A 63,249-nucleotide genomic window follows, 5' to 3' on the forward strand; every position below is an offset into this window, starting at 1 on the left:
GCTCCCATGCTTGTGCAATAGCGATGGAGTGTCGGCTAAAGTGCAAAGCCGGAACTTCAGCTCTTTTGCATATGTGTGGGCAGACATCACAGGAAGAGGAGAAAGTTCCCCACAGGAGGAAGTTTGGAAGGAAGAGAGGTAAGTATGATGGGGTGGAGTGGAGAAATAGTAGTGACATTCCGTTTGGGGAAACAGATCATCACCGAAAAATCTGAAAATGTCCCTGGGATATGTTACATGAACCCCCCTGGGATATGGATAACTATACAATTTTGATAAATTATGTAATTACAAAGTGGGAATGGTATGTATATTAGTGTAGGGATTTCTATTGATCACAGTTAACCCCTTTAAGCCCTAGGTTGTGCTGGATGTGGGTCCCCTCACCCTCCATCTCATTAGTATGAAACTGTTATGCAACATATGTGGAGAAGTTGCACTGATCCCCACACCCAATGGGCATATCATATGACTCCCCTCCATCGCCCCATAGTAATAAGAGTGGTGGAGAGATGTATAAGATACAAGCTGTTTTTGCCCCTGGAGGTTGCTGTTTTCCTTCCATACTTCAGTCATATTTAGAGATGGGCTTATCTCTCAAGATTTGTTTAGTTTCAGGTTTGGGTGAGTCAGGTCCCAGATTTGTCTTCAGGCAAACAAGATGTGTGCTGCAGCGCAGATAGAGGGAGCTGAAAGATGGGAGTAGTAGTGGCAATAGCTGTGTCACCAGATAGGCTGAATACACTCAACCAATCTTCCCCAGAACATCTCATAGGCCGGACACCGACGAGGGAGGCCTGCATGCTACCGGATGGTGGTGATAGTAGCAGTTCTCTCGGGGTACTTCTAGTTGGAGAGGGGGTTCTCTCTTACCCTGGGCCAGTGTAAAGGTGTTCAAAAGGGCCCTGATGGTAAACCAGGAACGACTCAGGAGACAGTGATGCAGTGCAATTTTACTGCTGTAACTTTAAACTCTAAATCTTGAAGCTTCCCAATGGGGTTCATAGTCTCCCAGCTGTTTAGTATGCCCTGACTTGGTGATGAGGGATGCCCAGACCTGATAGTACTAAGTGCCTTGTACTCTACTCCAGGAACTCTCTCAGAATCTTAGCCACAGCCAGTAGAAAGTTATGGGGCTGATAATAAGGAAGGGAGCGTTCACACTACTGTTCAAAATCTGTCACGGACATTAGGAGCGGACACTAGCTGTGTCCGTGACACCTGTCATTTACTTCAATGGGCATCAGGTGCGTTCTTTTGCACTCCGTGCCCGTCCTTCCCTGTCCGCAAGTGAAGATGTCCGACTTCTCAAGCAGACAGGGTATTTCTGGGGGGGGGGGGGGGGGGTTACACCGTTGGAACGGGGATTTGGGGTGTATATATAGGGTATACGGGAATACACTGTCAGTGTATTCCATTCAGGATCCTGGGAAAGCTGGGTTGCGGCGATTGAGCCCGTCAGTGCCACGTTACACTGACAAGCTTCTCCCTGGAATTGAAGTTATATGTAACCCCAATATTCTTTGAATTCCCAGTCAGACAATGGCACTATATGGCAGTAGCAAAAATAGTGGGTGTATATAGCCCCAATTCTATTGCTAGGGGACTTACAGGGTATTTCTGGGGTGAAGGGGGGGGGCACACCGTTGGAACGGGGATTTGGGGTGTATATATAGGGTATACAGGAATACACTGTCAGTGTATTCCATTCAGGATCCTGGGAAAGCTGGGTTGCGGCGATTGAGCCCATCAGTGCCACGTTACACTGACAAGCTTCTCCCTGGAATTGAAGTTATATGTAACCCCAATATATTCTTTGAATTCCCAGTCAGACAATGGCACTATATGGCAGTAGCAAAAATAGTGGGTGTATATAGCCCCAATCCTATTGCTAGGGGACTTGCAGGGTATTTCTGGGGTGAAGGTGGGGGGGGGCACACCGTTGGAACGGGGATTTGGGGTGTATATATAGGGTATACGGAAATACACTGTCAGTGTATTCCATTCAGGATCCTGGGAAAGGTGGGTTGCGGCGATTGAGCCCGTCAGTGCCACGTTACACTGACAAGCTTCTCCCTGGAATTTAGCTCTTATAAGAGCTGTTGGTTGTCTTCTCCTTCCTATCCTAGCCTGTCCCTGCCTACCCAGAATCTAAGCCCTAGCTAAATGGACGGAAACCTCCGTCCCCGGTGAATTGCAAGCTCAGAATGACGCGAACCTGGGCGGCGCTGTTCTTTTAAATTAGAGGTCACATGTTTTCGGCAGCCAATGGGTTTTTCCTAATTTTTTCAACGTCACCGGTGTCGTAGTTCCTGTCCCACCTACCCTGCGCTGTTATTGGAGCAAAAAAGGCGCCAGGGAAGGTGGGAGGGGAATCGAGTAATGGCGCACTTTACCACGCGGTGTTCGATTCGATTCGAACATGCCGAACAGCCTAATATCCGATCGAACATGAGTTCGATAGAACACTGTTCGCTCATCTCTAGTCAGAATCCAGGGTTCAAAGTCCAGGGGAGGTGAGTAACATTGTTTGTTGTGTTTCCTCTCATATAGTATAAAAATAGCAGTTTTGTTTTGAGTTTGCCCAAGTCCCTCCCCCTCATGGACTTGGTAATCTGCCGCCTTATACTCATCTCGCTTAATGGCAGATGTACCCTGTTGACAGGTAAATTTCATTTTTATTGAAAAAAAATGATCTGTAAGTAGTTTTGTATATTCATAAAATTATGTTTAAGTGATGTGCTGAAAAAGTTATTTGCAAATATCTTATGTCATTCACATATTTTTCATCCTTACATTTGGTGAAAATAAACCTTACTAAGCCAGGATCAAAGGAGACTAATATTCAGATGCAAAAACACAGACGTGTCCCCTACTAAACTACAATAAAATATAACTTTTATTAAATAAATTTAAAATGTTGTGAAAAAGAACTCATGTACTCCTTATGGAAGTGAGCACCTGTAATTACAATCCACTAGGAGACTCGAACTGTCATGGAATGATGTCTCATACTCCTGAATAAAGATTTACCTACACAATGTATCTGTGTCTCTATTTTATTTAAGACAGAGTACAACTATATATAAACAAAGGAGATGTTGCATCCAATTGACAGCCAGAGCCAAAGTGGCTAACGGTGAGCTGCTATATTTGCAAGGCAGCAACACCAAACAAGTTGGAGTAGGCTAACATGCATGCAGGGTTCCTCTGTCCGCTTGAGAAGTCGGACATCTTCTCTTGCGGACAGGGAAGGACGGGCACGGAGTGCAAAAGAACGCACCCGATGCCCATTCAAGTGAATGACAGGTGTCACGGACACATCTAGTGTCCGCTCCTAGTGTCCGTGACAGATTTTGAGCGGACACTACATGTCAGACACCGACGGTAGTGTGAACGCTCCCTTACATGGTCTGTCACAGTAGTTACATGCAGGAGTAAATCTTTGTCAAGGGTTATATGGTAGCCATGTTGTCATCTTCTGGATTTTTGCACTCTTGAAGGTTCAACAAGTTAAGCTTGGAGCTGACTTCTTCTTCAGACTGATGCTGATCACTTGGTAGGTAGACATGGATTTGTATTTTCTCTACTGCATTTTGCGAGGGTTGCACCTGCCCAAGTGGGACACCATATACAGCCAGGCCTGGTCTTGAGTTTAATTTAATCTGCTTAAAGGTATCGCCAGTTCTAGACTTGTAAATATAGGGCTGGCGTGACCTGAGTCCTGATGAATTTGTTCTTACTCTAGGAATAATTGGCCTGCAGAGGTGAAAATAAGTTACTAGGCTTCGGGGTGCACTCAAAATACGACTATTTGTCGATGAAGGTGCAACTCCACACACTTCTGTCTGTGAAGAATATTGTGTATAAGTCCTTCTGGCAACGTCTAAAACTCTTGAATTGCACCTAAAATGTGGTCATAGAAATACAAGATAAAAATTCTAAGTACACAAGAATATAATACATAACATTGCTTTAAGTATATAACGCCCCCCACATCCTTTGTGCTATTGTAAATTTTGTCAGGGAGATACTTAAAATAGGTTTTCTACAATACAGATTTCTTTATGAATTATATCATGGGAACAGTACTGGTCTGCACTGTGGAACAGTTTCATAGCTTTCTGTACCTTGATGTAACTATGTCCAGAAGACAAGGTGGTTAAAACACCTTAACATAAAGTAGTATCACTGTGATCGAATGGGCTCATAAGATGTGCAATCACCACAGGAGTCTGGCGGTATAATCCTGCTATAATAGTTGAGAACAGGGATAATCTGTTAAACTGATAAACTGCTCTCTAGATCCCTTCTACTGAAGCTACTGAATGGCCTTAGCGGTCACATGTGATGGGGTCTTCTGCCAGAAGATAAATTTTTTTGTTCATTTCCCTGGACTTTTTAAAATATAAAAAAATTTCCTGGACACCCCATTTAAGTCCCATGCACTCCAAAATGGTGCCTAGGAAAACTTCATCTTGTCCTGCAAATAACAAGCCCCACAGAAAAACATTGACTGAAAAATGTGAAAAAAAATATCTCTTAGGCCTGGCTCACATCTGCGTTTGGTAAGGGCTCGTTCACATCTGCGTCCCAGTCTCCGTTTTGCAGGTTTCCGTTTCCTGCCCAAAACTGGACAGGAGACAGAAACCTGCAGTCATTTTTCTAACCCATTCATTTGAATGGGTTTGGAAAGTGTCCGGCCAAGAGCGCTGGTGAGCGTTTTGTGCTCTCCGTGGCAAAACCGTTTTTTTTAACCGGACACAAAGTTGGACAGGCAGGACTTTGTGTCCGGTTAAAGAAAACCGGTTTTGCCGCAGAGAGCACAAAACGTTCACCAGCGCTCATGGCCAGACACGGGCTGCCCGGTTTCAGTCTTCTGTCGGCAAGAGACGGAAACCTGGAAATGGAGATCGGGCGCTGGTGTGAACCCAGTGTAAATCTGTTTGAAATTAGTATTTAACATCTTCAAAAACTGATTTTAAACTGTCAGGATGAAAACTGTGTCAGTATCGCTGGGTTCACACCAGCGCCCGATCTCTGTTTTCAGGTTTCCGTTTTCTGCCAACAGAAGATGGAATCCTGGCAGACCGTGGTTTGAAAAGTGTCCGCCCGTGAGCGCCTGTGAGCGTTTTGTGCTTTCTGTGTGAAACCGTCCGACTTTGTGTCCAGGTAAAAAAAAATCGTTTTCGCTGCAGAGAGCACAAAACGCTCACCGGCGCTCACGGCCGGACACTTTTCAAACCAATTCACATGAATGGGTTTGAAAACTGCCTGCAGGTTTCCGTCTCCTGTCCAGTTTCGGGCAGGAAACAGAAACCTGCATAACGGAGTATGTAAGGGCTCGTTCACATCTGCGTTCTGCTCTCCGTACTGCAGGTTTCCGTTTCCTACATAAAACAGAGCAGGATACGGAAACCTGCAGGAGTCTTTCTGACCCGTTCATTTGAATGGGTGAGAAAGCTGTCCGGCCGTGAGCGGCGGTGAGCGTTTTGCGCTCTCCGCCGCGAAACCGGGTTTTTTAATCCAGACACAGAGTCGGACATGCAGTACTCTGTGTCCGGATTTAAAAATCCGGTTTCACGGCGGAGAGCATAAAACGCTCACCGCCGCTCACGGCCGGACCCGGTCTGTGCTTTCCGTCTTCTGGCATGCAGAAGACGGAAAGCACAGAACGGAGAGTAGAACGCAGGTGTGAACCTAGTGTCATCAGTATGTAATCAGTTTTTGACTAATCAGTTTTTCTTTTTTTCTTCCCCATTCTTCATTCTGAGCATGTGCAAAACAGACACAAACAGATTGCTATCAGTATTTCAGGGTGGGTTCACACCTGCACCTGTCTCTGCTTTCAGGTTTCCGTCTTCTGCCGAGAGAAACTGGACTGGAGATGGAAACCTGGCGGTCAGTTTTGCTAGGTGACCGCCTGTGAGCATCTTCTGCCTCTCCACGGCGAAGCCATTTTTTTTTTAACCGGACACAAAGTCTTGCATGTCCAACTTTGTGTCCAGTTAAAAAAAAACAGTTTTCCCACGGACAGGCACAAGACGCTCACGGGCGGTCGCCTTGCAAACCCATTCAAGTGAATGGGTTTGAAAACTGACCGCCGGGTTTCGGAAGATGGAAACCCGAAAGCAAAGACTGGGCGCAGGTGTGAACCCGCCCTTATCAGTATGTAATCAGTTTTCCATAGACCTCAATGTTAAAACAAAACTGATTGGTTGCTGTTCGTCTGGAATCCTTATTTTCAGTACGGAGACGAAGATCTGCAAGTTATACTTTACTCTCCACACAAAAAAACTGAAAGCAGACGGAATGGCAAAAACTGATTACATATTGATTACTTTTAAAACCCATTGAAATTAATGGGTTTTCATCCGGACCGTTTGAAATCAGTTTTGAAGATGTCAAATACTGATTATGAACGTAATGTCCAAACGCAGATGTGAACCAGGCGTTAGATTCTGCAGCAAGAGAGAATTTAATTATTTGTTTAAACAGGGGAAGCTGGAATACTCCTTTAAGGGGGCATTGACATGGAGTAACGCAGAGCTAATTCTGGCAAGATAACTCGCGTAAGAATCAGCCCTGCAAAACAGAATCCCATTAACTTCAAAGGGTTCCGTTTAATGCATGTAACACATTAAAATCAATGGGAGGCTTTTTAACTCATTGATTTCAATGTGTGACACGCATTAAACGGAACCCATTGAAATCAATGGGATTCTGTTTTGCAGCACTGATTCTTACGCGCGTTATCATGCCAGAATCAGCACCACGTTACCTCATGTGAATGCCCCCTAAGGCTGAGGCCCCACGTTGCGGAAACACAGCTTTTTTTTGTTGCAGATTTTGTTGCATTTTTTTCATCCAAAGCCAGAAGTGGATTGAGCAGAGGGTAGAAGTATAAGTACTTCATATATATCTCCCATTCCTCTTGCAACCATTCTTGACTTTGGCTCAAAAAAAACTCTACAAAATCTGCAACAAAAAAAGCAGTGTTTCCGCAACGTGGGGCCTTAGCCTTAATCAGGTAACCTTGCATTATGGGTGATTTTTTTTTCTGATTTGGGGATTTAGAAACATGGTGCTTTACAGCAATGTACCAAACACTCCAACTTTCTCTGTTAAAATTCATAACGTTATAGTATATAGGTACAAATCATTATTGTCATTGCCCTCCTCATTATATCGCTGCTTTACTGCCATTATTATCTATGAAGATTTCAGTAAAGTAGTTATACTGTACTAGCAATAGTTTATTTAATCTGGTGTTAGTATGTTACAATATAATGCTAGTAGTAAAGCAGTAAACAATAATAAAGGAGAAGATATAGGGCTAGTTCACACGTGAACTGCCCGCGCGGGTTTTGACACAGAGGGAGACGCGGCGAGCCGCGTCTCTCTCTTGTCAAAACCCGCCCGCCGCGACCGTCGCTGTCGCGGCTTAACCCTCTGCTGTCGGCTCAAATGAATGAGCCGACATAGGAGGGAGCTGCGGGGGGCGGAAGCCGCGCGACTGAGACAGCGCGGCTTCCGCCTGAAGAAAGGACATGTCCTTTCTTTTCTCCGCTAGCAGCAGCTCGCCGCTAGCGGAGAACAGAAGCCCGGCGGTCTCCATAGACCACCATTATAAGGGGAGGTTTTGGACGCGAAATCCGCTGTCAAAAACCTCCCCTATTACTCACGTGTGAACTAGCCCATAGGAAGACAAACTATAAAGCACTGAAACACACAAGGTCTAACCTGTAAATGTCATTATTATGACCTGGAGGCTTTCTCTGGTGGTTTGGTAAGCGTTGTTCTGCGGTGGCTAAACAAGGCATAATAGTTGCATGCTTACAAGGAAGCACAATAAGACGTGAGCTCTGGCTCTTGTACCCGTCTTTTGCTAAAAGATATTGTGCTGGCCTTGATGTGTGTCCCCTCTTCTCTGTAGCCATTGTTAGATGGTTCTACCTTCTGCTCACCTTCTATTTAAGATAAATACATCTATGAATAATTTAACCACTAAAATATTAACACAGCCTGCCTAGACACCTGCTAGTTTATATAGTGCCAACAGACATTCTTGCATAAGCTTAGCAAACATATTCAATAAATATGAAAATTTCTGCAACGCTATAATTTCTTCCAAGAGAAAAGACTTTCACCTTTAATCGTTTTCACCTTTACTCTCTGATGCAAGAGATTATGTGTACCTGTTTTAGATATTGAATTAATCGGTGACTTTTGGATATACTTTAGATCATGAAAGTCCCCACATAATGATTGTATTCTTTGATACAAGGGAAAAAAAAGCTTTGTATTGTTTGAAAAAAGGTAAAAAAAAAAAGAAAAGAAAAAAGCATTAATATTCCATTAGGTCTCTATAGAAAAAAAAAAAGCAAGGCAAATAGTGCAATGTATACCAAATTTTAGTATAGGATTTCTAAGGGGTTTTTTTAGTATTTGAGATTCTAAGGTTGTTTGAGTCTGTTTGCATATGTTTTCTCAGCTTAGCAAGTTATGCTCTACCTATAGAGCAGCGATCTACAACCTTGTTTGTACCAAGAACCCAGGTTTTCTGCTGCAAGGCAGGGTTGGGGGCGATTGCATGGCTCATAAGAATACAAAATAACATATATTTAATTATTGAATTTATACATTCCCCTGTACTTTAAGGCAGATCTCTCTCCATATCATGTACAAGATACTGATGGTATAGACAGCTACCTTAATAAAGCACGGGTAGGGGTTGGAAGGGGGTGTAGTATATTTATAGTATAGGGTTGTAGTATATTATGTAGTATATTTCACACAAAAATTTTTTTGATTGTACCGTATTTTCCAGACTATAAGGCGCACATAAAAACCTACGATTTCCTCAGAAATCGTAAGTGCGGCTTATAGTCCGGTGCGCCTTATATATGGATGGAAGCGGCAGCAAAGTCTGCGTGCCGCTTCCATACATACATAAAAGGCACCGTAAGGGTGCATTCACAGTACAGAACGCCGGCGTGTATCACAGCAGTACACGCCGGCGTTACAGCAGGGCTGCCGGACACTTCCTATTCATTTCTATGGGAGCCGGCATGCGAGCGCTCCCCATAGAAATGAATGGACAGACACTTCCCATTCATTTCTATGGGAGCCGGCATGCGAGCGCTCTATGAATGGAAAAAAGCAGTCCATTCATTTCTATGGGGAGCGCTCGCATGCCGGCTCCCATAGAAATGAATGGGAAGTGTCCGGCAGCCCTGCTGTCACGCTGAAACAGAACGTGAAACTTACCGAGCGGTGCAGGGCGGGCGGGCGGGCATTCAGGCCTCCTCTTCCTCCGATGTTCCGTCCTTCTCCGGCGCTCGCTGATAATGGCCGGGGCGCATGCGCAATATCATAATGCTTCTACTACTGCGCATGCGCCCAGGCCATTATCAGCAAGCGGCGGAGGAGGAGGACGGAACATCGGAGGAAGAGGAGGCCTGAATGCCCGCCCACCCTGCACCGCTCGGTAAGTTTCAAAACATTACGGTTGGGCTCTATCAGCATGATTTTGCTGATAGAGCCCCTCCTCGCCTGCCGAGCGCTTCCAATAGAAGCGGCTGGCACGCGGGGGGTTAAGCGGCCGCTGGCAAAGTCTGCCTGCTGCCGCTTTCAAGAACATATAATGCGCACCGGACTGCGGCTTATAGTCCGGTGCGCCTTATATATGAACCGAGACGGACTATAAGGCGCTCATGGGCAATGCGGCTTATAGTCCAGTGCGCCTTATAGTCCATAAAATACGGTACATGTTATTAAATTTGACCCGGTGCAACTGAGGGATGATTGCTCTGATTTACAATATCTATCTTATGCTAGTATAGCACGATTACATGTGGATCGTGTCTCTGACATTGTACCATTTTTGTTGGCCATATACTATCTAGTGATTGTTGCAGCACTATTATTTATTATCATTCATACTTTGATATGTTTTAACAATTGCTGCTTTTTCACTGATTTCTCACATATATTGTTTTTGATATTGATGGTACATCGCTCTGAGCACCTTTTTCTGACTTTGTGTCTCTGTCATATGGCTATTTCATCTGCCCAGCTGCTAGTTTTCTTATCTTATCCCATACAGTATGTGATTTTTGTACAAAAAAGATTTATATATTTCATCTATATTATTGTGGTGAATTCTCTTTTTGGGGTCTTTTGTGAGGTGGTTGCTTGATGTTACTAATTGTGGCTGACCCCATATTGTGACATCTTCCATGAAGTTTTTTTCTGACTAACTACAATATACTTACCTGATTGCTAATGCAGCTCCCTGGATCTGTTCTTGTGCACAGTATACGTGCATCTTCTATTCTGCTCTCCAGCCACAGCAGCACCATAGTGAAGGTTCTGGGAGCAGAACAGAACATGCACAAAACCTGTGTGTCAGAAGAAAACATCCCAGTAGCTACATTAGTAATCAGGTAAGTGGAAAGGGATCTGCTGTTGTAGGCTACATTAGCAGATCACTCTCAAAAATGGTCCTGTGGACACTTACCAAGTGCTAGCTGATGCTCCTATGACATAGGACGTCACCCACATCTAGTAGCCCACAGAGGTCCCAATTCACTGGGCTGGCCCAGTACCAAGTGATCCACAGCCTGGTACTGCTCTGAAACCTGGACCTTTGGGGACCTCTGCTATAGTGGATAGAAGATAACAAGCATGTTGATGGAGGCAGTGGCGTAACTACCGCCATAGCAGCAGAGGCAGCTGCCACAGGGCCCAGGACATTAGGGGCCCGGTGGCAGCTGCTACCGCTGCTATCATTATACTCGGGGGTCTTTTTGGACCCCCGAGTATAATGATTGGCGGACCGGGAGAGGTAAGAAACATAAAAAACACTGTTACTTACCTCTCCACGATCCTGCCAGGCCTCCTTGCTGACGACCTTTCTGATGTCTCTGACGTCACATGAACCCGGCCTGCGTCCGGGTCATGTGACGTCCGACGTCATAGAAGAAGGACGGCAGCAGAGAAGACAGTGTAGGAGCCGGGAGACAGGTAAGAAATAGTGGTTTTTTATGTTTTTATTCCCCCGGGTCTCCGATTATTATAGACAAAAAACAAAAAGAAAAAAATGCAGCCCACTTACTTATGAACTTTTATGCACAATCCTTGCTGGGAGTTCTATGAAGTTCCATGTATCCAAGGACGGAAGAAGCTCGGAGTTCAATCCCACCGGCTATGGGTCATGTAGCAAGGAAATTCAGAAATAAAAAATTCCAGCTTGCATCCACGGTCCTTATAAAACTTAGCGTTTATTCCAAGGTTAAAAAACACACATGTTCACAAGCAGTATCGTCTCGTAGGAATTTCCATCCCTTACATAGACTCGCGAGTCTATGTAAGGGATGGAAATTCCTACGAGACGATACTGCTTGTGAACATGTGTGTTTTTTAACCTTGGAATAAACGCTAAGTTTTATAAGGACCGTGGATGCAAGCTGGAATTTTTTATTTCTGAATTTCCTCCGATTATTATACTCTGGGGTCTGAAAAGACCCCAGAGTATAATAATTGTTTATGGGTGTCCACAGTGGAGGATAATACTATGTTCAGGAGCTACTATGGGGGATAATACTGTGTGCAGGGGCCACTATTGGGGATAATACTGTGTGCAGGGGCCACTATGGGGGATATACTAATAATAATGGAGGTAGCCAAAATAGATTGCGTTTCTATGGAAATGAATGGAGGAGTGTGTGCGCTGCATGACCACCATTTCATTCAGAATAGGGGATAAAAGTGTCCTGCACGGCTCCCTGCTTCATCATTCTATGCAAGTTGGGCAGCCCGGCAGGACAGCATATGCAGGCTGGCCCACACTATGGTTAAAGCAGCCCTGTGGGGCCAACCTGGACCATGATACTGAGGGGTGCTGTGGGGAACCTTTTATACTGTGTGGGGCATATTATATTGTATGAGGCTGCTGGGGAGCATATTATACTTTGTGGGGCCACTAAGGGGTATTATACTGTGGGGGTGCTCTGGGGAGCATATTATACTGTGTTGGGCCACTGTGGAGTATTATATACTATTTGGAGCATAATACTGTGAGGGTGAAGGGGGTCAGATTTCCTGCTTGCAGCCCTGTGTGCTATGTCTGCATCAAAACTCTTTCACTATAATCTTGCACATGCGTGTAGTGCTGCATGGCCATGTCATTCCCATACAGTCCTGTGCATGAACTGGCCATGGATCTATTAGGACATGCATAGTACTATAGGAGATGAATATACTTGGAATATACTAATGCCGGATAGTTAGCACATATGCAAGCTGTCAGTGAAGAAGCTGTGGTGTAGGCTATTAGCAGGAAACTTTTGAGTGGGCCCCTAGAACAAGTTCCTCTGGCAGACCCTAGGCTCTTCAGTCCATCACTGTTTTAATATTTTACAAGACCTAATACTTATCCCGACCCATAGCACTACTATACTATATAAGGCTCACATTATTTTTCCTTATGGCCGTTTTAGCTCTCTGTCCTTAATGCTGATACAGTCAGGATTTCCTAATTAGTGTGAGTTTATTACTCATCTACCCAAATGCAATGACTAATTTTCTTATATTGATGTAAAAAGACAAGTTTGGATACTGATCTGTAGTTTTTATAATATGCTTTGCTTTTGTACATTTTCTATGCAGATTGCTGATGGTAAATGTTTAATAAACTTTTTTTTTGCCACTGTATGAGAAAACATTGAGTACATTCTGGCAGAAAAATTCATATACTAAATGAATGAATAACCAGGTTGTGCTTTCTCAGTTATTGACTCTCTTTTTAGTATTTTGGAAAACAGTGATGCAAATGTAGATTACAAAATTGCTACAGAGCAGAAGGACAGTCTGCAGGAAGCCAAAACACATATTGCCGAACAGTTTGATATCTGCTAGCCAGGACTGATATAGTATCATGTCATAGTTAAAGTTAGTTAGACCATATATATATATTTTTTACTTAGGGAAATATCTGTTAGTATATGGTCGTTAAAATCATACAGGTATTACGTCATTCTCAAGAATTAAATGGATAAAATGAACTGATTCCCAACCTTATTATGATGAGAAATCCTAAATAATCCCCTTCTTTCATTTCTATCTTACAAAAGCTATATTCTGCCTAATATTTGTTAAATGATTTTCCAAGTACCTTTGAGCAGTTTATTACAATTGGTCATGCACTGAGGAACCCCTAACCAAGTCGCAAGGAACCCTTGTTGGGAAAAACTGGTATCTTGAAACTGGGCAGTGTATTGGAAACAGTATGTACTGTACATTGTGTGGAAATTTTGTGTATTCTTTGTTTAAGAGACTTCGATCTAGAACAGCTGATGGTTTTAGGCATGTCAATTTCACTCCAAAATATTGCTAATGTTTGCAATTTTTTGCATTTCCTGTTCAACATATAATTTAATACGCCTGCTATCTAGTTCTGAATGTTGTTGCTGAGTTATTTTCACAGTTGAATGTGGATCACAAGGTAATAATAATAATAATAATAATAATAATAATACATTTTATTTATATAGTGCCAACATATTCTGCAGCGCTGTACAATTTGTAGGGTTCAAATACAGACCGAAAGATGCATTACAAAGAAAGTCATTTCACACCATGGGACTGAGGGCCCTGCTCGCAAGAGCTTACAATCTATGAGGTAGAGGGAGGGACACAAGAGGTCGCAGGGGCGGCATTGCTTATACAGGGGTCAGACACTTTTGTAATAGAGGTTACTGTCATTACACAAACATAAAACTTTATGAGCCGTCACTAGTGGTGTCCTGTAACATGTGGATGGAGCTTGGACATATAAAGTTAGCCTAAGATGGCATCATATCATGTGGGGAAATGTGGGAGCGGGGACAGAGCAGGGTTACATTTGGGGGATTCTAATTATAGTACGGAAGGGTTTACATTAGAAATTGTGATAGGCCTGTCTGAAAAGATGTGTCTTTAGTTTGCGTTTGAAACTGTAGAAATTGGGAGAAAACAATAATCACTTTTGCTCTGGAATATGAAATTAAAACATATGATTTAAAAACTAGAAGAATAATTCAGTATCAATCCAAGAGTTAACAGTCAAAGCCAAAATCAGTAAGCAGGTGAATATCCATTATACTATACAAGCCAAGGTTGGGAATACAGCAAACCAACAGATATGTTCAGAACACAAGAGCTTAACTAGTCACAATAAACCAATAGCAGGCACAAAATTTAAAGGAGTATCCGCATCTCAAGGATCATATTTAGACTGGTAGCTGAACATAGCTGAAGTTTTTTTACAGAATACATCGCTTTGCCAGATTTGCCAACTTATATTGTTCAGAGCAGGTTCCTAAGGTTACAGTCCTGCTCAAAGGTCTGGATGATGGCTTCTAGCCATTTATATTTTCTTCTCTCTCACTCTTACTGCTTCTTTTTTTTTAAACAAACAATGATAAGGACTAGATAAGCTTCTTTAGCAGTGTCTCTGTTAGCTGTGAAAGTAAATCTAGTGGTAATTCTGCTCTTTAGAGCAAGCATAAGCTCTGTACAAGAATAAATTGAAGGCCAGAAAGTGAAGGGGAGATGAGAAAGGAGGGCAGCTGCAAGCCTTGGATTAGAAAACTTCTTTAATTAATCCTCCTCAGCTGCTGATTGGTTCAGCATCTCAGAACAGTAATTTGCTGGAGAAGGAGTCACATATCAGCATGGCTACCTTAAGCCCTCGTTCACATCAGCATTTGGATTCCGTCCAGTTAGAGTCCGCGTGGGGACCTCCCCGAATGGAATACCAAACGCAAGTGCAAGCGCTGGTGCAATAAAAGCACACGGACCCCATAGACTATAATGGGGTCCGTGTGCTTATCGCCAGATCTCCGCAGGGATCGTGCAGACAGGAAAGTAGTTCACCATCTACTTTTCTGTCTGCATGATTCGTGCAGGCAGTGTGCAGCAAGCACACGGACCCCATTATAGTCTATGGCGTCCGTGTACTTTAACAGCACAGTGCTTGCAATTGTGTTTGTATTCCATTCGGGGGGTCTCCATGCAGACTCTCTCCGGACAGAATACAAAAGCAGATGTGAACAAGCCCTAAGGCAGCAGTAGAGAGGAGAATACAGTCATGGCCAAAAGTTTTGAGAATGACACAAATCTTTTATTTTCACATGATCTGCTGCCCTCTGTTTTTTTTGTGTGTTTGTCAGATGTTTTTATCACATACAGAAATATAATTGCAATCATATTAACAAGTAACAAAAGCTTATATTGACAGTTAGAATGAGTTAATGCAGCAAGTCAATATTTGCAGTGTTGACCCTTCTTCTTCAGGACCTCTGCAATTCTCCCTGCCATGCTCTCAATCAACTTCTGGACCAAATCCTGACTGATAGCAGTCCATTCTTGCACAATCAATGCTTGCATTTTGTCAGAATTTGTTTGTCCACCTGTCTCTTGATGATTGAGCACAAGTTCTCAATGGGATTAAGATCTGGGGAGTTTCCAGGCCATGGACCTAAAATCTCTATGTTTTGTTCCCTGATCCATTTAGTTATCACCTTTGCTTTATGGCAAGGTGCTCCATCATGCTGGAAAAGGCATTGTTGATCGCCAATCTGCTCTTGGACGGTTGGGAGAAGTTGATCTTGGAGGTCATTCTTGTACCATTCTTTATTCATGGCTGTGTTTTTAGGCAAGACTGTGAGAGAGCCAATTCCCTTGGCTGAGAAGCAACTGCACACATGAATGGTTTCAGGATGCTTTACAGTTGGCATGAGACAAGACTGGTGGTAGCGCTCACCTCGTCTTCTCTGAATAAGCTGTTTTCCAGATGTCCCAAACAATCGAAAAGGGGATTCATCAGAGAAAATGACTTTACCCCAGTCCTCAGCAGTCCACTCCCTGTACCTTTTGCAGAATATCAGTCTGTCCCTGATGTTTTTTTCTGGAGAGAAGTGGCTTCTTTGCTGCCCTCCTTGAGACCAGGCCTTGCTCCAAGAGTCTCCGCCTCACAGTGCGTGCAGATGCACTCACACCTGCCTGCTGCCATTCCTGAGCAAGCTCTGCACTGCTGGTAGCCCGATCCCGCAGCTGAAACACTTTTAAGAGACGGTCCTGGAGCTTGCTGGTCTTTCTTGGGCGCCCTGGAGCCTTTTTGTCAACAATGGAACCTCTCTCCTTGAAGTTCTTGATGATGCGATAGATTGTTGACTGAGGTGCAATCTTTCTAGCTGCGATACTCTTCCCTGTTAGGGCATTTTTGTGCAGTGCAATGATGACTGCACGTGTTTCTTTAGAGATAACCATGGTTAACAGAAGAAAAACAATGATGCCAAGCACCAGCCTCCTTTTAAAGTGTCCAGTGGTGTCATTCTTACTTAGTCATGACAGATTGATCTCCAGCCCTGTCCTCATCAACACCCACACCTGTGTTAATGGAGCAATCACTGAAACGATGTTAGCTGGTCCTTTTAAGGCAGGGCTGCAATGATGGTGAAATGTATTTTGGGGGATAAAGTTCATTTTCTCAGCAAATATTGACTTTGCAAGTAATTGCTGTTAAGCTGATCACTCTTTATAACATTCTGGAGTATATGCAAATTGCCATTAGGAAAACTGAAGCAGTAGACTTTGTAAAAATTAATATTTGTATCATTCTCAAATCTTTTGGCCATGGCTGTATATACTGAGAATCAAGAGTGCAGAGTGAATGTAGAGAAATCTAAATTAAATCAAAATTTGGAGTGACTACCCAATTTGTTTCAATACAGCATCAATTCTTTTAGGAAATCTTACCCAAAGTAAGGGATTTTGTAGGAATATAGTCAGGTGTATGATTATCCAATTATAGATAAATGCCAGACCATAAAAAAGTTTCTGCATTCATGAATCGGCACTTTGAACATTTTGGTGTTTTGTTGGTCCAAATCTTCCAAGCCATTCCAAAGCCCCATTTTATGCAAATTACACTCTATTAGCTTTGTGGGTGGTAACACTGTGGGGGGTTTTTCTTTGTATGTCATGCAATGTTACCAGCCTCTTGGTAATATTGGAGTAACTCCTTAATATTTTAAACCATATACTTGACAAGAAACAGACACTTCTTTCATTAGTACTTGATGCCATTTACTTGTCATGCTCATAAATTAGTCAGATGTTTTTGACATTGATGTAATCATTAAAATTACAACACCTGACACCTGTTCGTTTGGGAAAGGACAAGCTACAACATATATAAGGTATAGGGTTGCAAAGTTCTTGAAGGACTAGAGCACACATCTCAGCCATACATTTTTTAGGGCAACAATACACATATGATAAACTCATTAGTTAATTTTATCTAAAATTACATTGGGTTTCATTATTAGGCTATGGTAACACAGTGAATTTGAGTGTTAAGAAAATTAAGTTATAACTCACTATTAGGGTGTCCAGAAGTCCACGTCGGCACAAGCACATGAGCCTGATGATGTTGAGATCAGTCCAACTCACTTCACTGTACATGTCCTGCACATTGTGCATCAAAGGACTGATCTCAGAGTCATCATATAAAGGTCCACCACAAATAAGCTTATGAAAGTTTTGTCCAGCAATCAACTGTAATCTGTAGAGCAATCCAATAGCAAGACTTCATTCCCCCTTCAGTGCCACTACAGGAACTAGGAAGGATTACTTGCAGGCTATTGTACCATCTGTGTTATGAATGTGCCATTTGGGTCTTCAAGTAGTAGTCTTAGTAGCCATTCTCTAACCCAGAATGCCCTAGAAAGGTATTTTATGTTTGTTTGTTTTTAGCCAGATAACTAGCGATTACTGAACAGGTTTAGAATTAAACAAGGTTCAACTCAAAATTATTATTATTATTTATTTATATAGCACCATTAATTCCATGGTGCTTTACATTTGGGGGTTACATACAATACACAAAATATACAGGTACATATCATACTAACAGTGATCGGCTGGCACAGTGGGGTAGAGGGCCCTGCCCGCGAGGGCTTACAATCTCTGAGGGGAGGGGGATAGAGACAGAAGGAGAGGGGGGAAGCTGTACAGATGGCAGTGAGGTGATAGTGTTGTTGGAGGTTGTAGGCCTTCCAGAATAGGTGAGTCTTCAGGGCCTTTTTGAAGCCTGTGATTGTGGGGGTCAGTCTTATGTGTCGTGGTAAGGAGTTCCAGAGTATGGGGGATGCACGGGAGAAGTCTTGGAGATGGTTGTGTGAGTAGCGGATGAGGGCAGAGCGGAGTAGGAGGTCGTTGGAGGATCTGAGGTTACGTGTGGGCAGGTAGCGGGAGATGAGGTCAGAGATATATGGAGGGGACAGGTTGTGGATGGCTTTGTATGTTAGCGTTAGTAGCTTGAACTCAATTCGCTGGGCTATGGGTAGCCAGTGGAGGGACTGGCAGAGGGGAGCAGCCGATGAGGATCGGGGGGTGAGGTGGATTAAACGAGCAGCGCAGTTTAGGGTGGACTGGAGGGGGGCGAGGGTGTTAGCTGGGTGTCCATGCAGAAGGGTGTTGCAGTAGTCTAAGCGGGAGATTATGAGAGCCTGGACGAGCATCTTGGTAGTTTCTGGGGTGAGGAAGGAGCGGATTCGGTGGATGTTCTTGAGCTGAAGGCGACAAGAGGTGTTGAGGGTTTGAATATGTGGTTTGAAGGATAAGTCGGAGTCCAGGGTTACCCCAAGGCATCGGGCCTGTGGGACAGGGGTAAGTGGGGTTCCATTAACTTTGATAGATGGGTCGGGTGGAGGGGCCATACAGGATGGGCTGAAGATGATAAACTCTGTTTTATAATTTTGAAAGCTTCGGATTTTGACAAAACAAAACCTTTGCAATTTGTATTGGATTAACTAAAATGGTCACCCTATGTAACACGAAGTAGAAAAGCAAAGGAGTATTACATGGTCTATGACCTAGGCAAGCTTCTTGCATCATCTAACAACCTCTCAGCCAACATGAGTGGTTGGTGGCGAGGTTACAGTGCCCCAGGATTGCTCCACAGGAAGAAGTAATGCCATTTTCTTTTTTTTTCTTTTTTTTTAAATCAAATTTTATTGAAATTTTTAGTAATGCCATTTTCTGACACAGCAAGCTATGGGAAAGAAGTCTCAGTGCATCTAAAGCAGTTCTAATATATTAATAGTCGGAAAAACCAGCAACTTTGCAATAGTACTAGGAAATTATGGGAGAGGACACTGGAGCATTGTTTTTTAGACTTAATAAATTTAAATAGGCTCTTTCAGCAAAATTTTGCTGTATGAGCCCCACATATGCGTGAGTAACCTATAAAAAGGCTATTCAGGCACCGCTAATCTTATTTTAAACTCCCCACCTGTTTTCAAATAAAACTATAAAAACATATATGTAAATCATACCTTTGCATGCACGCTTGGCGGTCGTGCACGATCCGACGTCATCTTCGGTCTTACTTTCCCCTTCTTTTTTCTTCCAGCGACGTCCTCCTGTCCTGGCTCTTCTCCGCCTCCATCTTCTGTTCTTCCGGCGGGTTGTGTTCAAATCCCGCGCGTGCGCAGTGGTGCTCCCTCCGGAGCACCACTGCGCACGTGCCAACGCCATTTTTGTTGTAGTTCTAAGTATCCCTTAGAACTACACGAGCATGCGCAGTACGCTCGTGAACTTCTTCACTCCGTAAAGGTATGTAAATCATACCTTTGCATGCATGCAAAGGTATGATTTACATATATGTTTTTATAGTTTTATTTTAAAACGGGGTTTAAAATAAGACTAGCAGTGCCTGAATAGCTTTTTAAAGGCTATTCACGCATATGTGGGTCTCATACAGCATAATTTTGCTGATAGAGCCTCTTTAATAGAAATAGAGAGGCAGAAAAATCATAAGAGTGGGGGAGAAGAAGCTCTGAACTTTCCTGTTACTGAAGTCTCTACTGTTTTACACATAAACTGGCAAGGCCACCCTTTCAGTGCCAAAAACCTAATTTTGTAAAGGATTTTTTTTTAATAAATAAATAAATAAATAAATAATAATAATGTTTCTGATCTGCCATTAGTGTTGCACTCTGATCTGTGACTGTCCACAAAGTGTCATACATTATTTTGACTGGCTTAAGTCACAGTGTTAAGGGTTTTTTTGCAATTATTTTGTAAAAATAAATACAGAAAACTGCTTATATTACTGAAAAAAAAAATCCAATGTGACTGTCACACAGTGTGTTCTAGTTTAAGGTTCTATGCACAAAAGCATGAAAAAATTTTTTTTTAACATACTTAACATCTATTACATTTTTTTTTTTACTACATTGGAGTCTTTAAACAAATTATTTTAATGCACTGTTTAAACACAGAACATGTTCTATTTTTCATAGTTTTCACAAACAGACTAATACCTTCAATGGGTCAGTTTTTAATGTCCGTCAAGACAGACTTGTATCCGTGTGATGGGTCAAAAAACGCCCCCCAAAAACAGACCAATGAAGGTCATCCATTTTTTTTAACTGACAGTTAAAAAGGGAAAGACAAACTTTTCCAAGTGGACATTAAAAACATCCCAGTGAATAGAAAACTGATGAAAAATAACTGACACACTGGTATGAAATGAACAGTAAATGGATGTTTCATCCATTGATAATGTAGGGCATAATATGCCCCAACATTATAAGGTCCCTCCCCTGTTGTCTCCACATTATAATATCCTCCTGAATAATATGAATATGCCCTTTTTGTATAATATTCCCCTGAATATGTCCCCACATTATAGTGTCCCCCTCCTAGTGCCCCCCACAGTATAATGCATCAAACAAACTAATACTCACCTCCCCATTCTATCTTTGCTTCCAGCAGCTTCAAGGAGCAGCAGGTACAATGTAGTAATGTTACTACATCAGACTTACTGCTCCTAATTTGACAGAGAGCAGAGGCCAAATTGTGAGGCAGGGAATGGACAACAGGGAGCTGGGACATACCACCATCAACCATAACAGCGAGACAGCACCTGGAATCCAGGACTATCCAGCTACATACAGGACAGTTGGGTGGTATACAATAGTGTTTTTTGGTTAAAAAAAAAAAAAATACAGAAAAACTGGCAATCACTCCAAAACAGGCTGACTGTCATGCAGTGTGTTCTATTCTAATTTTCACTGGCCTAGTCACCCTTTCAGTGCTACATGTAAATCTCACCTTGTTAAATATATCTGCAATAGTATTTTTGTTAGTGCAGAAAAATGTCAATCCAAAAAGCTGATCTGACCGTCACACATAGTCAACTATCCACTATCATGAAGAAAAAGATGTCCGGCAGCTCTCCGATAAAATATAACTTTTAATGAAAAAATGTCATAAAATAACAAAAAATTTACATAGCACAGAAAAAAAGAAAAATGAAAACCCCCTAAAAACGCAGACGCGTTTCGGAACGAGATGTTCCTTCCTCAGAGCCTCAGGCTCTGAGGAAGGAACATCTCGTTCCGAAACGCGTCTGCGTTTTTAGGGGGTTTTCATTTTTCTTTTTTTCTGTGCTATGTCAATTTTTTGTTATTTTATGACATTTTTTCATTAAAAGTTATATTTTATCGGAGAGCTGCCGGACATCTTTTTCTTCATGTTTGTTGAATTACTAGACACTTTCGGAATAGAGTGTCTGTGCCGTGCACCCCGGACATATTATACAGCCTATGGAACCAAGATATATATGGGTGAGCTGAGCTTTCTTTTTTGATTTTTTTGAACTATCCACTATGTCGTTCATTCAGTATTATGTCTTATTTCTATCCTAATTAACGGAAATGAACTGAAATAGTTTTATTAACACCTTCCTGCTGTGGGCAATTTTCAGTTTTCATTTTCTATTTTTGACTCCCCCCTCCCCCTTCCAATATTTTTCTGCTCTCAGAGCCATATGAGGTCTTAATGTTTGTGGGACAAATTGTTCTTCATAATGCTGCCAATAATTATTCTGTACATTATACTGGGAAGTTGGAAAAAAATTCTGAATGGGGTGGAATTGAAGAAAAAGTGCATTTGTGCGACTTTCCTACGGGCTTCATTTTTACGGCATTCACTGTGTAGCCAAAACGACATGTCACCTGTATTTTATGTTTCTGTATGAATCTGGAGATACCAAATTTATATGGTTTTATTTACATTTTACCCTTAACAAAAATGCAACATTTTACAGTCAATTCCAAAACAGTGGCGGCTTTGGAAATTGCAGTATGTCAATTATACCTACGAAAACAATGGCGGTTTCCCTATAAGTATAGTTGAAGTAGAAAGTCCACAGAGAAACACCTATGCAGACTTTCTGTGAAAACCCTACATTGTGGAAAAGCTCTTTTTTTCTGTTGTTGTTGTGATTTTGCTGTGTTTTGGGGTTTTTTTTTAGACAAATCCAAGAGTGGATTGAGGGAAATATATACATGTGCTTAGTAATATTTTACATTCCTTTTGTAGCCACTCCTGGGTTTCGCACAAAAAAACACAACAAAATCTGCAAAAAAGCATCTTTTTTGCAATGTGGGGCTTCAGCCTAAAAGTGTGACTTTTGCTGCCCTATTAAAAGGTTCTGAAAGGCTAGATTTTGGGTAATGAGTCTCTTGGTGAGAAATTGACTGCTAGATGTTCCTCTATGATGCACTTGAAGATATTTTGCCAAGTTCAGCTTGAGAGGGAGTGCATCATTGGACTGAGAGAAGTAGGATGGTTGTTTTGACAAATTGCCAATCATGTAGGCCATTGTAATCTAGGTGTTAGCAGCAGCGATTATGTGATGGCATTCACACATGGCAAACAGTCTCCAGATGGCTTTGTCAAACCACCAATAGAGAGGTACAGAGCAGCTCCCACAGTTTCCTTATCCACTATCCAGATGCAGGTGCACCTTTGCTACACAAACCTGTCTTTGAGTGCACAATTCCCAGGTGCTCCCAGGTGGCCAGTATCTGCTCTACCATTGACAGGAGACACCAATGCCTGTGTTTGCCTAAAATGCTGTAGTAAATGAGAAACCTGTACTGCCGTCGGAGTGGAACAGTATTATTCTTAGTGACAAATGGCCTCTTCTGTGAAATCATGCGTCTGGGATCACTGTTGAGACCTGTGATTGGGCCTCAGGGGTGACATGTGCACGCTAAACATCATGGCATCACAAAAGAGTTCCAAACAATATCTTTGGTGCTCTTCTGTGGCGTCTTGCAACCAGAGGAGGAAGACGCAGATTGCAAGACGCTGCCACGAGGCCTGAAAGAGGTTAGGGCAGGCGAGTATAAGGCTAAGGCTCCATGTTGCGGAAATGTAGCTTTTTTGTTGCAGATTTTGCTGGGGTTTTTTGAGCCAAAGCCAGGAGTGGATTGAGCAGAAGGGAGAAGTAGAAGAACTTTTTATATATTTCCTGTTCCTTTTGTAGCCATTCTTGGGTTTGGCAGCAAAATCTGCAACAAAAAAAGTAGCATTTCCGCAAAGTGGGGCCTCAGCCTAAATGTTTTTTGTATTTTGGCCAACCCTAAAAGTGATACAAAAGACACTAACAGGTCAGCGATATGATTAGGACATCTTGCAGATACATGTGTTGCCTATCAATGTAGTTCCTCCAACTGGCATTTTTCAGCAGGATAATTGCTCACCCACACACTGTAAGGGTTTTCCAACAATCTCTAAATCAGATTGCAACATTTGGCCTGCCATATGCCAGACTTATTGCCAATAAAGCATTTATGGAGCTTCGTGTCTAGGATCGTCAGGCCTAGCTACAATATCTGGGGGCAAATGTGCAGCAGGATACCATATGGAACCTATATGACTCCATGCAAGACCATATCTCATCACTGTATCCAGATTCATCTATACACAAATTTCTAAGACTGCGCTTTTTGTCAATTTTTACCTCTGGCATTTTCTGCTTTAGGGTTCTGTCAGTAGCCTACTCATTGGTTCTAGTCTTCAGTTGGAGCCTTCGAAGTTTTGTGAGTGAGGAACACATGTCTACACAGCACATGTGCACAAAAGCAGACCTCAAGATGTTCAAAATGATTGGTCACTCACTAAGGCCACCACAGGGACATTTAAATAGCAGGTCCTGGGGTGGGAGGATACTATTAGCCCACCTCTGCTCCTAGATGCCAACTCAGCTACCAGATACATCTATATAATAAAACTCACATATTGTGACCTACCATACTTATTATACGGATACATAGGCTGGTTAAGACAATGTACATTGCTCTTTGTATGTCGTACAGTAAGTGCAGCAGATGGGGACCGACCCTGGCTCTGGTGCCAACTGGGAGATTCACCTGTTCCTCTGTGGGCCAGTTCATGCCTGTTAGCACACTTTTTTGTTCTGTTTTAGGCTGCTTTCACACGGAGTAATGCTCCGCTCATTCTGACATGTAAACACTTGTCAGAGTGAGTGTTGTAAAACAGAATCCCATTGATTTCAATGGGTGCCGTCTTACGCGCGCTACACATTGAAATCAATGGGAGGCTTTTTAACCCATTGATTTTAATGTGTAGCGCATGTAAGACGGCACCCTTTGAAGTCAATGGGATTCTGTCTTACAGAGCTCACTCTGACACATGTTTACATGTTAGAATGAGCGGAGCGTTACTCCGTGTGAAAGCAGCCTTACACTAAAGTCAAACTGTCTTCTGTACCAAGCACAAAGAAATGGGCAACACTGCGGACCGTAAAACCAGTGACCAGTTAAGAAATAGTGTATCATGGTTACTTCCCTTCAAAATCAGATGTTCAGCAGTGCTCTCAGCTTAGAACAGTGAGACCTAGGTACGCCTATCTATATAGAAGTTTAGCCAGAAATGGTCTTCATGGAATAATTGCGGCCATTCCCTTGATGTGGCAACAGGGCCAAGTGACTCAGCCATGCACAAAAACAAAGGAAGTGGTTTGCAGAAAAACGGTAGAGGGTGCTCTGGACTGATAAGTCAAAATTTTAAATATTTGGCCATCCACAAAAAAGATGTACATGTCATTAAATAGAACAGAATCCATCAAAGGAAAGTCTGAAAACCTTTCCAAAAGATTTACTGCATCCCTGTAATGTGATTCAGTTTTGTATTTGCAAAAATGATACAGCTCTCCATCCGACTATGAACAGACCCCCTATATGCCTACAGTCCTATGAAAAAGTTTGGGCACCCCTATTAATCTTAATCATTTTTTGTTCTAAATATTTTGGTGTTTGCAACAGCCATTTCAGTTTGATATATCTAATAACTGATGGACACAGTAATATTTCAGGATTGAAATGAGGTTTATTGTACTAACAGAAAATGTGCAATATGCATTAAACCAAAATTTGACCGGTGCAAAAGTATGGGCACCCTTATCATTTTATTGATTTGAATTCCCCTAACTACTTTTTACTGACTTACTGAAGCACAAAATTGGTTTTGTAACCTCAGTGAGCTTTGAACTTCATAGCCAGATGTATCCAATCATAAGAAAAGGTATTTAAGGTGGCCAATTGCAAGTTGATCTCCTATTTGAATCTCCTCTGAAGAGTGGCATCATGGGCTACTCAAAACAACTCTCAAATGATCTGAAAACAAAGATTGTTCAACATAGTTGTTCAGGGGAAGGATACAAAAAGTTGTCTCAGAGATTTAACCTGTCAGTTTCCACTGTGAGGAACATAGTAAGGAAATGGAAGACCACAGGGACAGTTCTTGTTAAGCCCAGAAGTGGCAGGCCAAGAAAAATATCAGAAAGGCAGAGAAGAAGAATGGTGAGAACAGTCAAGGACAATCCACAGACCACCTCCAAAGAGCTGCAGCTTCATCTTGCTGCAGATGGTGTCACTGTGCATCGGTCAACTATACAGCGCACTTTGCACAAATAGAAGCTGTATGGGAGAGTGATGAGAAAGAAGCCGTTTCTGCACGTACGCCACAAATAGAGTTGCCTGAGGTATGAAAAAGCACATTTGGACAAGGCAGCTTCATTTTGGAAACAAAAATTGAGTTGTTTGGTTATAAAAAAAAGGCGTTATGCATGGCGTCCAAAAAGAAACAGCATTCCAAGAAAAACACATGCTACCCACTGTAAAATTTGGTGTAGGTTCCATCATGCTTTGGGGCTGTGTGGCCAATGCCGGCATCGGGAATCTTGTTAAAGTTGAGGGTCGCATGGATTCCACTCAGTATCAGCAGATTCTTGAGAATAATGTTCAAGAATCAGTGACGAAGTTGAAGTTACGCCGGGGATGGATATTTCAGCAAGACAATGATCCAAAACACCGCTCCAAATCCTCAGGCATTCATGCAGAGGAACAATTACAATGTTCTGGAATGGCCATCCCAGTCCCCAGACCTGAATATCATTGAACATCTGTGGGATGATTTGAAGCGGGCTGTCCATGCTCGGCGACCATCTAACTTAACTGAACTTGAATTGTTTGTCCAAAATACCTTTATCCAGGATCCAGGAACTGATTAAAAGCTACAGGAAGCGACTAGAGGCTGTTATCTTTGCAAAAGGAGGATGTACTAAATATTAATGTCACTTTTCTGTTGAGGTGCCCATACTTTTGCACCGGTCAAATTTTGGTTTAATGCATATTGCGCATTTTCTGTTAGTACAATAAACCTCATTTCAATCCTGAAATATTACTGTGTCCATCAGTTATTAGACTGATTAAACTGAAATGGCTGTTGCAAATACCAAAATATTTAGAACTAAAAATGATTAAGATTAATAGGGGTGCCCAAACTTTTTCATAGGACTGTATGTCATGCTAGGTTCACACTAACATTCAGCCCTCCGTCATTCAGGTCTGCATGGGGACCCAAATGACGGAAAGCCTGTCTGATTAACAAGTGGTTATCCGAGGACATCCCTCCTTGCAGACCTCCCCTTGCAGGACTTTTTTCTGTAACAATTTTAGGCAGAATCTGCAGTGTCTCCTATGGAAACCCCAGTGCAGATGTGAACCTAGCTTTAGTATTAAATCTGACAAAACTATATCCTGAGCCTTTTCTAAACATATCCACTAGAGGTCACCAATCTACAAACTGAAAAATGTTTCTCTACATCAGGGGTGCTCACACTGCGAGCTACTTATAAAAATGACCAAGCCAAAAGATCTACTACCCACTTCTTGTGGGCATGGCCTGTGGGTAGGGCCTGGGCCGCAGCATTGTCAGATTGACATTGGATCCCGGAGAGGTAAGTAACATTGTTTATTATGTTCTCTTACCTTCCCTGGGGCTCCGATTGTTATACTCAGGGGTCTGAAAACCCCCCAGAATATAATAATAGCAGTAGTGGGATCGCGACCTGGCCCGGGCCTATTCACTACCGCCCGCCGCGGCCTATAGTACAAGGGGAAGCGGGGGCGGCAGTGAACAGGTTCGGGGAGTGATGACGCCGCCTACGTGGAAACATAGACATCTGAACCAGCGCAAGGAGAGCGGCAGCTCTCCTGCGCTGGTTCAAACAAAAAAAAGCAAAAAAATAAAAATAAAAAATGTCACTCGATCGACCCATACTTCATTTGTGATCGATGTATTGGGCACCACTGCTCTACAACCTTCATGTTTCTGCAAAACGAATAATATGATGCATATGCACCTATGTTAGTACTTTATGAACATGGAAGACAATGGTAATATCTGTCTCTAGCCAATATACAATCAATACTAGGGCAGGCAGTGTAAAAAGTATGAGGTTAAAATTATCACGAGTTCTAGCAAAAATTAGACCTCTATCGTACTCTGTTGCTCATAGACTGCTCATTGATAAGACTAAAACTGCCGGGATATAAATGTGACATTTAGCTTGTTAAATTTAAAATGAAATTGAAGTTTCCCAGATATATAGTGGGGCCCCAGAAAATTTCAGATATTTCCCAGTATTCCAGGTCAGAGCTCCCAAATATGGTACATTATGGGCCATATTTAACCACTGGCCGACTGCCCTTTCAGTAATTACATTTGGGCAGCAGTTGTTCATGTCTGCATGGATGCAGATGCATGGAAGATTTGATTATTTTTATTTTTTCCATGATAAAGGATTCAGATTGAAGTCTCCAGTGTGGCAGGGAGCGGCAGGAAGGCAAAGCGAAAAACCTTAAGAGTTCTTGAGAATGCTTGTGTTGGTGGGTGGCTCTGCACAACGCACTTACTTGACATATATACCAATGAGCAAAAGCGTACTTTTCACTTTTGACTAATGCTCCATATCTCACCATCCACTACAGCTTGGAACAAGAGACTACCATTATTTTTATAGACAATCATCTTGGCTATTTCATACATAAATTTGGCTTGCAACAATTTAGCATATGATTAGTTATGCAGATTCTTGTCATCTAACTGCATTGTTACACTTTTGACCCTAGTGTTGGAAAAATCTTTTTCTTCTTGTATTCTACAAATTACAACCTGTTCTCACATTCACTAATAATAGATCAGTGTGTTATTAGGGTGATTCCCAAGTGAAAGGTCACTGGTTTAAATCGAGAATCAGTCACGAAGATGATTTCCAAGAAAAAAAGAAACACCATCCATCATCAAGCTCATGGATAGATGTCTCTCAGACAATACAATTTCCAAACTGCATCAAAGCGTCAATAGAGTCATCTACTCTCTGATGGCGAGTACCATGCCAGCTCTAAGACTACAAATGAAGTCCATCCATCCATCCATAAGCCAAGAGGTGGATGTCCAGGCAAAATATCAGTCAAGAAGTCAGCTCATCACAAAGTCTATCAGTTCTAGCACAACAAACATGGCAGTGGAGGTGGCTGATACAGTTAGGGCCAGAAATATTTGGACAGTGACACAATTTTTGCGAGTTGGGCTCTGCATGCCACCACATTGGTTTTGAAATGAAACCTCTACAACAGAATTCAAGTGCAGATTGTAATGTTTAATTTGAAGGGTTGAACAAAAATATCTGATAGAAAATGTTGGAATTGTACACATTTCTTTACAAACACTCCACATTTTAGGAGCTCAAAAGTAATTGGACAAATAAACATAACCCAAACAAAATATTTTTATTTTCAATATTTTGTTGCGAATCCTTTGGAGGCAATCACTGCCTTAAGTCTGGAACCCATGGACATCACCAAACGCTGGGTTTCCTCCTTCTTAATGCTTTGCCAGGCCTTTACAGCCGCAGCCTTCAGGTCTTGCTTGTTTGTGGGTCTTTCCGCCTTAAGTCTGGATTTGAGCAAGTGAAATGCATGCTCAATTGGATTAAGATCTGGTGATTGACTTGGCCATTGCAGAATGTTCCACTTTTTTGCACTCATGAACTCCTGGGTAGCTTTGGCTGTATGCTTGGGGTCATTGTCCATCTGTACTATGAAGCGCCGTCCGATCAACTTGGCAGCATTTGGCTGAATCTGGGCTGAAAGTATATCCCGGTACACTTCAGAATTCATCCGGCTACTCTTGTCTGCTGTTATGTCATCAATAAACACAAGTGACCCAGTGCCATTGAAAGCCATGCATGCCCATGCCATCACGTTGCCTCCACCATGTTTTACAGAGGATGTGGTGTGCTTGGATCATGTGCCGTTCCCTTTCTTCTCCAAACTGTTTTCTTCCCATCATTCTGGTACAGGTTGATCTTTGTCTCACCTGTCCATAGAATACTTTTCCAGAACTGAGCTGGCTTCTTGAGGTGTTTTTCAGCAAATTTAACTCTGGCCTGTCTATTTTTGGAATTGATGAATGGTTTGCATCTAGATGTGAACCCTTTGTATTTACTTTCATGGAGTCTTCTCTTTACTGTTGACTTAGAGACAGATACACCTACTTCACTGAGAGTGTTCTGGACTTCAGTTGATGTTGTGAACGGGTTCTTCTTGACCAAAGAAAGTTTGCGGCGATCATCCACCACTGTTGTTATCCGTGGACGCCCAGGCCTTTTTGAGTTCCCAAGCTCACCAGTCAATTCCTTTTTTCTTAGAATGTACCCGACTGTTGATTTTGCTACTCCAAGCATGTCTGCTATCTCTCTGATGGATTTTTTCTTTTTTTTCAGCCTAAGGATGTTCTGCTTCACCTCAATTGAGAGTTCCTTTGACCGCATGTTGTCTGGTCACAGCAACAGCTTCCAAATGCAAAACCACGCACCTGGAATCAACCCCAGACCTTTTAACTACTTCATTGATTACAGGTTTATGAGGGAGACGCCTTCAGAGTTACTTGCAGCCCTTAGAGTCCATTGTCCAATTACTTTTGGTCCCTTGAAAAAGAGGAGGCTATGCATTACAGAGCTATGACTCCTAAACCCTTTCTCCGATTTGGATGTGGAAACTCTCATATTGCAGTTGGGAGTGTGCACTTTCAGCCCATATTATATATATAATTGTATTTCTGAACATGTTTTAGTAAACAGCTAAAATAACAAAACTTGTGTCACTGTCCAAATATTTCTGGCCCTAACTGTATACTTTGTAATAGTGAGATCACAGATGTCCATACAAACATCAAACAACTGCAATATCATCATAAGGAGCGTCAGCTCGAAATTGCAAAAAAGCACAAAAAATAGAAGATTCGAAATGGGTGATTTGGAGCGATGACATGAAAATCAATAGATTGGGCTCTGATGGGTGCATATGGGTCTGGAAGAAAAAAGGGAAAAGGGGGCTAACGGATCAGAAATTGAAGGAAGTAGTCATGTTTGGTGGTGGAAGCCTTATGATTTGAGGTTGTTTCACAGCCAAAGGCGTTGGATACTTGACCAGGATGGATGGTGGTCTCAAAGCTGAGCTATATGTGAGTATCCTACAAAGCGAGCTAACTCGTACAGTCAAGTACTATGGTTATAAAAGAATGACAGTGTTCCAGCAGGACAATGACCTGAAGTCGAGATTGGCAAAGAAATAGTTCAATGACAATGAAGTAGAGGTGCTGGATTGGTCCCTACAGTCCCTAGACCTCAACTCAATTAAATACTTGTGAGTACAGTGAGCGAGTCGACCAGTAGGCACCAACATTGGGAATGTGTAGAAGAGATCTAGGATCAGATTTCGGCCGAGACATGTTTCAATCTGATTGAGAGCATGCCCAGAAGGATTCGGGCAATGTTGAAGGCCAAAAGTGAATTTACTAAAAAATAAAAGTTAAAATTTATGTTTTAACTTTTTATGTTTATAAATGCAGTTACATAACATAATCTGCAAACCTAAACATATGCTAAATAGCTGCAAGTCAAATTTATGTATGAGATAACCAAGATGATTGTCTATATATATGCTAATAAGCAACGGTCAGGTCTATGGATGCCATAAAAGAGTTTTGACTTGGGGGCGTGGCCAATGGAGTAGGACGCATCTTCTGTGAGCTCCTACCCTGCCAGCATTGCTAACGGGACCCTCCACTATACTTACCCTCTCCATGGGCAGAAAGACCGTCCGGACTCCCTCTTCCACTGATCCTGCCCCCGCTGACCAGCATAGGCAGCCTACACTGACTGCCTTCTTGCAAGTTGGTCCCTCCACGCGCCGGTCCTCCACGATGCAGCGGTCATCTTGCCACCGCTCATCACACTCCAGCAGCTCTATCTCCTGCAGCTCCCTCGTTTTCCCTGACGAGACGAGGAACCACCCTGCGCCCATCTTCCGTGGAGCCTCCTCTGATGGACTCTTCCCCTCCACAGCGGCCTCCAGACATGGCATCTGCCTCACTGCAGGTACTGGGTAAGGGGAGAGCGGGCTCTTCAACATTACAGGCTCCTCCCCCAACGTGCCTCTGCCAACTCGGGGCTCCTATTACCTCCATCACCCCTCCTCAGGGTTCTGCAATGCCTCCTACAGCCACAGGGGCTTACTCCTCCCAGCTGCTCCATGCTGTTGAACATTCCCAGGCCTCAGCCACATGCTACCTGGACAGGGATGCTGATATTGGGACTGTTAAATCTGAAGTCACAATTGCTGATGCATTGCTACTGGATTTATGTTGAAATACTAATTTTCCTTTAAAACTAAAGACTATCAGCTTTGGAATAAAGAATGTATTATAAGATGGCAATGATTCTTATGTTTTGCTAAATTCTTTAGATTGTAACCAGGACTACAACTTGCTGTGCGTCACTCACCAGAACCAATCATATGAAGAATTTCACGTTATATTATGCATTAACCCTTTCTTTTCCTTTCCTGTATAACTATGTGTGAAGTGAAATAAACTTAGTTCAGTGCTGCTAGCCGAGGATAAGAGAGCATAAGCTGAGAAGTTTTGAAGCAGCTTGAGTCTGATTCATTTCTTAAAGCGACGGTGCACACACATGCTCTTACTAATTTGGATCTGACTGATTGACCCGTGCTGTCGAATTCGACCCTGACAGGACAACCCCGTCTCTATCCCCTTTTTCTGTTGTCACACAGCCCTCTCCTCCTCCGCTGTCTCAGCCTTCTGATGTAACCTCTGCACCGTCACCATGGATGGAATATCTTGCTCAGTTGCCTTCTAAAGAGGACTTTGCTTCTCTGGTTGCTAATGTTACGGCGGCTTGCCACACAGAAATACATACGGAAATTGCTTCTCTGAGACAAGCCTTTCAACACATTGCACATCGGGTCGAAACTCTGGAGGATGACCATGACCAGACCTGCACCTATGTCTCCCAGCTTCAGGACACAGTTATTTCCCACTCCCAGGCCTTTAGCGATATGCAGCACCATTTAGAGGATCTGGATAACCAGGGTAGACTGAACAACATTAGAGTCAAAGGGCTGCCGGAGGCTACACAGGCGGAGGATCATGTTACCATGGAGGCGATTTTCAACTGTTCTGCAGGAGCCTCCGTCTCACAAGATTAAATTGGACAGGGCCCACAGAGCTCTCTGCCCGAAAGGATCTGGCTCTGCTCTGCATGATGTGGTTTTTTGCATCCATGACTTTGCTTTAAAGGACGGTATACTTAAGGACTTAAGGACATTGACTTTGATGGGGCTAAGATCCAGCTCTACCAGGACCTCTCGCTGATCACACTGCAAAAAAAGAAGGCATCTTCGCCCCCCGACTCCAGCTTCTTCGTGATCGCCAGATTCCATATCGCTGGGGTTTCCCCTTTGCCTTGACCACTAGGCTTGAGGGCCATTCCACTACCCTTCGAGTCTACTTGGACCTGGAGCCCTTCTGTGCCTCCCTGAATATCCCCCTTCTGGACTTAGCTAATTGAGAACTACTGACTCCACCTCTACCCCTTCCCCAGGTCTGGACTGTCCAAAAACCCAGGAGGCGTCAGTTGCCTTCTCCTACTGCTCCTCCCAGGAGACCAAGAATGGACCCTTCTTCCTAACTGCTATGGGTTTCCTGGTTTTACAGAGGGTTGATGCAATTGTTTTTTCTCTCTTGCCTTTTTAAGGGTCACCCTAACCTGGTTCTTGTCGCACTGTCACTAGAGCTCTTTTCTGCCCTTCTCTCTTTATTTTTCTCTCGTCAGGGAGGATGCTTTGTTACCTTAGAAGGCCTCCTCCACAGCTCCCCCATTGTTCTGTGTAATCTCTATGTCCCCAATTCTGCTCAGGTTCCATTTCTGCATCAGGTCCATACCTGCTTACGTTCTCTCCCTTCGGCGACATGGCTGATTGACGGGGTCTTTAATATAATTTTCTCCAAATGGGTGGACCGTCTTTCTGTGCCTCTGACTGTTGCGGTCCTGTAGGCTGATCTTCGCGTTCTACAGAAAGCTATCTTTAGATTCATTTGGGAAGCTAAACGTCATCGTATCCGTCATTTGGTTATGTTAGCAGGGAGGGATTGCAGGGTTTAGCCCTCCCAGATCTTTTACATTATTACTCGGTGAATCACTTGCATTGTATTCCATTTTGGGTCTCTATCCCAGCGTACACCAGGTGGGTAGAGATACCAAAGCTTTGGCTCCCATGCATCCCCCCCCCCCCCCCCCTCATATATCTCCTGAACCTCCCAAGACAAGACTTCCATGCTATTTCTTCATCTTTGTACAGCTACTAAGAATCTTATTGCTAAGCATTGGAGGAGTGTGAACCCTCCCACAGGTACTCAGCTTCTGGCTCATATCAAGGACATGAGGCGCCTCTAATTCTTGACGCCTCAATAATACCCTGTATGCCTTCCATTCTATTTGGTCTCATTGGGGCACTCACTGTGTATTGTGTTCTCTATGATCCTAGATCTTCCTCTCTCAAACCCTTCCCTACCTCTCCTATCTGTATGTTTGTTTCTTTCCCCCCCTCTTTTGTATTGTGTTGACTGCATATCTTGGTTGTATCTTAATTAGCATCTGGCATTTCCCTTGTTTCTTGCTTTTGTTTGACTTTTTCTTTTGTTATGTTAAAAACTTAAAATTTTCGATAAAAAATTAGTTGAAAAAAAAAAGTTTTGACTCAAGACTTACCATAGAATATAGTCTTTATTTTGAAAATCTTGTACTTTAAGAAGCAATTCAAGGCCTTCCTTCTCCTGAGTCGCAGTAAGGGAGCGTTCACACTACCGTCGGTGTCCGACATGTAGTGTCCGCTCCAAATCTGTCACAGACACTAGGAGCGGACACTAGATGTGTCCGTGACACCTGTCATTCACTTGAATGGGCATCGGGTGCGTTCTTTTGCACTCCGTGCCCGTCCTTCCCTGTCCGCAAGAGAAGATGTCCGACTTCTCAAGCGGACAGAGGAACCCTGCATGCAGGGTTTTTCTGTCCGCTTGAGAAGTTGGACATTTTCTTTTGCGGACAGGGAAGGACGGGCACGGAGTGCAAAAGAACGCACCCGATGCCCATTCAAGTGAATGACAGGTGTCACGGACACATCTAGTGTCCGCTCCTAGTGTCCGTGACAGATTTGGAGCGGACACTACATGTCGGACACCGATGGTAGTGTGAATGCCCCCTAACTGGTACAATAACTTTTTTTTCTTTAGGAGGTGACAAATTTCTATTTCCAAGGCTTGGTAATCTGAAGAGGGCAGGTTCATTATGGATATAAATCTCTTTGGAGGAATATTCTGAAATTCTAGTCTGTAACCTGCAGAAACTTCCCTGTGACACCATTGGAAAGTGGGCATCTCCCTCCCTCCTTGCTGTTAACTTTTTACCATTTCTCTTTCCCCTACTTACCTTGGGAGGAGGGTTGTCTGGAGATTTGTCAGGTTTATTATTCAGTGCAGCACCACCTGGCATCAGCCTTCTCCTCCTAACTACATCATTGAGTGTTTGGCACCTTTTTTTTTTTTTTTTAAATACAGCCATTTTATTACCTTTAGAACACAGATCTTTAGCTTCTATTCCCTGATAAATATCTGACAATAAAAGATAAGAACTCAAACATACCATGTAAAACCCAATTACCAGATTACTCACTAGGGCTGGGGGTATGCCAGGCTCATACAACCCTCTAGAGGACTCATCTCCAGGCATCATAAACAGATGGTCCTACATGAGACAGCCTTTAGGTCTGGGAAGCTTTCAACTAGCCACTGATGACCAACGTACACCATTCTATGAATAATAATGCTGTTGGTCCACCTGCACTACCTAGGACAACATATTTTCAAGTATCCATTCATTAGCTTCCTTCTAGAAGTGACTATACTGGCGTTTGTTCTGCCATGGAACACAGGATGCTGAGCTGGCTCCAGAGCAGGCAGGTGGACGCTATGGGCCAGGGAGCCTGCACTGAGGCCCACATACTCGTCTACACTGTTCCCATGCCGGGTCAGGAACAGAAACAGCCGAGAGAAATGGTGCAGCTATGCAGGGATAGCCGTGCTGGACCCCATGCTACTTGTTAAGTATGAAAGAGCCTCTTGTCTGCCCACTAATTGGGACAAAAAAAAAAAACCAAAAAACCACACCACACTGAAGAGGGAGGAAGAGTGTGCCCTTACTGTCCCTAATAGTGGGTGGTGATACAATTCCTGCGGTACTGTCATGGAGGGCATTTGAGAAAAAGCTGCCATTTTTTTTTTTTTTTTTAAACCCAGATCTATCTTCTGAGGAGAAGCTTCACTCCCTTGACATCAAGGTGTCTGAAGAATTTTGAAAAGCTAAAATTTTCATGGTCTTCTCTGGCAGACGGAAGGATTTTAAGGGTCCATTCACAGAGAGGAAAATAGTGGAGTTTCAGCGCTTAAAAAAAATAATAATAATCTCCCATTAACTTCAATAGGAGGCTTTTTTTCTGCACTGGAATTCCACCACAAATTCCTCATCATTTTCCTCTGTGTGAATGGACCCTAAAGCATCAAAACGCATATTAGCCAGGTGGATAAGGCTGTACTTAAATTCCAGTAGATCCAACTGCTGAGAAGTCAATGCTCATTCCACTAGTTTGGTGTATACCTCCTAGGCTGAGAGATTTCTCTAGAGCAGATATGTGGGGCAGCATCTTGGAGCTCCCACCTTAAGTTTGTAAAATTGTTAACTTATATTAGATATGAAATACAATTCTGTTTCTGATTGCGTGTCAAGAGGACCCTACCTCACAAGGGAAGCAATGTTTTTTTTTTTAAATCTGTTTTCCCTTAGTCCTAACAGCAGCACAAGCCTCCCTCACTTTTTTCCTTATATAGGGTGGGAATAAAATTAGTTACATTAAACATTCCATCTGTCCTACCACAACACAGGGGTACTACAGTTTGGTTTTTCTCTTTTCTAGCAGAATTGCATGTAAATAAACCAGTTATATATAGACATATTTAGATATAGCTATACTGGTAGCTTATGTAAAGTGAAGTCTTTTCGTAAATATATTGCTTTACAAATGCTACTTTGTCTGAACTTCTTTCTCCCACCGTTTACAAAGCATTGCTATAACCACATACCTATAGGACAAGTGACATCCTCACTGCTGGCAGGACAATTCCTTTAGCTAGTTGCCGTTTTGCTGATAAAAGCCAAGTCTGTTATCTCTCTATGTAAACACTGAGTTCTTCTCTAGAAGCATACGCATATTACCTGATCTGCTTTAGGCTGGTCTTACATGGCCATAATGACTTTATGGACTGGAAGTTGCTGATCAGCAACACTAGTTGCTGTTCAGCAACATAAACAGCGCAGATGCCCGTAAACTGCTGCACTCGCCCATTCTATGAAAGGCCGTGCAGTGCTGCAATTCACGGCCATTACGGACACGTTCTATAAATTGCGGGCCACGGCTGCAGCCCGGTCACACCACGGATAAAATATCCAAAGGTGTAAGAGGCCGCATTGAATATAATGTGTCCACAATTGAAAACCCTCAATTGTGGACCATTTGTGGACTTACATTACAGCTGTGAGCGGAGGGAGTGAAATACAGGAAGTGAGATGAGACTGCAGGCAAAGCTGCTGAAAGACAGATGGGAATACCGCTTTAAGTCTGATATAAATAACTTAATACCCTCAGAACAAGTCAATGCATTCAGCACAATGAACTCGATTGGCTGAGTGACATTGATGATGTACTCCTGTGTGTGCTTCTGATTTGGTCAGACTGCAGGATAGGACCTGTTCCATAGGAATCGAAAGGACCTTTGAATGTTGCCTTAGAGCCCAGGCCCACACACTGTGCATACATAAGGCATAAGCCATTTGATAACAGATGTTTGTTTACATGTTGAATTTATATATTTTGCTCCCAAGTTAAATGTGAGCTAAGTGTAAACATTTAGGTGAATTATAGCTGCCAGGCAGTACCTACATAACCAGAGCAAGTTAAAATAATTGATCAGAGGAAATTTAGTCAAAAATAAAACACGTCACTGCAGAAATTCAAGATTCAGTATTTTTATTTAAAACCTCTGTCAGATCCTGAAAAAGAAAAAGCAAAACATTACCATACATCATGGCACATCGTATACTGTGTAAAACTGCCCATCATGCAGAAAAGATATTCACAAACGTATACCTTTTTCTCTACTCAGTCAGTTTCATGGCTGCGATGCAGACTGGATGACACTTCCATATAGCCTATAAAGTGTAGAGACAAATGACAGTTACATTTATGAAAAACATTTCAGATTATCCAAGTGCAGGATTAAAAGCACCAGTGAGAACCAACCTGAACAATCATTTAGTCTCTTGAAATCAAAGTCTATTAAATTTTTAAGTTTGACAAAGCATGAGAAGCCCACTTTAAAAAAAAAAAAAAACTTTGGAAAGTGCTATCTTTCTGTATAGCTCATATCAATGCCACATTTTAAAACTGGAGTTCTGAGAAGATGTCATACTCAATGTGACTTACATTTTGATCAGTGTCCCAATATATTGTTGAGCAGATCTTTATCAGTGTAGTTCAGTGGTAATGCCTATAACTATTCATATAGGATTAGATTAACTAGTCAGAACCAACAAGCTAGTTTGACTACTGGTTGCTAAAATATCCCTTTGAAACATATGGGCCTTTTACTATATAAGCAGACCCCTAAACACCTTTCCCGACTTAGACAAACCAGATCACCACATGAAATGCTCCTGGAAACTGAATACACAATTACAATTGGATCATTCCACATTTCAGTGATGCATGCTTATTAAATGACATCAGCTCTGACAGGACAGTCAGACTGAAAGTACATAGTAATCACTGACTGTAGAACCCAATTGTCAAATTTACATATTCAAACATTCTAAAAGTATTCCAGCATCGCCTTAGTGAATCATTTTCCATAAAGATTAAATTGGTCTCTCTGCCCAAGATTACCCATCAACATACCTTAAAGAAAGTTCAGTAACTCATGTCAACCAGTGTCTAGCTTCCATACCTAGAGAAAAGTAAACAGTATGCATTGAGTTTTTACACAAAAATCCAGGAAGAAAAAAAAAGTCAATCAAGTATCAATTGTGGGGCAATGGAAGGCAAATCTACCAGGCAACTTTGGATTTACACAAGCTACTGATCCAAACATTGAATTGGTGAATGAGTGGGACTGAGGTACAATTTACTCAGCACAGCCAAACTAATGCATGTTATTGGAGCCCATTAAAAAGCTGTACATGTTTATTCAGATAAGTATATTTATCCATTCATTGTATATATACACACGTCAGTAGTAGAGTGAGCTGGTGCTGCAGTTTGGTCCATCAAGTTGTGAACTTTCAGCATACACTAGTTATAAGGGAAACAAGTACTAAACAATGCAGCTTCTATTTACATCTGAATGGAATGTAAGCATATGGGCTACCAAAACTGAGTGAACTACAATGATATCCTTTACAATTTCCTGCCTCAACCAGGTACTTGAGACACAAGAGCCTTATAACCCATTACGCCCCCAGTTAATATGCTACTTAATGGTACAGTTGTGAGGTTAAATTCTTATAAATCTGCACCTTTAAGCAGCATTTCTGATATAACACTTCTGATATTTTCAAAGGCAACATTTTTAATGCATAAAACACAGTGCAGCACTTTATCAAGGAGACTTACAAGTTAGTGTTCCCATTTCACTAGTCACTATGCGTGAAGAAAGCTTTACGTCAAAGTCGCATACAGTAGCAACCCGGTACCATTGAAGTGTTAACTGCATTTGTGACGAAAGAAGTCTGCATATACCAGTAGCTCATCACAATGAAAGTAGGTCCACATACACAAGTAGTGTTATGTCACAGCACCTGAGAGAATTCAAAACTGAAGTGCAAGAAGTCTGGTAACCCGCGAGGCAAGTTAATGCTGGAAAGTCATTTTAATCTTTATCAAAAGTATAGTGAACACTGCACCCCAACTATCCCCAAACCCTGATCTTCAGGCCTGGCTATAGCCACAGGTGTTTATGCATTGGTTGTGCAAATGTGCTGCACTGCTTACAATTTTTGTCTATAGACATGGTCTATAACAAGGCTGTTTGCTGTTGTCCTAATTTAGTTAGGACTGTCTACAAACAGGCAAATATAAAATATAGTACATCAGAGATCCATAGATCCTAGCAGGACTTAAGATACTTCAGGCTTCAGACAATGTCCCACATCAAAATATACTGCAAGTTCTTCAAGTAAATTTCACATCATGGGATGAAACTGAAGATCTGGATTCCAGTTTACTATAAACAAGGAATTTTAAATTTCCATTAAACCAAAACCTTTTATATAAAACTAAATAAAACTCAATTGTGGATGAATACTCAGTAACTAAATTGCTAATCCTGTATCTAAATACAGCTTTAACCCCTTCCCCGCCGATGGCATTTTTTGATTTTCGTTTTTGACTCCCCTCCTTTTAAACCCCATAACTTTTATTTCTCCGCTCCCAGTGCCATATATGAGGTCTTAATCTTTGCGGGACTAATTTTTCTTCATGATACCACCATTAATTATTCTGTATAATGTACTGAGAAGCTGGGGGAAAAAAAATTCAGAATGGGGTGGATTTGAAGAAAAAAAAAATGCATTTCTGCGACTTTCTTACGGGCTTTGGTTTTACGGCGTTCACTGTGTAAAGCAGAAGACACCCGGCTCCCGCCATAGTTACACACCCGGCATGCGCCGTACTATTACGGCAGATGTTGGGAAAGGGTTAAAATACATAACCTTAAAAGGAAATCCATCACCAGGTTTGAGGTCCCCTAGACAGGCAGTATATGTTGATGTGGCTGGAGCTTAGGGCCATAAACCTGACAAGCAATATTCCACTCATTAAAGTGTACTGCCACTTCAATTTCATAAGTGAATCGTAAAGGTCACTGGGAGAGAAAAAAAAACAAAAAAACAAAAAAAAAAAAAAAAACACCTCTAATCTAAGGAGATCATTGATGTTGAGCAGGTGCTGAGAAACTGGAACTATAGGGACATGAGTGCAGAATACATGAAAAGCATACAGTGACAATTGAAAGGTTTTGCCTTGAGTGCTTTAAGAATGGTATAATTCACATGCACAGGAGATTAAATCTGAGCTTAAACTCAGCAGATCCCCTAACCTGGTGACCAGTTCCCTTTAAGGTTTTACTTGGAATTTAAGCTTGAGAGGAAGTCACATCTTAAATGTTAATATATAATATCAGAAGCTTAATCACCTCAGTAAAGCAGTCAGTGTTCTAGGTGTCTGAATTATCAGCTATAAAAAGGCAGACTAACAGTTGACTAAAGCCACATTTAGTTAGCCTGCCTAATTTTACCTGCTTGGATAAAGAGTGATAAGAGGTAGTCTAGAAAATCTACTAATTCAAAACAACCTGCCATTGTTCTAATCACTAAAAACAGTACAGGATAAGTGAACTGACGGATAGAAGTTGGTCACAACAGGGATAGTTGCAGAAGCTACAGCCAGTAGGCATTTTCTAGGTTTAAGACATCTGCTTTCCCCCAGAAAATTGATTATTCCTGTCTAGTTCTGCACATGAGCTCCATTCAACGTAGTGGAGAAGTGCTGCATTGCCGGACAAACCACAGGTGACTAGCCTTTGACAACCTCTGTAACAAGTGTTAAAGAAAGCCCCAATAATTTGCAAGCTACTGCAGCCAACCAATAGCTATAGAAAAGTGGTCTTGAAAACCAAACACATGGCTGGTTTGGAGACTGCTTATATTTAGGCATAATGTACACAAGCTCTGATGTCAGTTTAGCAGCTCTCTGCCATTCATTAAAAAAAAAATAATTAGTTTAGAAATTAAAGACTGTCAATTGCAAGTTTTTATGAAAAAAAAAACAAAAAAAAAAAACTAAAGAACTTTCACTTAAAGGGAGATTCCCAAAAACCCCAAAGTCTTCCATCTTCCTACTATCAGTCAGTTGACTATTACTAGATACTCTTAGACAGTATTTCAGTTTCTAATAAAGATGCCAGCTTTACAAAACTGAGGACCTCAAAGTATGTGGTCTCCCAAAGACCTTACCAGAGCACAATACAAGTAACTTCCATTAAAAAACCTTAGTCTGTTACAAATTAATACATATACCCACCACCCAACATCAATTCCCATCATGTACTGCATCAGTGAAATCCTGTAGGCAAGTAAGTGCCAAACATCGCCGTTCTTTTAGATATTCATACAAAATCCTTAAGTGCTGCACTGTATTTCTTTACAACAGAAGTGTTATTTCAGAATGGTTATATACACAGTATTTCACCAATGTAGAGGATTTCTTATGTACCTACCTGGACAAGGTCACTGAGCATCTTGAATCGGCACTACTACATCCGGGATCCTACAGTCCTTTGGTAGCACTATGATCCTCAAAGTTATGCACTGCAGAACTGCTTGCTACAGACGGCCACTAAGATTGTAAGTGCAATTGAAGTGGCTAAATCTCCAGTAAAAAAAACATGTAAATGCGTTTCCCATGTCTCTGGCTGCCATGATCACAAAGTGGAAGTATACATCTTTGCCATGAATACGAAGGGAGTGTCAGTCAACTGGTCGAGTTTAACTTGCTGAAACTTGCTTTTAGAGCAAGTACATGCAGAACTTTATGTAGAGGGCATGAGATGATTGCCAGTTAGCAAGTTTGCTGATGGCATTTGCTTCACCATACCGCTCACATTATATTTAACATTAACGTTCTGTTATCAATACTATAAAACTGCATGTTCTGTTTTTTCTTCTTTTTTTTTTTAATGCATGATCACCCAGGATTCCTAAAGTGTTCAGAACCAAATCAAGGCTCTACACATAAGCCCAGGCCATTTGATTCAAGCATCTGAAAGATACACGGCACTTAAGTTAAACCCCAATCTTACACTATAGTGAAATTATAAAATCAGTGACCTGCAATCTTCAGCATAGCAGCTGCTGTATACTTACAACACACAGCATGCTCTACTCACTTCTATGGGTAGCTCCAAAAATGCAGAGCACGTAGGAACATTGGGATTTGCTGTAGTGCCAGAAAGTTGCCTAACTGAAAGAACTGCTGTGAAAGATTTTAAGTGTGGTCTCCCAAGGGGGGGGGGGGGGGTCGACCCAAGACAAACACACAAGGACATTTCACCACTTCAAGATCTTAGCATCTGTTAATAGCTGCCACTTCAATTCCAGTGCAGTGGGGATTCTCTAGCCTTCTGTTCCCAAGCAACTAGGAGATCGTTTTAGGCATCTGACATGTCATTTAAGCTATAATGTCAGAAGTACAGTGTCAGGGAGAGGTGTGTAATTCAAAGCTACAATCAGACGGGCCATGTCTGCTCAGAATCACTCCTTGTCTGCTCCTGCCTGACACCACCTTCCTGAGAGTACAGAGCTTAAAGAGCCTAGCTAGAGAAAAGAAAATTGTGAACTGTGAAGGAAATAGTGGAGAGGCACCCATTAAATTATGCAAATACATGGATTTGTTAGAAGTGGTTAAATGTGCTCTAAAAAATAAAACCTGTCCTTTAGTGGATTGATAGAGGTCCATGTACACAGAAGCCCACCATAGACAACTAGTCTGGCAACTGCATGAGTGCAGAAGTTATCTATACCAAGGGAGGCCACAGTGTAAGGGGTGAGGAAAGCGGATGTTCCTCCATAGGACAACCCTTTAAGCTTAACTAAACTTTTGGACAACTTATGATCTTCTGTCTATTTGTGACAGGCAGGGTCAGAAAGGAGATCATTTGTTCAAGCATATTACAGACTACAGATATTACGTGACAAATCATAAGTTGCCCAAACGTTCACTTGATTTCTGTTGCACTTTGAAAAACGGATACAAGAATGGAGCCAAGCTAAATATCATATCCATTGCTTTAAGATTTTTAGCAGGATTGCTAGATTAAAGCCTGACTACTAAGAGAAACAAGCCAGCTAACAGATTTGCTTGCAACAAGTACATAGAAGTCATGTTCGAGCCAAAAAAAAAAAAACTCAGGCAGATTTCCTTTTGTTTAGATTACAGGTAATACGTTTAATTGCCACTGATCGAATCTGGATTCTAGATCAGTCATTTAACAACTGTCCCCTATCAATGCAAGTGAAATGAAAGCTTTCAGCCTGTGGGGGCAGGATCAGCAGGACTCTTCTAAGTGTAAGAACTTCTACTTTGAATTCCATACTCCTATCAGTTAGCTTGTTATGCAGCAGATCTCACCTGAATCTTTGCCTTCAAGAGATCACCAACTGAACCAGTCTTTGCATCCCTCAGCTTCACTCTGGAAACCAGCATAGTTGACATTTCTGTAGCTGGATATTCATATCAGCAGCAAATGTGCTAGTTAGGCTCTGTCAATGGGTTCAAGCCATCTGCTTCAGCCAAGAACATCCCACCAGACAGATCCTTAACTGGTATATTGTTGTGAAGCTAAGTGTATTAGTCTGCTACAGAAATTCCAACTGTTTTGGTATTGAGTTGAGAGAAACCACACGGGATGCTGAAGTGACTGCTTGGGAACTGTAAGAGCTAAAAACAATTAAAAGATTCAAACCACAGTAAAATGACATCTATTAAAGAGGACATTTCACCAACTCCAGGTCGTAGCATCTGTTAATAGGTGCCACTGATTCGCTGAAGCTTCTCTAGCCCACACCATGCTTAAACAATAAGTGCAGCTTGTTTTAGTGTCCAATATGCCAGCAACAGTGTGCGACTCAGCTCCAGTCAGGTCAGCATCGTAACCCTTCTATTGTTTGGGGATGGGTAAAAGACACTATTGTCAGTTTTAAAATGCTTGGAGGGAATCTATGGTTTCTAAGCTATACCTTTTACAGAACTGTTCCAAGTATAACATTGGGGTTTATTTGTGATTCATTCTTTGCAACAATATGATTAAAAATATTCACCAGCCATCTTAGTACCTAGAAACTTAAAGGTCTTCCATATTGAGCAGGACTCTGCCCTAAAGGGTTTGTTTAATCCTACCAAACATTGATTTGTTGCCCTCTTGTACCTAGACTATATTACGCAAATACCATTTTAACAATATATGGCACGGATTTAGACAAGCTGCAAATATTAGGCCTATGAATAATTGCTTAATCCTGAGACATCGTTGATGCTTTACAGTTTTCCAAGACACTGAAATTTAAAGAGACAGAATTAACCTCAGAGAAAAACCAAACTGGCCACGTCCTAAATTACACAAATTAAATAATGGTTTAAGTTAGTTGAATCCTGTGCTCTGCACTTTGAAAGTCACAATCTGGTTTTGCAACCAGAAAGGAAAGGTTTTTTAACCACCAAAACAGAAACTTACATAGAGCACATTGTAAAGTATGAACCGAGCCGTTTCCGTAAGACAAGATTATTTTGCCGACTTTACAACGCAACTATCTGCAGTGACCGCAAGAGGTTGGCTCCACATCCGAAGGCAAAAGGGTCCAGATTCTCTCCTAGACCGCTCGGGGAGGTAGTGCTCCCAAAATACATCAAGTTCTCCAGTGAGATTCTCTAATGCAATATTAGTCTTCTTGGAATTGCCTGAATATAAAGTTACATGTATTTCAAGGTACAGTAAAGTCATCAGGACTTCAAGATCTTACCATGCAAGATCACACCACAGTGTATACATTACTAGAAAGACACCATTTACAGGAGCTTCTCACCCAGATACTGCCGCACATAACATTTTAATTTTTTTTTTTTTTTTTAATTAGTCCATTAATCCCTAGCTTTTAATACACCAGTTATGTTTTGGCATCTGAGTGAAGATGGCAGTGTCCAACTGCAGGAATCCAGTTTGAAGTTACGGAATTTGAGTAAAAAATAAAATTCCTATCCAGTCTGCATGTTTGTGCATACATGTGCAGCAACGCTTACAGCTACCGCAGGGGAGACATTGGCACAACATGCAAGGGTAGAGCAGAGGAATTGTTGAATAACGATGCACAACTCATCCAAATTTCAAAAGGATGCCAGAAGAACTTGTGGGGAAAGCAGAAAGATTATAAAAAGGCCAACATGTTTTCCACTACAGTATATTTATGCTTAACATTTTATATTACACCAAAACCCCTTAATCTGAAAAAGAATCTGCTTAATTCAAAATTAGTAGAGATTGGACTAGAAAATTCTAGTGAAGAATTCGACCCAAAAGTGAATAAAATTGTCAATGCTAGTCAAAGGCCAGACCTCTGCATCTAGTCTTAAAGCTATTACTACATTTATGTTTAGTCTGGCCAGACTTCATTGCACCAAAACACAGATCTTTTCATTGAATTCAGGGTATTTTTTGTGAAGAAAAAAAAAAAAAAAAAGTCAGATTCTGTACCATTTTGTATTTTTTAGTCCTCATGCCCCTAGATGTTCTAGGAGTGGTTTTGAAAATGACCTTTTTATGTAGATATTTAGATAGATTTAGATTCCTTAGCATTTTGTAATGGTAGCTGTAGTTTTCTCCGAGGAGGAAAAGCTTTAAACTGGCCACCAAAACATGCAGCAAGGTCCAAAACCTGCATGTGCCAAGATTTAAAACTATGGCCATAAACGATACGCTACAACTATACTGGTTTCTGTTGTCCAGTCATGAACGCAAACAAGGACAAACCCATTTCAGGAACCCTTATGATTTCAAGTTTCTTACAAAATGTATATAGCAATAATTGCTGTAGTCTCATTCTTTGTTACGTTGGCTGCTGTATGCAGTCTACAATCTAGAGCTACTTAAAGAGGACAGACACTTAAGAGTGTTTCTCGTGACACCCTTTAGACCAGAGTTTCCCAGACTCAGACTACTTTCAAAATTTTACTGGCTTCGGTGGACCCCCTACTGCTACATTACTACCATATTCCCAAAACTCGTCAAAAAAAAAAAAAAAAAAAATGTGAAGATTAGATCTAACGATGGAAATTTGTGTCGTGGCTAAGACCCCCTGGGGGTCCACCTGGACCACTTTGGGAATCACTGCTTTAGACAAATCTCTGTTCCATTTCAGTACTGACCATATGTTACCCAACACAATAAGCATTCCACATTTTTTTATTTAAGTTTTTTTTTTTTTAATACAACGGATTACAAGGACAAATTTCATGGAGCTTCTACTTAAGTCACAATACTCAAACACAAAGATTAGTGTGTTATTAGATCCCACCCAGAACACTGGGTAGATAACCCACTAAGATAAACCACTATCTTGACAATACCACAGCTGTCTTCACTACAGCTGTACTTGTGCTGTGCAGAATGGTTAAAATGAGTAGTTAGAAGCTGCCTATCTGGCTTTACAGTCCATCACTGGGTGCCAGAGGCAAGTCATGCAGTGGTCTTACCAGGCCACAATCAAGGTGGTATTTCACAGCTCCTGAGATCTGTTATCCCAGACAACTGATGACACAGTAAATGGCAATGTCCAAGAGCATTGTATAGCATCCAGTATAGCTCAAGCACAGATTAAAAAAAGAAAAAAAAAAAAAAAGAAGTATAAAAAAGGGGATTCCACAAACTGTCATAAAACATAACGTGTCACAGATCAATTCTGCATATATTAACTGGCTTTACAAATACAGGGTCAAGCAAAGGCATCCATAAAATTGTTACCTTCTCGCTAAAATGCAAGTTTAAAAAAAAAAAATATATATATTAAACAAAAATTAACATTTGTTAAGGGAATCTCTAGAACCTGGGTTTTTTATTTGGCCCATCATAGTCATCTCTTCCCCTGCCGTAACCTCCAGTAGCTGCTGCAGGAGGTACAGCCCCAATCCCTCTGGAAGCCTGTGCATTAGGAGTCCCTGCATTGCCCTGGACAAAGCGATCATTACGCTATTGAAAATCAAATTCAGTTCATTACAGGAGAAGTCCACGTGTATAGTATGTTATTTTTAGAAGGGTCCCGCAGTCAAGGTTCGTCGATACAATCACCAATGAGTCGATCCACAGGTACGAGGAACATAGAAAGGAAAAAAGGGTAATTTGCAAATTAGTTAAGTATCACACATACCATGAGATACGCTCCCACAATTGTTTCAGACAGAATTGTAGCTGTGCTCAAGGTGGCACAGATGAGCAACTGGGAAATAATGACACTAGAGTCAAGTCAGAGGCACTCAAGTATATAGAACGTACCTCTGGCCTTTATAACACAACTTATGGCCCTACATGTATGAAAAAAGTGGAATCTGGACGTTTATGGCCCTGCATGCTTGCAGGTAAACGGAACTAAAAGCTACTGCATGACCCTATAGAATTACACCATTTTATCCAACCACCATGAAAAAAAATTCATGGGTCAGTAAACAGAATATCAATACATGGACGCTGCCATGTATAAAACAATACTACCTCAAATATAGAAAGCAGCCAACATTACTGACCAAATGTTCCAAAAGTTGCATCTAGAGCAGCGCTTCTCAAGCTGAGCTCTCATTGACTAAGGCAGGTTATGACAGGAATGATCGTATGATCACTCCTATTGAAAAAACTTGCTTACACTTTATGGAGAAAAATTACATATTAAAAAAAAAAAGTTAGATAAACAGCAGCAAGTGCCCACCACCTTTATACTTGCAAAGGTAACATTACATACTTTCTGCTAGAAACTATTAGAATTGCATACCAAGAACAGCGGATACAATGCAAACTTAATGGGCATTTGCATCCAGTAGCAGAGGTACAAGTGGGACAGCAAACTGTTCTTGCCCATAAAGAGCACCCCAACTTACGAGAATAGGTCAACTCCCCACAAGTATGGGATTGTGACTTCAAACTTTCCAAAAGACCATTTTAAAATGGCCGTCCATTTACATAGACATCAGTGTTAATATTCCATTAAAGATCCATTGCTGTAAGTTTTTTTGTACATTGCCAGTAACAGGAATTCAATTCTCAATGCATTTAATGCATACTTGTCATTGTCTGATAAGACCGCTCCTAATACTAGCTTTCAATGCAATATTGTGCACTCTTGTCGAAGAGGTACCACTGTATTTGCATTTGCCATTTCTGAAAACTACTGAAACTGCATCATGCAGTTATTTATTCCTCCTGAACATCACACACTTAGGGTCTGATCAAATCACTATTTTATATTTGGTAAACAGATGCAAAAAAAAAAAAAAAAAAAAAAAAAAAAAAAAAGCCACAAACTGATTGCCAGCCATTTACATAGACATCAATAATAAATCTCTGCTAAGGATCCATTGGTGTCAGCTTTTTTTGGACAGATAAAAAGTGTGGTATACCAAGTGTGCTAAAAACCTTTGAACACTGATGTCTATGTAAACAAAAGACCATCTGTTTGCATCGGATAGATGTAGATAAGTGATCTGAAAAGTTTAATTGTTCCTTTTGGTAAAAGTAGCCAACCAGTAACACCCAGTTTTCCATTTAGACATTTCTTAGATGAACAGAACAGTTTTAGATACTTCAGAACAGTAAATTCATGAGTATTTGTTGAAAAAGATCTGTCAGGAGAGCAGACAGGTCAAGTTTAAGAAGCTCAAAGGCCGTTACAGCTCTGAACTTCAGACAATTGAAAATATGTAAGCAGTAGTTAACCTTAGCCATGCCTTTGACAAATGAGGGCCTAGCAAGCTGTTTGAGAAGCCCTGATCTAGAAAATTTAATTCAGCCATGTGAATCAAATGACAACTCTGAAGATCAATTATGTGCAATAAGCAATAACTGATGCAGTCTCAAGTAGGATCAAGTGGCGTTTAATGCAGTCAAGTCCCTTTTACGCAATCTATGGAAGACATTAAAATTCAGTTCCATAACGAGACAAATCCCTCACGTTTACCAAGTTATTGCCTTCACCTTAGACCACGAGCAAGTGAACGATCACATACTGATCATCCAAATGACTCTACAAATTACAGTTGCTCCGATCAATTTTATAGAGAGTTCGAAAGTTCAACGTCATTGTACCAAATACAAGCCCAACCCTTCACCTAAACCAAGTCTGCAGAAATTAAGCAGACCACCTATAACTATGCAATAGCACAGCAGGTAGTGAATTGACTACATGTTTTACAACACATGACTCCGATAAGAATCTTAGTACAGGAAGAAGGACTTGAAGGAATATTCAAGCTGTATTCACAGCCTCAACTGGGGACAGACCTGTGACTTGTGCAGCAAACTTTAGCATGTAACAAGGCAGTAGATCCTGTGTGATGTCCCTTCTACTGAAAAATCTATAGGCAAGTCAAAGCTTCCATAGCAAATCTTTGCAATTAGACAAAAAAAAAAAGTGGATGAAGTATATTTTGTTTTATACAGTGCCAAAAACTATTGCCGCTCATTCACATGGAATGTATGCAGGCAAAAACCAATAGGAATGACCAGAGGCAGAGAATATATTGTAAGGGATGTTTTACCTACAGGAAAGCAAGAACATTTTACACTTCACTAAATGCTCTGACAATTTCTGGGCTAAAGTCTTCTCAATAGCTGCTCAAAATCTTGGAAAAATATAAGTAGATTGCAGATTGTTCAAAAAAAGGCTAGTGTGTACTACGCCAAGGTTCTATCCAAACGATGTGCAAAGTGGCCATTTTGCATCAGTTTTCACAGATCCTCAGTTATAAGTTTGGGGGGATTCATTAAAATTGGCAAAATAAAGTCACATGAATTGCCTCATTGATATAAAATTACTTCCAATGACATTGCTTAAAAAAACAAAAAAAACTCATGGCGGCGATTACTGGTGTGTATTGAGCATAAAGCAATAAAAATATTGATAATTAGGGCTGAGCAATTACCAGAAAATAAGTCAGTTTTCCTTTTTCTAAATTGGAGATTCAATTACTCTTAAAAGTTTTGTGACTGTCACAGTAGTCAGATAACCAAAACAAGCTTCCATCACCTATCTCCCATTGAGTAGAGTGAAGAAACTGTTTAAAAACAGCAGGACAAAGCCAGCGTGGAAGAGACTCTAGGACAGGGTTAACAGCAATTTCAAGATTTAGTTGAAAATCTCTGAAGTGGAAAGTTGACAATTCATTTGATCATACAGCCCTGTTCACCTTTTTAATCATACTGAGTATAAAAAGTAAACTGGCCTAAAAAAGTCTTCAGCCAGTTAACCAGGGTAGGGCATGGACTGAGCATTCCTAGTGAAATCTCAGGCCAAGAGGGTGAAAGAACAAACAAATCCTACTTAGCAGGAGACCAAGACACACATGTAGTCAGTAAACAGAAAAGCTGTTATTCCTTATATAATGAAGGTCTGATCTTTTCAAGCAGACTTGGCTTAGGTGTATTTTTACAGGATACTGCAGTCATTCTTAAGTCACCTGCCTAGAATAAACCTAATACTCCAAACTTTATATTGTACAATGCAAGAGTAATGAAACAAAATTGAAAATCAATACATCAGATTTATTGCTAGACACAAAATACATAGACTTTGTGCAGCGTAGAAGTGCTTACTGAGTGTCAAAGCAACACCACTAAAATGGCTGCTTTCAGGTCTGACAACAAAATCCAGTCAATTTGAAGATTTGTTGCCAACATCCTGCGATTAAACTAGTGCAACACTCATGGAGTGTATTTTGCTTGTAATTCTAGATATGGGAGACTACGCCAATCAGATCACACTTTGATACATTACCATGTCGCCTGCCATAAGTGATGAAGCAATTGCTGCCTGGGTCACACCTGGGCTGCCATCATAACCCATACCAGGTGCCCCAAGTGGTGGGTACTTCTGTGCTGATGCGCCATAAGGATCTTTAAAAACAATGAACATGAACCGATTTGAGCACATGCCAAACAAAAACAAGTGGTGATGTATAAAACTTTGCACAGGGCAGACTGTTTCTCACCTCCCATGGCCATAGAGTTTGCTCCCATGCGCATCTCTCGCTCCCTCTGAAAATGAAGGAAGTTTGTTAAGAGATTATAGACATACAGGAACACCATTACGGTATTCCAAGTCGGTTGCTCACAAGTTTTCCTGAAGAGCGCAAAAACAAAAAAAAACAAAAACAAAAAAAAAAAACACACACAGTTGCTGATAGACAACTCCCACCAGCTATAATAAAGGAGATTGGAGCTCATCCTCACTGTATTATGTTAAGATTTAGGAGAATGTACCATGGGAGAGTAGTAAGTGACCATGGCTCTAGCTATGCAATATAGCGCTGAAACATTGATTGCAGAAAAATACATACATCAGGGAAACTTAAAATCCAGAAGCAGATAGGCTGCAATACAAGTACAGTATACAGAAAACAGCAAAGACACATTCAGGTGGGTGTCATTGGTGGTTTAGTGTGGTGGCAGCAAGTATAGTTCCAGAGATATTTGGAGGATACTCGGCCTAAGATGCTGAAGTTTCTGCCTGAGATTCAGTGTCAAATTTCTACATATGAACCAGTTTAAGTGTTCACTTAGTTTGTGCAATTCCATAAGTCTGAACAGTTCTGCTCTAGAGCAGCTGCAGGTCACTTGTTCTTTCAGTGTATTCCTAGGGACCTCAGGATGAGGCTCTCATAACATGATAGAAGACCGTTCCATTTCAGTGAATAAGACCTTCTGAAGCTCACTTACCATCTACAGGATTACTACTTGTAAGCCAACTCTTAGGGCTCGTTCACACATGAACAAAGGGGTGGATTTTGACAGCGGATTTGATATGAACCGACATTGAGCCGCATCTCTCTCTGTGTCAAAACCCGTGCAGGCGCCCCACGTCTGAACTAGCCCTTACAGCACCACACTGAACTACCAATGTAGCAAAGAGGTGGCCAAAAAGTAAACTGTTTAAAGCTATGGCTCTCCACTTACAGGGTCCATATATCCCATACGGTAACCCTCTTCTCTTTGACGCCTCATCTGCTCTTCCATTTCACGTTGACGAAGCATCATCTCTTCCTCACGCCTGCGTCGTTCTTCCTCTTGTCTATTTAAGGATAACATTTGTTGAGATGAAAGTTTAAAGATACTGCATAATGCTTTGAGAAACGTTCCAATGCTACAAACCTTAACTAGAAAAAGTAGTGTAAAATCCTTGACTTACCTTAACTGCATCTCCTTACGCTTTTGCATTTCTTGGTTGTGTAGTTCTTCCATTCGTCTAAGCTCCTCCTGACGTCTCAGCAGATCTAAAAAAAAATAAAAAAGATAATTGCGTGATGAAATCATTGCATAAATTTATTATAAAAACTGCTTGCAAAGACCTAAAACTTCATAATACATCCACTTATGGGAAAACTGCCTTCCAAAAACACCCAAAACACAAAGCGACATCAGGTTGACGTGCCATGAAGCAAAATTAGAGTGTGGTTTTCTGGAACAAAGGCAGTGAAGGGTGTAAAATAACTACCTCAACCTCCTCTTTCCCCCCCCATTGATGACAATTTTCTACCCACATTGCCTGTCAGGCAAGACAGTTGCAGCTGAGACCACAGGATTAAGTTGACAGACCCTTTTGAGGATCTCCTGCAAAGCAATTTTATGACCACCACAAACTAGTGAAATAGCAAATGCTAAATTATGCCTACTCAGAAGGGCTAAACCCTGTGGCTACTGCTGTCCCCCCAAAAAACAAAAAAAAAAAAAAAACAAGCAGCAAACAAACCTTGCCGAAGTAGATTGGCTTGATGTTCATGGAATGCATCTTCCATTTCACTTTCAAGTTTCTCCTTCGCTTCCTTCATGTTTTTTTCCACCTGTTGTCTTTGCTGTTTCTCCATTTCATCCAAAGACTTCCATCTCTGGGAATATTCAAACTCAAAGGAGCCATGTTGTGCAAACCGAGGTGGTACTTCCCTTTCCCTGTTTAAGAAGGTTATACTGTTGTGACAGCTATTTAACACATTATGATGGGTACAGTAGAGTGATTTTCTCCCTCCCACTTGTATATGGTTTCATCAAAACATCTGCATAGTTTATGGAAACCACTCAAGATTGAGACTTACTTTTGATACAAGTGATTTTTTTGAGCAAGTTTCTCTGGAAGTCCATCCTCATCATCAAACTGCTCCAGGGGCTCCACAATAACAGGCATTGGTGTCCTGAACAGGTTATATGGAAGAAAGTTGTATTAATATGCACAACATACATTCTAAACAATCCACAGCTTCAAGATTGACAGGCTGATCACAAGCAGAGAACTTACGTTGTCAAGAGAAACACTCCTTCTGTACACCTTTCATAGGCCTTTCTGGCAGCTGGTTTTGCAGCAAACTCAACTATTCCCTTTCCAGTGGATCTCCCTCGATCATCGACTATAACCACAGCCCTCTCAACTGGTCCAAACTGGCTGAATGCTTCTTCCAAGAGCTCATTTGATACATATGGAGACAAGTTACGCACAGAAAGGGCTGCAGAATGGGTGGCAAATCGTACTCTGAGTTGCCTTCCTCGCATTGGGAAATCATCAAGCTCTGCCTTTGCAATTTCAGCCAGTGCTCTAGTTTCCTAAAGAGTTAAGCAAACAGTGTCAGATCAAAGAAGTTTACAGCCACGCGCCAGACAAGTATGATCACCAAGAGTCCACCAGGTGACTAGATTCTAAGTTTGGGACAATAGCTTTCATGTACTAATTTTCAAACAGAGGCTAAAACACGAGAAATCATTTTCTAAGCGCTTTATATAAAAAAAAAATTTCACCATTATGTATGACAGGTGTTTACCAGGCAGATGTCCGATTACTATGCTGTGGCTACAGTGAGCTGTGCACCTGTGTTCATCACATTGCCATGGACCGTATATCACATGACCAGAACAGAAAATTTTCTATAACTTCATTATACAACCAACCTCTTCACATGTCCTTGAAAACCATACTAAAAACTGATACCTTTTAGGCAAGTTCCTCAAGACCTTTCAACAAATATGCCAAGCCGGCACATGCACAGATGAAGCAGAGAACCCAAAATTCCACAACTGGATAAACTGATTCAGGGAGATCTTTGAGCAAAGGAAACAAAGCTCTGCCCACCTCTCACATCTGCCCAATAGAGATTGAGTGCAAGGTAAGGACTCCAACTCTATTGCACAAGTGTGAAAGACGACAGGGGGATGTCCCCACAGAAGGAAGTCATCTCCCGTGCCCAGAAGATCTGGACAGGAAGAGTCAGCAGCAGCAGCCTCCCCTGTTTACACACATCAGACAGTGTTCACAGACTTCCTGGTGCTCCATGCTGGCTGATTAGCATATCAATAAAAGCGGGCCAATTCAGAAACGGCTGAGAGGATTAACACATTAAACGTATGTGTGAAATGGCCTCTCTCTAGGCTATGCAAATATGTGCTTACTTAAAAATGAGCTTCCCAATGATAGAATCTCTTTACAGGCATATAAAAACAGCCTTTGGGAGGTTTGTTAACCCTTTCAGACATTGTAATTTCTGTAAAATGCATAGTTTCACCTCTTTCAATACACTCATTTAGCCCTAAAATGTACACACAACATGGGGGAAAATGCATCTCAGTTATGCAATTTCTCCTGAGCATGAAAATACTCTATGTTGGGGCACGCAGCAGCATATTATAGGGAAGGAGCAACACTGGAGGTTTGATAAGCAGATTTTGCTAAAATAGGTTTTAGTGTCATGTCATTTGCAGAGCCTCTGAAGTACCAGTACAATGAATTCTGTCCAAAAGTAACCCCCATTTTGGAAACTAGACCCAACAAGGAATTTATCAAGGTGTATAGTGAGCATTTTAACCTAAAATTATTACAGATTTGAGTAATTTTTCACTTATGTTCCAATGTTAATAAAGTCACTTTATCCTGAAAGTTCTCATTGTCTAAAGGGGTTAAAAAGGAAGAGCAGCAAACTGCAGTTGAACAATTTGAATTCATTCACACACAGGAAAATTGTGCTAGCAGAAAAAGGAATCCATTGAAGTCAAAGGGAAGCTTTTTTTTCTGCACTGAAATTCTACACCAAATTCCTCACGATTTTCCTCCATATGAATGGACCCTTTCTCTTGAACACAGTAATAGTACCATTACTACAGAAGCCCCCAAAAAGTGACATTTTAGAAATTCCACCACTCAATCTATCGAAGGCTATAATGAGCATTTTCACCTTATTAGCATTGGGATATGAAAATGAAAGATCTCTTTCCAATAAACTGTCCGTTTTTAATTTTTGCAACAGGTTAAAGGTGAAGAAGCACCCTGCAGTTTATTAAACGATTTCTCCTTGAACACAGCAATATCCCATATGTGGTAAAACGTTGAATGGGCTCACATACACAGAACTGAAAAACTACCATTTGACTATTGGAGGGCAGATTTGGCTGGAACAGTTTTGTTTGTTTTTTTTCGGGGGGAGGGGGGGAGCCACATGCGGCCCGCCAAGCACTTCTGTCTGGCCCTGCCGACAACGCCAGCAGGCGTGCATTAATAATGAAGCTCCTTGGGAGCTCGGGCCAGGCCTTGGAGCGCACTCCACTTTACCTATTGGAGGGCACCGCTCCCAATGTCTGTGCGATCTGCTCTGCCTCCGGCCCACTGTTTAAAAAGTTTGAGGACCCCTGCCCTAACCAGTACAAAAACTAGAATTGCTGTCACATGGTGTGGAATATTTTGACCCAGGATAGTTTACAAAGAGATGAGCAATGGTTGATGCAAGACAAATTGAGATGTTCCCAGATTGATGCCATCTCAGTCATATGTCACTGTGGGTATAAGCTCCTGCTTGGGCACACTGCCACAGAAAGGAAGGAGTGCCACTTTAGTTTTTGGAGCACAGTTTGGTACTGACATGACACTAGAAGAGGACACTTAACGACCTCTGGCACCCACGGAATTATATCACTAGTAAGCTGACACGGTGCTAAAATTCAGCGCACCCTCAGCTTTCTCAATGTGCAGCCAGGTACAGGAGATATCTGTGCTGAATCCAACTGCACCAGGACCAGCTTTACAGTAATATATAAATTCACAGGTGCCAGAGGACATGAAAGATCTGCTTTAAGTACATTATCCTGGATACAATAGGGTCATGACCCTCAAGTGGTGTAGTGAGTATTATTTTCCAAGACATGTATGCAGAGGATGGTAAAAGGAATATGTAAGCTGTATGTAGTACATTGGGAACACCAATATTTCCATTGTCTCCTATAATATGGGTGGGGGTTATGACTTGTGTCTTTACCCTCAAGCTCTAAATCTAGACGTACCCTGATACATGCTCTGAGGTCTATATTCCTTTTCTGTAGCAGCCAGATTTTCCACTAAAGATATCATGATTATGGGGGGTTAATTGCCACATATATATATATATATATATATATATATATATTTCTGGTGAAATATCCACAAGGTCGTCTTTGGGGGAATGAGATGCATTTGATAAAGACACCATTCTAGAGTGCCTATAACAATTTTATGAACCCTTTAGTGGAGAATAAAAAAAATTCTTGCATTATTTTTGTGGACAGAAAAGTACTTGATCTACTTTCCTGTCCACATGACATGTTTGGAAAGCACATTTATCCTATTACAGTCTATGGGGTCCATGTGCCTTCACTGCACACCACTTGCCAGTGCGTTCAGTAATCCGTTAAGGGAAGGGGGTCCCCATGCACACCCCCAAATGGATTATAGGCACAGATGTGAACCAGGCCTGAGTCTCATACTTGAGAAAAACAAAGGCTGTAGCCCACTTTGTGAATAAGCCAACGTGCTATTCCCTTCCATGGGTTGTATCTTTTGAACAGAAGAAAAAAAAAAAAAAAAAAAAAAAAAAAAAAAACCACCTATGTAAAATTGATCAAGAGCAAAGCTGCAGTCTAATGATGTTATAGGAATCCTATAACACACACACACACACACACACACACACACAATTTTTTCTAAGTAGCACATTGGAATAGCTTCAAAAGCTATTTGTCTCCTACCTTTCGTCGTTTTCTCCAAACCGCCATTCGCCTACAATCCCGGTTTCTCTGTATGCAAATTGCACTGGGGGCGGGCCCCAGCGCTCAGACAGCAATGGGGACATCTCCAATGCTGCGAGAGAACCCTCTCCAGCAGCATCCTCTTCTTCTGGTGGTGGCTTGTAACTTGTAGGCCCTAGGCAGAGCAGACTGCACATGCCCACAGGTCACGAGAAAATGGCAGCTTACAGTACTGTGCAAGAGGCCATTTTCTCTTGGCCTGTGGGCATGCGCAGTCTGCTCTGCCCAAGGCCAAGAAGTTACAAGCCACCACTGAAAGAAGAGGACGCTGGAGAGAGTTCTCTCGCAGCATTGGGGACGCCCCCAGTGCTGAGAGAGCTAATTTGCATACAGAGAGAAACTGGGATTGTAGGCGAACGGCGGTACGGAGAAGACAAGGAAAGGTAGGAGATGAATAGCCATTCTTAAGGCTATTCCGACATGGAACCTAGAAAAAAAAAGTGAGTGATAGGATCCCTTTAAATATATATTTTTTTTAATGCGTGAAAGCATTTAAGAGTAGACAGAAACTGAAGTTCTATGAAACTGCAGCTTATACCCATTCACTGGAACAGAAGCAGGCTGCTTCCAGCTGAATATTGATTTCCAGCTGTATCTGCTAACCGCTTGGGGTTCGGACCCAGACCAGATGACTTGCAGAAACATTAACTGCCAGGAAACTCCATGAAAAAAGTAAAATTGTTCTCATAGTAACAGCAAAGTGCATATTTAAGGGCTAGTTCACACGTGAACTGCCCGTGCGGGTTTTGACACAGAGAGAGACGCGGCGAGCCGCGTCTCTCTCTTGTCAAAACCCGCCCGCCACGACCATCGCTGTCGCGGCTTAACCCTCTGCTGTCGGCTCAAATGAATGAGCCGACATAGGAGGGAGCTGCGGGGGGGCGGAAGCCGCGCGACTGAGACAGCGCGGCTTCCGCCTGAAGAAAGGACATGTCCTTTCTTTTCTCCGCTAGCAGCAGCTCGCCGCTAGCAGAGAACAGAAGCCCGGCGGTCTCCATAGACCACCATTATAAGGGGAGGTTTTGGACGCGAAATCCGCTGTCAAAAACCTCCCCTTATACTCACGTGTGAACTAGCCCTAAAGGGGTTGAGCAGGATTTTTTTTTTTTAAACTTAGACCAGGGGAGGTGAAAAAACCTCACCTGACCCAGTGCCATCCAGTCCTGTAGCTCCATTGCCTACTGCACATGACAGCTATAGCCATCAGCAGCCTTAGCAGAAAGGAGCCAGGATATGAGACTGAAGACTTCCAGCAAAAGACAACCGAGTAGGACCAGATCGCACAGGAGGATCCTGGAGCATGCGAGTTTTATTTTTTCACCACAATTAAAGATTTTAGGTGGGACAACCTCTAAACCTCTCCACCACATTACATAAAACCTATTAACCTACAACGATCAGTTCTTGTATTACAAACCCCAATCAATGCCACAAAAATCTCAAACAAGCATTCATTCTAGTTTATTTAAGTGATGTGGCAATTTGGGATTCAAAGCTTGGGTTATTAAAGGGTTAAAGTATTACAAGTAAAGCTGATGGACAGTCACGTGACACTCACCAACTTGATGAAGCCAAAACCTTTGCTCTTGTTGATGAAGACTTCTCCGGGTTCACCATACTTTGAAAAGAGCCTCTTGAACTCCTCGTCTGAGATATCAGTAGGAAGATTGCCCACAAATAGCCGGCAGCGCTGTGTGTACGTCTTCTCTCCAGGCCTCTTCAGAAGGGACAGAGTTGCCCGAACACCCTACAAGGGACACCCGAATAAAACAAGCCATGTTAATAGAAATCACCACAAACTAACGGTGGTAGGTATGACCAACCCAACAGGCAGCCGAGACCACGGAAAACTCCCGCCCACCAGCACAGCCGTTGGGCGGGGCTTGCGCCCAAAATGGCTGCTACACAAAAGACGCAACCCCGGCCGCCATTTTAAAGACTTCCTGAGGCGCCGCACAAGATGAAGGCCGTTCATTGTAGGCAGTGACTGTGTAATCTACGCTGCTTTGTGTTAGTTTCCTGCCCCCACCGCCTCGCGCAGTCTAGTAATACAATATGCCACGTGCGCAGTCCCCTACACGGTTTACACACTTACATCATTCCAGCCGCCCTCGTCCTTCATAGACTCATCCGCCGGTGGATGCTGTTCCTGCGGTGGTTGTGACTGGAACCGGGACTGGTGCGGCCTTTTCTGGCCAGGCTGAGGCCCAGAACGTTGTCTTTGTTGTTGCTGCTGGTTCTGCTGCTGAGGCGGAGCGGGCTTCTGCTGCTGAGGCGGAGCGGGCTTCTGCTGCTGGGGCGGAGCGGGCTTCTGCTGCTGGGGCGGAGCGGGCTTCTGCTGCTGGGGAGGCTGAGACGGGGGTTGAGACGGGCTTTGACTAGGAGCAGGGGACGGTTTAGCTGGCGGCTTCTGGGCCTGGTTCTGGGGGGGCGGTTTTTGTGAGGCGGGCGGCTGTTGCTGGGGTGTAGTGCTGGGCTTCTGCTGAGGAGAAGGAGCTGGTTTAGTCTGTGGAGATGCGGCAGGAGGCTGAGACGTGGGGGTCTTGGCTGCGGGGGTAGGTGCAGCTTGGGGGGTCTTCGGAGGCTCCTGGGCCGGAGGTTTCTGAATCGCAGGCTTCGACTCTTGGTTGTTCTGCTGCTGCGGCGGCTTCGGTGGCTGCTGCTGCGGCGGTTGGGCTGGTTTCTGTTGTTGTTGTTGCTGTTGTTGTGGCGGCTTTTGCTGGTTCTGCTGGTGTCTATTCTGTTGGTTATGATGGCCCGAATGGCCACGGTTTAAATCCATAGAGCCATGCCCACGGTAGTTCATGCCTCCCATACCTCCACGGCCGCCGTTACCCCGGCGATAAATGTTCATTCCCATCCCCATTCCTCCGCCTCCTCCCATTCCTCCACGGTTTCTGAATCTATCACGGGACATCTTTAGCAAAGGTTGCACAAAAACAACGATTCGAGGTTCGTCACTGTAAAATGGCGGCGCAGACGAAGAATGCGAGACGGCTTTGTCCTTTACTTATGTAGAAAGCATATGTCTACGCCCCCTTCAATACTAACCAATTAGACAGTGTCGGCCAACCAACCCCAATAGTTGATTGGTGGGTGATCCTTCTGACAGGAAGAGGAAATGTGTCGTCACACTTTAAACTTCAAACACTTAATTGGGCGCTGGGATGATTGACAGATGTAACAACCAATAAGGATGCAGTCTATGGCTGTACTGTTCGCTGATGTTTTTCTGAATTAAAGGAAGGAAGCGGGTTGCATTTTCTGTGCTGATTGTATGGCGCATCTAGTTTATTGTACTTGGATGTTGGTCGTATACGCAATGTTCTACCAATGTCAGCCCAGCCATTATGTATCAATGACGGCAACGTTAACTATGCTGCACTCAAGCGTCAGTTTTACAACACATGGCCTCCTGCAAGCCTCTTCCGGAAAGCAATAGCCATGCAATGCAATCAACGGTTTCTGATCAGAACACCCCCCCCCCATATGATCTGGTTATGTAAACCTACACACACACACATTATATATTTATTTAATTTCATAATGAGCTAGTATTCATGTTAACATTTTCATATTACCGTAGATAATATGCACAGCTGTACATACAAAATCTAAGTGCAAGAACAATGGTTAGGGTTTGTTGTAAGATGTAACAAGTGCCTAAAGGCTTTCAACAAAACTAGAACAGTGGCAGTATGGTCACTCCATGGGGCCATCACCCTATTCTGTGCACAGCACACCCCTGCAGCCTATCTGCTTTCTCCCTGGAAGTCGCCTGGAGTTAAAACAAAGACATAACACCCATTTAGTCTCCAGCTGTGACCTCCATAGGGCTCTTTTATGTGTATGTTTAACAGGCGCTTTTGTCATTACTGTTTTCCCTGATGAGTAGATGCCGATGAAACACTCAGGTAATTATAGACAGGTCACCTGTATTGTTTAGGTGTGAGACTGTCCTTGTCAGAACAGTAGCTATACTGGAAATCAAGGGAAAGTGCAGGCTGTTTAGGGTTACAAAAGGGACTATGACTCATTAGGCTGCAGTATGATCTCTGCTCCTAAACCACAGTCAGGGTAAGTACTTTATAAGGGTCCATTCACACGGAGTAAACGCACGCTCATTTTGGCAAAATACACGTGTAAAAAATACATGTGTAAAAATAAGACTCCAATTGACTTCAATCACATCTTACACGTGTTATTTTGACGTATTTTTACAAGTGAAAAAAAATGTCATTGAAGTCAATGGGAGTGTTATTTTTACACGTGTATTCTATGCACGAGCCCTTATTTTTATACGTGTATTTTGCCAAAATGAGTGCACGTTTACTCTGTGTGAATGGACCTCTGTTAAGTTACTTGATCCAGTTATTTCTTATGGCTTGGTGTTATAACTCCGCTATTGAAAAAACCCTCCTTGGACCCGTCCTGTCCTGCTAACTATCGACCTGTCTCTAACCTCCCCTTCATCTCTAAACTCTTGGAACGCCTGGTCTATTCTCGTTTAATCCGCTATCTCTCTGCTAACTCTCTGCTTGACCCCTTACAATCTGGTTTCCGCACCCTGCATTCAACTGAACTACTACTGTTTCCACCATCTAATAGATCTGTCCATTGTAGTCTCAGGCCTTACTATATCTCCTATATACAGAAAGCAATGGAACCGCACACTTCAAAACAAAGAGGTATGGGTGCTAGCAGACAAAGAGTCCCGCGACTCACGTACAGTATAGATAAATGCTGCTGCACACCGTATAGACGTGAAAAGTGAAAAAAAAAATTATTGATACATATACGCCATGTATTAGTTTGTAAACCATAAAGAAAGCACTAGATCATGGTAGTAAATATATAACATTTCGGAAACGTTATATATTTACTACCATGATCTAGTGCTTTCTTTATGCTTTACAAACTAATACATGGTGTATATGTATCAATAAAAATTTTTTTACTATATCTCCTAGGCAGAAGGCCCGCTGCCTCGGGGTCATGTTTGACGCAGACCTTTCCTTCACCCCCCATATTGAATCACTCGCACGTTCATGTCACCTCCACCTCAAAAACATCTCCAGAATACGCCCTTTCCTTACCAGAGATACACTAAAGACACTTATTGTCTCTCTGATTCATTCTCGCCTTGACTACTGTAACTCCTTACTAATCGGTCTTCCCCTCACTAAACTCTCCCCTCTACACTCTATTCTGAATGCAGCGGCCAGGCTCATCTATCAGGCTAGACGCTACAGTGATGCCTCTGGTCTGTGCCAGTCGTTACATTGGCTGCCTATTCATTATAGAATAAAATATAAAGTTATCACTCTCATCCACAAGGCTCTCCATAATGCCGCACCTCCATAGATTTTCTCCCTCTTCTCTATCTACCGCCCAATCCGTGCTCTCCGTTCACTCAATGACCTAACACTTACATCCTCTATTATCAGAACCTCCCACGCTCGTATACAAGACTTCTCCCGAGTTGCACCACTTCTCTGGAATGCTCTACCCCGGACAATCAGATTAACTCCCAATTTCTACAGTTTCAAACGCAAACTAAAGACATCTTTTCAGACAGGCCTATCACAATTTCTAACATAAACCCTTCCGTACCAT

General features: G+C 42.1%; 1 protein-coding gene across 2 annotated transcripts; it reads right to left on the minus strand.

Annotated features, from left to right (window-relative positions):
• Nucleotides 1-37,695: 37,695 nt before the first annotated feature.
• Nucleotides 37,696-60,642, minus strand: SFPQ (splicing factor proline and glutamine rich). Of its 2 annotated transcripts, XR_012715060.1 has the most exons (12): nt 59,729-60,642; nt 59,192-59,380; nt 53,834-54,135; nt 53,634-53,729; nt 53,294-53,490; nt 52,733-52,817; nt 52,501-52,615; nt 51,537-51,582; nt 51,323-51,441; nt 38,640-38,688; nt 37,833-37,894; nt 37,696-37,735 (listed from the first exon to the last, which is right to left on the minus strand). XR_012715060.1 is itself a non-coding variant. In XM_075264527.1 (10 exons), exons 1-10 carry the CDS (start codon nt 60,548-60,550, stop codon nt 47,383-47,385), a joined length of 2,121 nt encoding a protein of 706 aa, XP_075120628.1. In that variant the 5' UTR covers nt 60,551-60,642; the 3' UTR covers nt 47,333-47,382. The 2 variants fall into 2 exon arrangements, 1 of the variants encoding a protein (XP_075120628.1); XM_075264527.1 differs by lacking the exons at nt 37,696-37,735; nt 37,833-37,894; nt 38,640-38,688 and adding an exon at nt 47,333-47,532.
• Between the last annotated feature and the right edge of the window lie 2,607 nt (nt 60,643-63,249).

This window comes from Leptodactylus fuscus, chromosome 2 (assembly GCF_031893055.1).
Source record: "Leptodactylus fuscus isolate aLepFus1 chromosome 2, aLepFus1.hap2, whole genome shotgun sequence".
Lineage (NCBI taxonomy): Eukaryota > Metazoa > Chordata > Amphibia > Anura > Leptodactylidae > Leptodactylus > Leptodactylus fuscus.

Bases quoted from the DNA above. Each gene is read 5' to 3' on its own strand.
- SFPQ (XM_075264527.1), bottom strand. From the start codon at position 60,550: ATGTCCCGTGATAGATTCAGAAACCGTGGAGGAATGGGAGGAGGCGGA. The intron at 52,818-53,293 runs GTTTGTTTGCTG...ATTTTTTTTTAG, and splicing joins AGCCAATCTACTTCGGCAAG to ATCTGCTGAGACGTCAGGAG. The intron at 47,533-51,322 runs GTAATGTATCAA...GATTTTCAATAG, and splicing joins CACTTATGGCAGGCGACATG to CGTAATGATCGCTTTGTCCA.